General features: G+C 35.9%; 2 protein-coding genes across 2 annotated transcripts in view; both read left to right on the top strand.

Moving 5' to 3' along the window:
• The window catches only part of LOC144432695 (sialate:O-sulfotransferase 2-like), an 8,892-nt gene extending 2,834 nt beyond the window's left edge, over window positions 1–6,058 (top strand). Inside the window, exons 2-4 of the mRNA XM_078120960.1 lie at window positions 3,759–3,923; window positions 4,584–4,778; window positions 5,697–6,058. Of these exons, the coding sequence (XP_077977086.1) occupies window positions 3,759–3,923; window positions 4,584–4,778; window positions 5,697–6,058 (722 nt within the window). The remainder of the gene's footprint in view (window positions 1–3,758; window positions 3,924–4,583; window positions 4,779–5,696) is intronic.
• A 15,939-nt stretch (window positions 6,059–21,997) lies between these two features.
• On the top strand, window positions 21,998–31,025 carry LOC144432693 (sialate:O-sulfotransferase 2-like). Its single transcript, XM_078120957.1, has 4 exons — window positions 21,998–22,034; window positions 28,724–28,888; window positions 29,555–29,749; window positions 30,664–31,025. Exons 1-4 carry the CDS (start codon window positions 21,998–22,000, stop codon window positions 31,023–31,025), a joined length of 759 nt encoding a protein of 252 aa, XP_077977083.1.
• The last annotated feature ends 41,064 nt before the right edge of the window (window positions 31,026–72,089 follow it).

Genomic DNA, 72,089 nt, shown 5'->3' with positions numbered 1-72,089 from the left:
CTGTCGATTTGTATGTTAGATATCAGTGTTGGCCATGATATCAATCTCTATCCAAATGAGTGTGTAGTGCAGCGGAGCACGAGGTTGGTGCAATATCTGCGCTATAGCCCATTATCCGCACTGTAGCTCATTAAGCAGCTTACAACACGTGCACGTTCGCACTAATCACATATTATTGAATTTGTTTGGTTAAAGTTAGCTGAATAACAACATCAAAAAGCTGAATCCCCACACTACTGAAAGTATTGGAAAGATTATGGTTTTTGAATGGCCAGAGCAAGCACACCTGTATGTGGGCACAAATTGGCCAATCGGATTTGATCTGCAAATCATTGTAAAACTATGCAACAGGCCAGTGATTAGTCAATTTATTTCAACCATATGGCACTTATATAACACTTGTTTCGATCAGATTTGTAATTCCGGGATGTGATTTTGATGTGAGAGGACAGTAATGCCGTGGGTATTATATACGATGTGGGGCGATTGTGGATAGTAATCTAGTTTGTCTTCTCCATGATGTTGAGAACAGACTGTTCAGTACAATTTAATTCTCGTGTCCTCTAAATATTTACATCAACTACATTTTTTTTTCTTTTGTCGACAAAACTTGAATCCGGCTCTGTGCTTCTTAAAATCGTACGTGATTGTACTGAACACTAGGTTATCACTATCGCCCCTTTGTAAGTTTGATAACGTCTTTAATAAATGGATATTCAACGTCATTTCACGAACCATCAATTTAGTTCTGGTATATATGTCGAGTGTGGTATGTTTTTCAAAATCTGCACCGCACTCGCATTTTATCAGATGAAATGTTCTCTTACTTTATCACCTTCTCGAATTATCAAAACCTACGAGAATTGCCAGTAAGATGGAAACATTGTTTACCAATGTTCTGGCACTGTTGTTTGGGTGTAAAACAACACTGTATGATCGTCAAATCGATTCATACTTTACTCTAACTGTGATGTTACAGTTCTATTTTCGACCTGTAAAAAGACCTCCAATTTGATCAGCATAAATTCTTTGTGGCTCACATTTAAGCAAGGCGCAGGTATTGGAATCTATTTTTGAAGTGCAATTTGTGACATTTGAGACTAGTTACAATACTTGTTGCATTGGGTTTTCTTTTGAGCTTTTCATTGTTTGTGGGTTTGCACTAAAGTTATCTTTGATTGAGAACCCCGGAAGAATGAAAAGCATAAAAAAATACAAAGTAAAAACTTGTTGCATGAGAATAATGACTTAGAAAACTAACACAAGTTATTTAGTCTGTGCTTTAATTAAAATTTGATTAAATGTTTAATACAAAAACATGCATAACTTTACTAGAATACAACATTGTCTTAATATTGTATTGTACCAGTGCAGTATCTGGATATACTATCGTACCAGTGCAATATCGTGATATTGCACCGAACCAGTGTAGTATTAGACAATGTGGATACAATCGTGTAAATAATATACTCGTGAAACAAGTATATTAGTATACTTCCATACCACATAATGAAGGTTCAGTTGCAATCGAACACTATCTTAATTTAAGACCTGTACTTGACCCTCCTACCAACGTATTTCTGAGATTGGCTGAACTTGTCCTTACGTGTAATTATTTAAACAATAATGTACGCCCTCCCAGGCCATAATGGACGAAAGCAAACTTTGAACGACATAATGGGCGAGGTGACAACCGAGCCCATTATGGACTGCAAAGTTTGCATGAGTCCATTATTCACTGGGAGGGCATACATTATTGTTATTATTTTATAGTTTTGCCAATTCCAGTGAATTTGTAGACCGAGAAACTCAAAACAACGTATAATATACACAGCGCTGAACATCGTCTGCCATGTTTGGCCCGGAAGCTGAATACTAATCATAGCGACATACGTACATACACGTACACACACATATACACTTCAATGAACTGCTGTGAACAAATTTGTTTCATGAATGCGTTGTATTTTTAAACAGTAGAAATGACAACCATAAGTAACAACATACATTTAAAAAAAATTTGGAAAAAATTGCCTTACGGACATAAGCTTGTATTGTTATGCTCGTTCCGGGGCCGCGATGCCCAATAACGGAGTACATTATCAGTAATAATGTACAGCGATGACGTCACAAAATTCACTGGAATTGCTAATGCTATAATATAATTTACCTTTAATGACAGGTATGTTGTGCAGAAACACGGCGTTGCTATGGGAAGTTGTCTTGGTCCTAGTTATGCTTGTTTATTTATGTCTTATCAGGAACACCTTATTTTCAGTTCGTATCAAGGGATCTTACCTGATCTATATAAACGATTTAATGATGATGGCGCTTGTGCAGCTTCACTCAAACTTGAGGAACCTATGCAAACTACATGTGTAACTTTAATCCTGCTATTCAGTATACTATGATATTTCTGAACTAACTAACTAACTAACTAACTAACTAACTATCAATTTCTTTGACATCTCCCTTAGGATTGATGGTGATGATATAGCTACATCTATACTAAATTAAACCTACTGATTCACATTCATATTTGCAGTATGGTTCATCACATCCTACTAAGTGTAACGATTCCATTCCCTATTCACAATTACTTCGTTTACGTCGTATTTGTAGTAGTGATTTGGATTTCAGAGAAATGTCTGCTGAATTTTGCACGTACTTCCATCAACGTGGTTATCCAGTGTCGGTTACCAATGCGGCTTTACTTAAAGTGTCATCTTTGTCTAGGGAAGCTTGTGTCAAATCACATGATCAGATGAGTAATAACGATCGTCCCATATTGGCTCAAACATACCACCCCTTTTCCACTAGAGTTAAGAACATTATATACAAGCATTTTATTATCTTACGTTCTAATAGGGTTAACAATTCATTATTTCCTGAAGCACCTTTAACAGCTTGACGTCGTGATACTAATCTTAGAGATGTGGTGGTCCATACAGAACAACATGGATTAGAAGTTAATGCTGGTTCATTTCCATGTGATCGTACTCGATGTGGTACATTTCGTTTCATTATTAATACTAACAATGTTTTTGGCCCTAAGAACAGTGTGGCTGTTACGAGTAGATTTGTTTGTATTAGTACTAACGTAGTGTATTACATTACGTGCCAGAAATGTGTTTTTTATTTAGGTTCGACTGTACTTCGTCTTGGTGATCGTTTCTTGGAACATCTCCGTCTGACCAGACAAAAGAATCGTAACTATCCCGTATCTATGCATTTTATTACCAACGATCATAGTGTATCAGATATGTCTATTACAGGAATTTGTAAGGTTACTGGAGATGAGAAACATTTGAGGTTGAAGGAAGAGGAAATCATTTTCCGTCTCGGAATGCTGGAACCTCTTGGAATTAATAGATTATTCACGTCATTTCCTGTCTAATCACGCTTATTTTATATTGCAGGCGTGTTCTATTTGTTCTTTTTGGTGTGTGCGAATTTTATAACTTTTCACACGTATAATCGTTAATCTCGCGAGGTTGTCGTTCTATTCCATAACATTCAGATATAATCAGGTGTTTACCTAAGTCTTGCCTTTGAATTCCTTGAAAAAGAATGTTTATTCGAAACGTCGGATTACATCTATTTATTCGTACTGTCTCACAAGTTCCTTATACATTTCTTTCTACATACACACATACATACATACATACATACATACATACATACATACATACATACATACAGGTATCGTTGCAATGAAGTAGTATTATTTTGAACATGAACGTCATCTTAACTTTCAGTAAACTGCTCTGTAAGGTTTCCCAACTGGAGCAGTAAGACCAGACCCCTCGTAGCCTTAGTGAGTTTTCCTGGATCAGGGAATACCTGGACTAGACATCTATTGGAAATTGCTTCAGGAATTTACACTGGATCTATTGGCAATGATCGTGGTCTCTTTCGTGGAGGTGCGTAGAAACTGTTTGTCGTAAGAAGTTCCTCTACCTTTCGTTACTATAAGAAAATGCAATGTTTGTTCACGTCAATAGGTTTTCCTAAATTACGTAAATGAGTACTAACTTCAAGTCAAAATATCCACCACTGTATTGACAAGTTCAATAAACAGTATACACACTGTCGAATGTGGCGCCCTCGTATCATAAATTATGATATATATACACACGTTTGACTTCTCATGACTGTTATATTTTCTTGTTTACATTCTGCGAAACGTATCATTCATAACTGAAAACTTCTCAGTCCAGTTTGAATGTGCTTTGGACAGTGTAAGAACTTGATACTTGTTATGTTTATAACTACTACGTAACAAACTGAATATTAAAAGGGAACAAGTGTGTTAGGCTAATTTTATCTTTAGCTTCTTTCCTTTACGTACAATAATTAAACCGAAAAATTAATTTTAACCAACCCTTGGCAGAGGTTAAGATATCACAAATAACAAATTGGCGCAGAAGAGGCCTGATGTACACTAGGGTGATGCATTGTCGGAAAATATAGAATGAGCCCTGTCTCCACTTAGTTCCCTTTAAAATAAAAGAGATTCATAGCACTAACTGTTGTCTGTTAACTCTGTCATTAATCCCATACATATTGTCCCATAACAATAGGTTTTCGTGGACAACTTGAAGATTATCGCAAAGGCAACACCCTCATCGTCAAAACGCATAATTGTGATATCAAACATGAGTTTTCATCTGCTATTTTGCTTATTCGAAATCCGTACAATGCTCTAATAGCTGAATACAGAAGACGACATGGTGGTCAGGTATCTCGATTTCCACTACAAAATATTACAGGAAAATGTAAGTATAAATTGTCTTAACAACTTTGATATGCACAGCAATGTGTAGAATTTCAACTGATTAGATGTTGAATGAGAAATATGGTATATATCAAATATAGCTTGAATGGTTTGAAATTCTTGAAATGAGTAAATAGAAAAAAACAATCTGATAAAAACAAATAATAAACCATAATACAGCCTTGGATAGAAGTTCACAAGGAATAGACCAATAAAAGTTTTGTATGTTAACATAATATGATATTATATGTTTAAGAATGACGTTTTGTTAAACTCTACTTTTTGTTGTGTCTTTCAAATATTATTCTACTTCATGATGTCATGAGTTGATTAGCGGAGCTAGGTATAAAGTGCACGAAAGAGCATATAACTACCGAAGGATTGATTGTGTTATATATACCTACTTACATTATAACAACCAAACAGTGTAGAGATAACATTTACCAAACAACTAAATGAAAGCACCATGTAGTAATATGCCATCAAACCGATCAAACGGTGGTAGGTACGTGCACGCTCTCATCTATGTTGTATAATTGGTAACCAGTAGGATTGAGGTTGCAATGTGAATGCTTTAATCCTATGCGCTTATTAAGGCTGCAATGGATTCTATGCTGTTCATGGAGTTGGGCGTTGTTTCATGTCTGTTGATTTGCTGACGTGATTAAAAACATAAATACATCATCATTCACGCCTACCTACTTTAACCAACATATTGCAACATCATATCTCAACTTGTAAGAATATGGTTTATGTTGTCACTATGCATGCAATAATTCTAACACTGTACATAGATTTATAACATGTCTCATACTGAAACATAAGAACTATCTATAGAAGCATTGGTAGATTCAGATTTTAGACAGTGGTGTCAATTTTAATAAGCCTAAGGTATAACAGGATACTATTTTTTTTTCAGATTGGGAAGAGTTTGTCGCAAAACACAGTTCATACTGGCAAGGATTACACAAATGTTGGTTGACTGAAAAAAGACGTCTTTTAGTTGTTTACTATGAGGACCTGAAGAAGGATACCATATCAAATATCGACCGTATGATGTCATTTCTCAACCTTACGTTTACAGCAGAAAGGCGGCGATGTGTTGAAGAGAACAAAGAAGGTAATTTCCATCGAAAACCAACCAAGAATCGTAAAGGGTCAAGGTTTGATCCCTACACAAATAGTTTACATAAATTGATCAATGGGTACATTACGTACATAGATCGTATCCTGAAAGAAGGCGGTCATAGCCCTATACACCCTGCATCCAAACTGTTATAAGATATGTCCATTATGTGGCATGTATACACCATAGAATGTTTGAGATAAAATGTCACCAGTATAGGCCATTACTATGATTTCAGTTTCATATCTCGTATATTGGGTTTGCTTCTACTAAAGGGTCCAAAATGAATAGACTGTTTTCTCGGGAGTGTTGTTCCAAATGCTTTTTCATGTGTGAGATATGCCAATAAGGTAGTAATAAATGTAGACAAGGGAAACAAACAATCTGAGGTAATAGGAATATATCGGGAATATGTTTAAATCAAATATGAGAGATAATGATAAACACTCCAGTCTTCCCAAACCTCGTGTAAACATGATTAACATGTTAACATACGGTATGCAAAATACACAGAGCTTTACATTTCGATAGAAGTGTGATTGATATCTGCTATAACAATAGAGTACCGTAGCCTGCGGGGGGGGGGGGGGCAGCTGCCCCCTGAGATCTTGGAAAAAAGCAAGAAAAAAGCGACTTTCTGAATACATAGCGATGTTACTAAAATCGTTATTTACGTGATGATTCATAGCATGCGCGATTTAAATTGATGGTTTACTAATGTCAAAAGTGACTGTACACTGACTCGCTTTTATGTATTTTATATCTCTATTGTACCCTGGCTTAACTTTGAATAAATAAATGTGTCCAGTTAAAAATTGTAACTTTTAAAAAATTCTTTGTGCGGGAAACTACAACAGAAGTTCACATGCACTGTGCATTTTCCGCGAGTAACAGTAGTCTTGAAAGTCTCCTTCATTTGAAGATATCAAGTCGCAATAATGTCAGAGAGTGAAACTTAAAAAAAAAAGACGGAAAAAGTCGTTCAACGTGAGGTCACCTGTTGCATGCAGTGACTCCGAAGATGCATTCGACCTCATTTACATCTTGTTCCTTACATTAAACATTTACTGATAAAAACGGCAGATCTCTTTTTGGAATATTTGGTGGCCCTGAAAAACTATTAAACTAGGTACGCAATGTAAGATCCGTTCTTTAAAGATCCACTTTCAATAATTGTGTTCGGCGTTGCCTTTGGTTAAAATGTTGTTTGATATAATTATATCATTGCACTGACACTAGCGTTATTACGCAATTCATTTTGAAGCGACAACTTGCTATGGAAAGAATGACCCTGAATTTGTAAACAGAGCTGTACCTTCGACATCAAAATCCAAACTTCAGTTATTTCCATTATAACGATAATGGCAAGTAGAATTCATTGATTTCACCTTGGGTTCCAACAGAAAGGAAGGCCATAAAGGTGTTGGGAGTAGGGTAAAGAAAATGATTATTTTGTAGTGTTACTTATTTGAGAAAGCACCATCCATTTTTTTTATTTAAAAGTTTGGGTTTTTATACTTTGAATGTGATATCTTTACGGCAACTACTTTGAAAGATGTGACATTAGGTTTAGGAAAAATGAAAAAGCTGTTCAACCTACCCATATATTTTTTTGGTGATGGGCAATATATTCTCATGCGGGCGTCGCATTTGTTTCAAAATTAAGGATATTACTTTATATTTTCTGAATAGTACATGTAACAATATACATTTGAGTCTATTCCAAATTATATAATATCTTATACAGTGGTTTGCATGGCTCTGCTGATGCATACAAGCATGAATTGAGATTAAATTAAGCTGTTGCATATCATATGTGCACTAAAAAGAATTGAGCAAAAGTTTACGACCATGGGAGTTGGCTGAACAGTCATAGGGCCGCAAAGTCTGAAAGTCTTGAAATGTTTTGCTCTTTATTCGTGATTTTTTGGAACCAAATTAAACTTCAGAAGAAGTCATTTGCCAAGTACACATCCGTAAAATATCTTTCAGCTTTGCCACAACAAAATACACTTCCAGATAATATGTAATTGTTTCAATTCTGGTATTTTATTACCATATTCAAGTATTGTAAGACTAATTATGTCTATGGTTTGCTATTTTATGCCTCTAAATGGCCTCCTACACTGTCTTATTTTCAATTTTTGTCACCCTTCGAGTTGTCCCTCCAATCAGTAGCAATCAAGGTGATAATTGTCTTTCTCCCAAAACAAGATGGATGGTGTCTGGCTAAGTACCTCCCTGTATAGGTTAGAGCTAATTAGAGACATCTCCGCATGCGTGTGAAATCCACATCCTGTGGAAAGTAATCTCATTCAGAGTATTATTGTTGTTAGCTATCACTGTTATTTAAATGTATCATACATTTGTATTGTACCACATACTTTTATATTTCCACTTTAGTGTAGGTGACAGAAGGGGTGGCTAAAATAATGCTTGAGTTTCATTTGGCGGTGCTTAACATTTTTTCAGAAGAGAGGGTGAGAGGAGCTACAGCATTTGTTTAACCATAAATTGTGTACATTTCCTAACTGTAGCTATGCAGACAAATTGCAAGAGATAGTATTAAGATGACTGAATATAGTTCTATCTAAACTCGACCTGAAATATTTTGCTATCATTATATATGGTTTGTTTTATCCTTGTCAAGCATTGTGAAAAAATGAAATTCTACCTACCTACCCAATATGATGGGTTAGGTTGCCCGTTGACCAGCTTTTTTATTTTTTCTAGCCTTACATATGATATTTAATTGCGTATGCTAAAATATATATTATGTAAGTTGTATGCAAATTTATGTAAATTAGTCACTTTTCTAAATTTTAAATGCATGATTGCACCATCATTGTAAAACTAATTATGCCCCCCCCCCCCCCCGGCAATTTGGTCAGTCTACGGCCCTGCAATAGAAAGAAACACAGACACAGACACAGACACACAGACAAACAAACAAACAAACAAACATACATACATACATATATACATACATACATACATACATACATACATACATGAATACATACCTACATACCTACATACATACATACATACATACATTTACTTAAATTTCTACATAGATACATGCAGAGACAGACAGACGGACACATACATACACAGACACACAGACACGCACACTATATATATAATGCTGTGAATATAATATATAGTAATGTGAATGATATATCAATATGGAACTAGTAGTTTACACACCAGGGAAGAGAATAATTTAACTGTGTTGAAACAGCTGGACTGTGTAAAACGAATAAAGTAAACACACTGAGTACAGGATTGAATACAAATTACCAATCATTCGTTCGGAATTGGCTGTAATTATTAATAAATTCATGAAAATTAACGCAAAAACCCACTTTTAGGATAAGTTATTAGGGATGTCATAAGTCAACCTCTTTCCATTATGTCACGTTTATGTGTTTCCTGTAGCTGTTGGGATCTACTTTTTAAAGTTGAAAATACGTTGCTCAATGTATTTACACATTATGTTATTTGATTCATCATATTAATACATTTTCTCGGTATAACAGTGCATGTGTTATTAAATTTATTTTATCATTATTAGATCTGCATAGCCGTGATCTTTTAGGGGATGACATGGAAAGAAGGGTTTCACTTTTTAATTAACCCAGACCCTAAATATAGATATTTTGATTTGTCACAAATGTAAACATCGGTGGTTAATTTACAATATATAACCTAAATACATATATAACCTAATTACCGAAAATCATTTATTAGGCAAATTATTCATTAAACGTGTGAGGTACATCAACATAATTTATAGAACACATGTGATTTGTTATGTACTAAATTGTATTGAAATTGAAGTATGCATCCATAAGATATGGCGCTTTCCCACTATGATCAAAGCGATTTAAGCATATTTTTTTTCGTACAAGCAATTTTGCTGTACAAGTGTTGTTTTTTATTTAGAGGAGAATTAGAAAAAATAAACCTGTGACATATGTGTGTGTTTGTGCGTTTATGTGAGCTATCTCTTATTTCTCCAGTAAGTGTGGTCCCTCCCCGATCCTGTACTATAGAAAAAACTCGACTGTCCTGACCTACATACACACATACATACATACATACATACATACATACATACATACATACATACATACATACAAACATACATACATACATACATACATGCATACATATAAGAAACCAACATTATTATTATTATACCTGCATCCCTGCATGCATGTGTTACGAGTCACAGATCTAAAATATATCCATTCAGGACATTTTGGTAAATTTTCATTATGAACTCTAAATTGAAGTCAAAAGCATTTAAACTTTGTACATACAGTGACATTCCGTTGCGTAACAACATAGGTCTTTGACATCTCTACATGGGGTGTTTCTGAATTGTTTGTACCAGGTACGATTGAACTGTCAACAAGTTTTATTATGACATGACTATTTTATGGTCTTTGAGATATGAACTTGTATTACTAATCTAGGGAAGGTGATTGGATATTAGATCTCGGATCATGTCTTTCATCATAGACTTAAGAATACGTCATACTCTAAGAATAGAGATTTTGTGTAAACTTGGAAATGCATTTAAGTTGGGGTTTTAGCCCAGCTCAGGGGAGGCGGAGACGGAGATTGGTCATGTAATAAAATCAACCAAGTTGTTAGCTTGGCGTTCGTTGAACCAGATACTTATGTTTCGTTGTGAGTTCTACTCAACACAATCCAAGTCGGTACGGTACCTCGTAGAAGAGATGGTGTGAGAAGAAACTAGTTGGTCGGCTAATTCAACGTTATAGTCTTGGGTGGAACAGACTGATGATTGGAACAGCAGTGCGAGTGAGTGCTTTCCCCGTTTGAACATTACAATATCGATAAACTGCACAGTGAGCCGATCAACAGCGTTTCACATGCATGCATGCATACATATACAGACATACATGCATACATCACCACTACATAGGTACGAGGCTAGAAGTACATCAGGCAAATTATTTTCAAAACATTACAGCTATACGAAAGAATCAACATCACATATTGTATCACACACATGCCATGTCCTATGTTGGGAATCGTCAATAAATGGCCATATGGTATTTAGAATTTTTGCACTGTTCAGCGCAAATGACATACCGGTCAAGAATTTTCGTGATGATGCCTGTACTAGACTATATCAAAATCTAAACATCGGTGTTTGAGGGCGTCATTCAATAGTTTCATTATAGTAAATGGTGGAATTTAGACTGTCAGCAGTCGTCTTGACTTTTTTATGAATTTATTGCTAACAGTATTTTTGCCGCTGAAATTAATAGAATTGCAACATAGTGTGCATGACGTTTGATGAAGTCGGATTATATTTATAAGGGAGGTATATACGTACCTGTATTTATATGTTCGAAAATTCAGTGACTAACGCGTTCTGTATCATGTGTATTGAACAGAGAATGTGCATTGTATGGTGATTATTATATTGAATGTTACAAGGTATGTATGTGCACACAATTAGTATTTAAATAAACAATATTAATGAAACCTAAAGTTTTATATAAGTAAATGTGCTAGATTGCCTAAACATACTTATTGTTGTTGCTGTTGTTGTTGTTGTTGTTGTTGTTGTTGTTGTTGATGATGATGATGATGATGATGATGATGATGTTGTTGTTGTTGTTGTTGTTGTTGTTGTTGTTGTTGTTGTTGATGATGATGATAATATAACAGTACACAGCGAACATTTGTCCAGATCAAAATGACCTGATTGGTGAAATACAACATAAATAGGGGATATTGATAATGCTCATCAATTTGTGATCCACGTATTAACAGTCCTTTGGTATTTACTATTAGGATTTTATATGAGGGAATAAAAGGAAATGTAAAGCTGGTTTGAAATGGCCAGAATTTCAAAACTGAAATCTTCCACAACACAGTGGTGGATTCATAATCTTGTTTCAAATCTCTTCATTAGAAATATTTTGAAGAAATATTATTATTCATAAAGAATTACATGACAAGGAAATACAAAGCAAATGCGACCACTTCTATACCAATGCCATAAATAGTAAAAATCTGTATACTTGACTTAATCATTCAATAAATATCGCTGTACATTTCTGAAAATACTAGTCTGTTTGTCATTAAAGGTAGAACCTTATGCATTTATTTCTTCTAATATTCCTTGATTATTTCATCCCTTTACATGTTAAATCTTCAATCAAAGACATTTCCTTGTTCTGTTTATGATCGCTTACGATCGTATACGTCCTAGGCCTATCTGAGGAAAAATCCTTGAATAATGCAATTCAGTCAATAAAAGGTGATAAAAGGAAATATTGATTAATCTGATTGTCACATTATTCATCCAAAATTATGTCCTCGGTTATTTTAAGATAGTTGTGTATATATACATGTGTGTGTGTGTGTGTGTGTGTGTGTGACAATATTACAAATGTATTCATTATATCTAATGAAATTAAATTGGCATAGTCATATTTAGATAATTACCATGGACTTACTTGACAATGTTAATATATGGTAGTAAAAAACCTAAAATGATATAAAAATGCAGTCCATGTAATATTAGTCATAACTTTAAAACTGGATACAATGCTAATACCGTTTATGATTTTACAATGTTTAGATGATCAGACTACACTTTCGCCTGCTGATCCTATCTACTGAATGCACTAATAGAGAGGTTTAGTGCGCGTAGCGTCATAGTCACGTGATTCGAAGGAACCAAGGTATCAGACGATGCTACGTCAAAATGGCGGTCTACACGTAGCTGTTAATATGTTAAGTTTTAGTAATTGTTCTATTAAATACCGTAATTCATTAATGCAGTGAATATTTTTGGTCATATTAAACTTTAAAAATGGATGCAATGCTAATACTGTTTAAAACACGGATTTGGTCGATGCTATTCCACATTGTCTTTTTACCTCCTGTAAGGGTGCGGGAGGTATTAAAAGGGGAATGTCTGTCTGTGTGTGTGTGTGTGTGTGTGTGTGTGTGTGTGTGTGTCTGTCTGTCTGTCTGTCTGTCTGTCTGTCTGTCTGTCTGTCTGTCTGTCTGTCTGTCTGTCTGTCTGTGTCATCATTTTCTAAACATCGGCTGGCTCAATTGTAATGAAATTTGGAATATATAATCTTTAGGGTAATGGCTAGACCTGATTAGGTTTTGGGCCAGATCTGTTAATGTTTAATTAGAGAAATTTGCATATTGATGAAATCAACTAATTAAGGAATATCTTAAGACTGCATACTTCAATTTCAATATAATTTAGTATATTCGTTAAACATAACAACATACATTTGTCCTATAAAATTTCTTGATGTACCTTACAGCGTTAACGAATATTTTGCATAATTAATTATTTTTTTGTAATTAGGCTATATCTTAAGAATGCATACTTCATATTCAACATAATTTAGTACATATCTTAACCATACGAAAACACATATGTCCTATCAAGTTTGTCCTTGTACCTTACAGTGTTAATGAATAATTTGCATAATTAATGATTATCGGTAATTAGGCTATATCATAAGAATACATACTTCAATTTCAATATAATTCAGTACACATGTTAACCATAACAATCGCATATGTCCTGTAAAGCTAGTTGATGTACCTTTCAGTGTTAATGAATAATTTGCATAATTAATGATTCTTGGTAATTAGGCTATATCTTACGACTGCATATTTCAATTTCAATACAATTCAGAACATACATTAACCATAACAAATTGTGTATGTCCTATAAAGTTAGTTGATGTACCTTACAGTGTTAATGAATAATTTGCATAATTAATGATTTTCGGTAATTAGGCTATATCTTAAGACTGCATACTTGAATTTCAATATAATTTAGTACATACGTTAACCATAACAAAGTGGATATGTCCTATAAAATATTTGATACAGCTTGCAGTCAGTTTTAATAATTTGCATAATTAATGACTTTAGGTAACTAGGTTATATCTTAAAAATGCAAGCTTCAAATTTCGTATAAGATGGTACATATATCAACCATAATAATACGCACCTGTCCTATGAAGTTTGTTCCTACTTTTACCTTTGGTGAGTATTTTGAATAATGAACGATATTCAGTAATTAAGCAGTATCATGCACTCTTCAAATTCCGTATAATTTGGCACATACATTAACTTAAGAAAGCACGCTTGTCCAAAAACAAAGCCTGTTACCATAGTTTTTTTTAGTTTAATGAGTTATTTGCATAATTAGTGATTCCCTTACGGGAGGCATTCAGTTTAAATCTGGTTCATGTAGGAAATCATAAAGTTGTCTTTAGCCTTAACAATAAAAACTAAATGCCCACTTTAAGGTAACCAAGGCAATGCTAAAATAGGGCGAATGTGTATTTGATTGTTAACAGACACAATCAGAGATTATCGAAATGAAATAGTAGTTTTCCTTTCTCGATTATACCTCCATGCTTTAACACAACAAATATTAACACTCATGTGCATACCAATACAGTAGACAGTTGTATAGATCATTATTTTAATCATCTTGATTATAACATATACAGACATGGATAGTTCTATCCTTATCACTGGTGATACGAGTCGTTATCTATATATTCAGACTTCCGGATTTCTCCGTTTTGACTCAGCACTTTTATACAGTCTCTGTATCCTATTACAACAACCAATAAGGTAAACTTCCAATACTCATAATCTGATGTCATAGTTCATAGAAGTAAATTAGTAACTGTTACACAATATGAAAAGGAAGTCATCGTGATTCTAGCAATCGATTATAGCAGCATATTATCAGAACAATTTGAGGGGATGTTTAAGCATACACGTTCACCTCGAAAAGAAACAAACAACGTTGATGACGTGTATAGCATTGACATCAAATTTAAGAATCTCGGTACTTGACACAATCATGTAAAGGTTAAAAGTCTAAAACTATAAAGCAGTGTATATTTGCCGCTAAAGTGACAGAGTTATGCATTATTTATCCTTGTATATAATTATATTGTATGATATCAATTATTTTATGCACTTAATATCAAAGGTATAACCTTGTTCTGCCATCGATGGTATTTTAAGCTGACTAAACGAAAATAAATATCGAGCCTTTATTTCTGTAATGTGATACAAGACTGAAATATAATTTTGTCGGTTTCAGTGGAAAATACAAAGTACTGCACTCAAAGATAATGGTCAGTCATAGTGATTGATACATGCTGCGTATTGAGAGGAAAATTAATTATTTAGTCAGTGCAAAGTGTACACATTATAACTGGAATAATCTATTCGCTAATATTATATCTATAACATTATCAACACCGATAAACGTCAACGTAGGTTTCTGATTACATGACAGAAACTCTTAGGTTAATTACATTTACTCAATTAATAGTTCGTCTGGTATTCAATATCGTGGACTTGGTTACTTTAGCATGTGTATATGGTGATAAAATGGAGACTAGTTTCTGCTACGGATTTGTTTCTAAATCAAGTCATATATAAAAATTGAGAATAATATTCCGAATAATCTTCGAAAGACATGAAATAACTCATTTGTTATCGATATTAGAATAAAGAATGACAGTACATGTTCTATGGAGAATAATCACAGAGTCTTACAATCTTAACTCAGCATACACAGTCTCAGACTCTGTCAATGATGGTTTCTTGGATTCTCGTCTTGGTCGTCGTTGTCCAATGAAGTCTATAATAGATCAAACCTTCGACATTTTTTGATCGTGGATTTTCTCCTTTAGGAACAGTTTGCATAGTTTGATTCTGTATCCCTTCCAAATATGCTATGTTCTTCTAGTACGTGTCTGATTATATCCAGATTTTCGTATTGAGGTATTACATGTGGTGGTGATAAGTTTATTCCGTCATCATCCTCTCCTGTGTGTACGCCACTTTGTCTTTTGAATCCATGATCATTCGAGAACGAAGTTTTGTTCTGAGTATTAACATTTACATACATCCAGTTATCCGGAGAATTGATGTCTGGTGACGTTTCCAACTTTCTTGAACCCAATTCATCTCCATTTTCTGTTGTGATCTTAGTGAAACTCGAGTTAGCTTGTTTTGTTTTTGATTTGCGTTTTACAGATTTTGCATACAGACTCTCGATGTCTTCTTCATGGGATTGAAATTCAGTAACAACTTCACATTTTGACATTGTTTTCACTGCGTTCATCTCTATATCTTTTGTTGCTGAAGGTTGGTTTTTAATTCTATTGCCGCTATCATTGTTCGGCGTTGACATACTTGTATCTGTTAGATTATGCTCAGAAGCTATTTCTTGTTGTGGACTGTTTTGTTTCTGGCGTCGTCGTGTTTTGATAAAGCAAGCAACCATCACCAGTAAAATCAGAAATAGTAGTACCCAACAAACTAACGCTCCTGCAAGGATAGGGGAGTTGTAATTACTGTTATCTTCTGTATTTCGATGCCTTACAGTTATGACTGTTATAATCTGCTCTACATTCGATATTGATTGAACAGCTTTGCTCATCGAGTATGTTCGGTGTATTTGTGAAGTGTAGAGTTGTTCACGATTAGTGACAGTCGCATTTAATGTAGCCAAATGTGTTGTACTAGGTACCGATGTTGACGACGGCGTAGATAATTTTGCCTTATCAGTGATCATCTTGGACACAGTAAGAATCGTTGTTTTCTGCTTTCGGTCAATGATTGTTGATGTTATCATGGCAGTTGTGGTGTCTAATATCCCTATTGTTATATAAATTGATCCAGAACCTTTCCCAACGCTATTCCAGGCATCGCAAGTAAAGTAATAACGTCCGTTGTCAGTTATGTCAAAATTATTAATGTATATGTAAGTTGGATTTTCGTAGAAGTAGAATTTTTCACTGCCTCGAATTTCATGTCCATTAATTTTCCATGCATATCTGTTATAAGCAAGTGGATTCGCTTGAACCTGACAACGAAGTTGTATCCCATCAGACTGTGATGTAATATCAGTTTTGTTATCTCTTGTTGCAATTGTTACCTTTGGTTTATACTGGACTTCAAATGGTCCAATTGTACATTGTTTGGTTGATGTAAACGTTGGATGTGCTGCTTCACATGTAAAAGAGGTATTCCGATCTCCTATCGAGGGAGACCATAAAAATGACTCATCGACCATGTTTAGTCCGAATGGTTTCGAATATGAATAGATGATGGAGTGTGACGTTGTAGTTTCAAGTGGGAAATTATCGCCTTTACGTAATGTGACATCGATTTGTGGATATGCATTGGCATCAACGCGGCAGCCCAATTTTATGGTCTCTTTTTCTGCTAATACTACTTCGGCCTGGTTCCAATACACGGGTGTGAAATCAGAATCACGCATGCGGCAAGTAACAGACTCTAGATATGGAGCAATGTTAATTGTTACAGTTACTTTCCTTGAACTTGAAACAATGTAATTATAGGCTTTGTATATCAATACACACTGGTATTCACCCTGGTCATTGTGAGCTGTGGTCTTACGGACTGGATCTATCTTCAGATCATACTTAGCGTCATTTTGGCTATGTAATATTGCATACCTTTCATCCGTGTATTCTTGAGTATATTTATTTATACCACCATTAGTACTGATCACAACATTGTTCTTCTTCCATGATACCTTGTAGTAAGAATGTTGGTAGTTGATTCTACATCGTAGGTTTACACTTCCAGTACTTCCGTGTTGTAAGTTTAAGGTAACATCTTCAGGACCGTCCCGAATATATGGTCTCCGTGCAACTGCACTCTCATATATGGACAACAGGATTACAAGGACACCATTCGAGAAACGCATAGTTTTTTTCAAATTTGTTACTTCTGCGATCTACTATTACAGTCTGTCATACACAATACAAGTGACCAGTTGACTTGAATCGAAATGTTTAACAGCATCATCACCCTTGCCGCCCATCGGGAAATCTCACTTCAATGATGACCAATCGGATGTGCACTATAGCAGTATCTGTTGTAGCATCGCTCTTTACTCTCAATAAGATCCCAGGGGACTCCGAGACAAAGGGTGTGCTGATCATGAGATCAAACTATTGAATAAATGACGAAATACAACACTTTTACTGAACATTAACAAGAATGACAGGATATACGCTTTCTTTTTATAATTCACGTCAAAAGTGTGTTGAACTTCCGTGCATATATACTTTATTGGTTCAAATTTCATATGGAATAGCATGCCTCGTGTTGTCTTACAGAGCAGGCTAGACTGTATTTCCAGCATATGTAAGGTAGTGTGTTATCATCACAAAAGACGGCATTTTGAAAAGGCACAGGGGGAGGGGAGCAGACAGAATGAGAGAGAAACTCTGAAGAGTCACATACTCTTACAGTCATTACTATTTTATAGATATAAAGAATCCTGCTGTTGGCAACATTCGCCAAAATGTTTTAAAGTATTTCGATTGAAAATAACAAGTGGTAAGAAAAACATGATTCAAAGATCTCACAGATTTTGACATGACTACAGTGCTGAAAGTTTTAGTGTATACGGGATATTACAGGTTCAACACATATTTACGTACTTGATTTCATAGCCTATTATACAATTTATTATCTATAGGACCTTATTACTGTAGTTTACATATATTATTTATTTAATGGCTAGAACTGGTTAGATTTTGGTAAACATTCCATGGATATTAATGTGAGCTATTTACATAATGAATGGTTGTCAGTAATTAGGCTGTCCTAAGACTGCACGCTTCATATTCAATATAATTTGGTGCATACATTGCTGATAACAAAAGTGCTTGTGTCATATACAGTTTGATAATATAGCTTGTATTTGTAATGATTAATTTGCAAAATTTTTGATTTTCAGTAATTAAGTTATAACTTAGAATGCACGCTTCAAATTTAATATAATTTGGCACATACTTCAAACATAAAGAGAGAAGTTGTGAGCATTTTGCTCACGGTTTGCCGCACACACGAGCAAAAAGTCATTCGAGGCAAAAATTATCAAACACGCTAGATATTTGGCTCACAGCCCCGAACGTTCGAAATCTCATGAACATTTACGCGCGCACATGAGCTATCTGCTGAGGAAAATGGCACGAATGACTTTTTGCTCAGCACTTTGCTCGTGTGTGTGCCGGGCTTTAACGTCATTGAAATCATCTGTAATGCTATATGCAAATCTTTCGATTCCACCAGTCAAAAATCGTGGTTTGGCTCAGACACTGCAGGGACCGGTGGTTTTAGAAACAGGTGTTCTCTCAACCTGATAACATCGCAACGTCTTTGGCTAACGTTGTAAGACGCTGGCATGCAAATTATAATGAGATGTCAAGTGTCAATTGAAATAGTGAGTATCATGTTAAATCATCCTGAACATAAAGTTTGCCCTGTATCAAGACAAACCAGACCTGGTCAGTGGCCCCCTGCCCCGGGCATTTACCTCAGTATCCAAGCGAATATGTGTGTCTGCCAACATATCTCTGCATAAGTTAAAGTGTAGGTAATATAGCCATACAGTTGCATAATAATATATTGACTCGAGTAAAATTTTGGTATTGAAGACAATTGTCAAGGACTCTATGGCTTCTGATAACGTGTATGGTTTGAAATTTTAGGCCACTAAATGGCCTCCTACATGTCCTTATTTTCGAAAATGTGCTTACCGTGGGAGGGGGACACCCCTCCCCCACCCCACTAGCTATCATGGGAGATGCTGTTTCTACCAGAATTAAGATTGAAAGAGAAAACTCTGCTTTTTGTTTTTGACCAAAATAATTTCTCTCCAGGTCCCCTGCCATAAATTCTGACCCCAGCCTAAACCAAGGATAAAGAGAAATAATTTATCGCGGATCATGTGACTTTGAATGAGATATGTGATTGGTTAGAATTATAATAATATGGACGTTTTGTATTGGGTTGAAGTGGCGATTGTGTCGTCAATGCAACGCCGCCTTTTGGTAGTTTCTCAATGTCCTTGGTAAAAAACTTTAATTTGAAAGACCTCGTGGCCAGAGTTAGCATTTTGAGGTACAGTAGTTACAATGAGTTAGGTGCCTATGTGATATAAACTGCTACAATCTATATACAGAACACTCAGAGAGATATTTAGCGCTAAAACAGAAGCTACGCGGCCTCATTTGAGTGTGGCGCTCTTGCCACTCAAAGTAATATCGGGTCACGTGACACAGAAAACCCCAAGGACAAAATCTGCAGTTACATAAGTCACATTAGGTTTGTACGAATCGTACTAATAAAATTGTGATTTTAAATGAAATATTGGATGGCTAGTTTGTGTATCTCTAAGGGCTTCGATTTATAAAGTTAGCGATTTTGAGTTTAAATATTTGTTACTAACATTTGAAAAATATGGTGTATCTTTAATTAATGAGTGAATGTCGTCTTCGACAAACAAAATTGATTTTTGAATGCGAGAAATCAAATCGGAATATCACTTGAATTGGCCACTTGATGTCACGGATTGTTTATTATCATTTTCCTTGTCTCCGTATCTATAATTGTATATGTGTCATTGAATTTATCTTATCAGTATTAGTCTTCTTTGATAGCTTTGATTTTCGAGGGGATCAATGGAAAGAAGGGTTTCACATAAAGATATTTTGATTATCACAAGTGTAAATATCTGTGGTTAAATTACAAGGGTTAAAGTATTTACTCCTCTTCACTATGTAACTTAAAAAAAATAGTTAAGCATACTGTATCTTGCTGTTTGTGTACCTACTATAAAGCACGATTCTTTTCAGATATCACGTATACAATATACCAAATGAATTCAATGTATAGAAAAGGCACTGCTAAGCAACTAAAGGTTACAACATGTTGTGCGCCATCAGCGTTTAGAATAATATATCAAATAAAAAATTGATTACCAATGACGTTAAGGATGGACCTAGGCCAAAAAAAATGAAATCAAAAATCAAAAACTAATAAAGATAAAATTAGGTTTCAAAATAAAAAAACCCCAACAGTTTATGTTTCTGTCATTACATGGAACCTATGTACTGAATGTAAAAGATGGTCCAATATAACTAGGTAATCATGATCAGCTTGTGTTCAGTTTTTAATGCCTAGTCAACTGTAAACGATAAGTCTATCTCGCTGTCAGTTGATTTCACAATTTTCCGACCATACTGATACATCTCCATAGTTACAATGACGTCATAATGGCGACACTATCCTCAGACCGATCGCGAATTGGTATGCCGTGTTGTGTTTCGTTATATGTAGAGAGGGAGAGAGCGAGGGAAAATAACTGAAGTAAAACTATATCTGGAAAACGTTATTTCTAGAGACAATCTGTTTAATATTTAATTACATAATTGGTATAAATGTTCGTGATGGCGTCATTATATCAGAAGCTATTGGCTCAATTGAATTCTGGCACAGACTATTGATAAAGCTCTTGTATAATGGTTAACACACTTTTTATACTGATTATCATTTTGTGAAATATGTAATTAAGATTTTTGTATTTTAAAAGTTTTAATTCTAATTGTTTTCGAACAGTGTATTTGCTACATGAATGACGCACCATGTGATAAGTTCTTGAGGTCAATTCTCCATGTATAATTTAGAATAGGGATTAAACAATTTCCTCGCTTCATGAGTCAAACGAGCGTTTGCATATCGGTGTACATATCAATATAAATATTGATGACAGATTATACTTAACACTCAGAAACATTGAGTCAAGTATAAATACATGGTTGACAAGTAGGTGTATAAGCACCAAGGGTAAACTCCAAAAATAGTCAACTAGAGCCACTTAGGCCGTTATATAGTTTGATTTTCATTTTGTAGAGAAGTATTCTCACTGGTACCTTGACGAGCTACTCCTATATGAGAACATAGTATAGTACTAGCAACGAAAAGTAAACAATCGTGTCATTTAATCTGTTGTTTTTTTGAGAGAGCAACACGTAATGTTTACATTATACTTTCGAGTGTACCATTTCTTATAAATCCATCGCAATGCAATGGCTCGCCTTTTAAAAATTGCCAGTGTCTCAACTGTTTGTGCAACCCTTGGCTGTTTAGTCATAGTATTGAACTTGCCTTCTCGTCACAATGTTGTGCTGTACAGTCCGGCCAAAATGTCCTGGAATAATGCTATGAATATTACAGAGACATGTAAGTACCTCTTGAATAGTTACTGTACTTAAAGTCATATTTGTTGGTTGTTTCATTGGTTTCCACCCCCGAAAGAAAGTACAAAGTGATATCAACCAAACAGTTTATTGATTTGACTGCAGTGGAATATTTTTTGTGAACGCCACCGTCATGTTTAATTCTATAAATGTAGTCTAAATATTTATAATGCTTAACTAGTGCAGAAATCGTGAGATCGAATGGTTGTATTTCCATTAAGTTTTACACCATTTGAGGTATGTTATATTTGGACATATCATTCACACATAGTCAGCGTCGATATATCTGCACTCACTTCTTGTACAGAGAATACAATTATATAATAACATTTCTGGTAAGACAGATCTCGATAATACTTACCGACCCACCCACTTACCTAAGTACCTGCCTACCAACCTGCCCAACCTACACACAGACCAGCATAGTCATGTGTACCTACCTACCTCCTTCCCTCCCGCCTTGCAGATAGACAGATAGACAGACAGACAGACAGACAGACAGACAGGCAGCTTTAGGCAGGCAGGCAAGCATACATACATACATACATACATACATACATACATACATACATACATACATACATTTGTACATACATGCATACATACATACATACAATTACCATGAGTAAATAAATTAAGATAGTAAATTGAATATTATCTTAATAATAGTAAGACAATAGTAAGTGTATGACCTCGTATGATTAACCAGATTCTCGTATACATTTATTTTGATGAAATTCATTATTCATGATACTATCTCTTGCGATTTGTCTGCATAGCTACAGTTAGGAAATGTACACAATTTACGGTTAAACAAATGTTGTAGCTCCTCTTACCCTCTCTTCTGGAAAAATGTTAAGCCCCGCCAAATGAAACTCGAGCATTATTTTAGCCACCCATTCTGTCACCTACACTAAAGTGGAGATATAAAATTATGTGGTATAATATGATACATTAAAATAACAGTGATAGCCAACATCAATAATACTCTGAATGAGATTACATCCCACAGGATGTCGATTTCACACGCATACAGAGATGTCTCTAATTAGCTCTAACCTATACTGGGAGGTACTTAGCCAGACACCGTCCATCTTGTTTTAGGAGAAAGACAATTATCATTGATTGCTACTGATTGGAGAGACAACTCCAAAGGTGAAAAAAATGAAAATAAGACAGTGTAGGAGGCATACAATATCAAACCATAGACATACTTTTTTGTCTTACAATAGTTGAATATGGTAATAAAATACCAGAATTGAAACAATTATGCTATACATTACATATTATCGTGAAGTATATTTTGATGTGGCAAAGCTGAAAGATATTTTGCGGATGTGCACTTGGTAATGACTTCTCCTGAAGTTTAATTTGGTTCCAAAAAATCACGAATAAAGAGCAAAACATTTCAAGACTTTCAGACTTTGTTTTTCAGGGCCACCAAATATTCTAAAAAGAGGTCTGCCGTTTTATCAGTAAATGTTTTAATATAAGAAACAAGATGTAAATGAGGTCGAATGCATCTTCGGAGTCACTGCATGCAACAGGCGACCTCACGTTGAACGACTTTTTCTGTTTTTTTTTTTTGAGTTTCACTCTCTGACATTATTGCGACTTGCTATCTTCAAATGAAGGAGACTTTCAAGACTACTGTTACCCACGGAAAATGCACGTTGCATGTGAACTTCGTTTGTTCTTTTCCGCGCAAAGAATTTTTAAAAGTTAAAATTTTCAACTGGACACATTTTTTTATTCAATGTTAAGCCAGCGTACAATAGAGATATAAGATACATATTAGCGAGGAGTTTGTGTAGTCACTTTTGACTTTTAGTGATCCACCAATTTAAATCGCGCATGCTAGGAATCATCACGTAAATAACGATTTTAATAACTGTTACGTCGCTATGTATTCAAAAAGTCACACTTTTCTTGCTTTTTCCACCAAAAATCTCAGGGGGGGGGGGCTGTCCCCCCCCCCCCTCGCAGGCTACGGTACTGAGACATACATGTAATACGTACGCATTTTCATTTTCTGTCCCTTTTTCCAAGCTTATTCAATTATATTCTCGCTAATATTACTCCAACAGTTCTTTATGGAAAGTGTCTCATCACCGTAAATACAGTGCTGTTCCGAAGGTGTTCACCGTTCAAATGGCAGACGGGCCGGACTAAGCGTGTGTGTATCCACATAGTCAACCAATCAAATTACTCGGTTCGACCCACATTCTCGTTTCCTTTCATTTATTAGCTGTTCTAAACTAAATATGCATACCAAATGTGTACATCCGAATTATTATTATTATTTTTATTATTTTATTTATACTTGGTTTAAAAAGTAGCACAGGCGTGCCAATACATCCGAGATGTAAAATATGAATAAAAACTACAGTAAAACCGTCAAGAAGATAAAATATACATCACAAGAATAAATTATATAACAAACAAAACAAACCAACAACAAAGACTCAAAAGACACAGTCAACACTAAAATCTAGAGCTGATAAATAAAATGATGGAAATCACATTGCGAAAGAGTATTAAGTCGTCCAACAACACTAAATTACAAGTAAAACATGGGTTGAGAGACATTGCCTTGCTTTAAATTGATGGTTGAGAGACATTGCCTTGCTTTGATATGAAATTAGAATACACCAAGAGGGCCAAACCATTCAACCTATAAAGTCTGATATGAACCTCTGTCACCAGATTTGTTCGTTGTCTCATTGCGCTTTCAATCCAATAAAGCCAATGAACAATCAATGCAGTTTTTTGTTTCTTTTTGGATCGTGTCTCTGTCGATTTGTATGTTAGATATCAGTGTTGGCCATGATATCAATCTCTATCCAAATAAGTGTGTAGTGCAGCGGAGCACGAGGTTGGTGCAATATCTGCGCTATAGCCCATTATCCGCACTGTAGCTCATTAAGCAGCTTACACCACGTGCACGTTCGCACTAATGACATATTATTGAATTTGTTTGGTTAAATTTAGCTGAATAACATCATCAAAAAGCTGAATCCCCACACTACTGAAAGTATTGGAAAGATTATGGTTTTTGAATGGCCAGAGCAAGCACACCTGTATGTGGGCACAAATTGGCCAATCGGATTTGATCTGCAAATCATTGTAAAACTATGCAACAGGCCAGTGATTAGTCAGTTTATTTCAACCATATGGCACTTATATAACACTTGTTTCGATCAGATTTGTAATTCCGGGATGTGATTTTGATGTGAGAGGACAGTAATGCCGTGGGTATTATATACGTTGTGGGGCGATTGTGGATAGTAATCTAGTTTGTCTTCTCCATGATGTTGAGAACAGACTGTTGAGTACAATTTAATCCTCGTGTCCTCTAAATATTTACATCAACTACATTTTTTTCTTTTGTAGACAAAACTTGAATCCGGCTCTGTGTTTCTTAAAATCGTACGTGATTGTACTGACCACTAGGTTATCACTGTCGCCCCTTTGTAAGTTTGATAACGTCTTTAATAAATGGATATTCAACGTCATTTCACGAACCATCAATTTAGTTCTAGTATATATGTCGAGTGTGGTATGTTTTTCAAAATCTGCACCGCACTCGCATTTTATCAGATGAAATGTTCTCTTCCTTTATCACCTTCTCGAATTATCAAAACCTACGAGAATTGCCAGTAAGATGGAAACATTGTTTACCAATGTTCTGGCACTGTTGTTTGGGTGTAAAACAATACTGTATGATTGTCAAATCGATTCATACTTTACTCTAACTGTGATGTTACAGTTCTATTTTCGACCTGTAAAAAGACCTCCAAAATTTGATCAGCATAAATTCTTTGTGGCTCACATTTAAGCAAGGCGCAGGTATTGGAATCTATTTTTGAAGTGCAATTTGTAACATTTGAGACTAGTTACAATACTTGTTGCATTGGGTTTTCTTTTGAGCTTTTCATTGTTTGTGGGTTTGCACTAAAGTTATCTTTGATTGAGAACCCCGGAAGAATGAAAAGCATAAAAAATACAAAGTAAAAACTTGTTGCATGAGAATAATGACTTAGAAAACTAACACAAGTTATTTAGTCTGTGCTTTAATTAAAATTTGATTAAATGTTTCATACAAAAACATGCATAACTTTACTAGAATACAACATTGTCTTAATATTGTATTGTACCAGTGCAGTATCTGGATATACTATCGTACCAGTGCAATATCGTTATATTGCACCGAACCAGTGTAGTATTAGACAATGTGGATACAATCGTGTAAATAATATACTCCTGAAACAAAGGGTTTACACACGTGAAGTGGTGTAACTTGAACAACACGTCGGTTGTCAATTGCAAGCGATGTGTACAATCCCAATGCTTCGAATTAATATTCTTTTACAAAAAGCTTATTCAAGATATATGTGGGTTAACTTTCCAATAAATAACTGAGTACGACAATAGAACGACACATTACCTGGCAAGTTGAAATAAACGGTAAAGTACGCATAAGAATGATGCACACACACACACACACACACACACACACACACACATACATACATACATACATACATACATACATACATACATACATAATGGACGAAAGCAAACTTTGAACGACATAATGGGCGAGGTGACAGCCGAGCCCATTATGGAGTGCAAAGCTTGCTTGAGTCCATTATGGACTGGGAGGGCATACATTATTGTTATTATTTTATAGTTTTGCCAATTCCAGTTAATTTGTAGACCGAGAAACGCAAAACAACGTATAATATACACAGCGCTGAACATCGTCTGCCATGTTGCCCGGAAGCTGAATACTAATCATAGCGACATACGTACATACACGTACACACACATATGTGAACAAATTTGTTTCATGAATGCGTTGTATTTTTAAACAGTAGAAATGACAATCATAAGTAACAACATACATTAAAAAAAAAAATTGGAAAAAATTGCCTTACGGACATAAGCTTGTATTGTTATGCTCGTTCCGGGGCCGCGATGCCCAATAACGGAGTACATTATCAGTAATAATGTACAGCGATGACGTCACAAAATTCACTGGAATCGCTAATGCTATAATATAATTTACCTTTAATGATAGGTATGGTGTGCAGAAACACGGCGTTGCTATGGGAAGTTGTCTTGGTCCTAGTTATGCTTGTCTATTTATGTCTTATCAAGAACACCTTATTTTCAGTTCGTATCAAGGGATCCTACCTGATCTATATAAACGATTTAATGATGATGGCGCTTGTGCAGCTTCACTCAAACTTGAGGAACCTATGCAAACTACATGTGTAACTTTAATCCTGCTATTCAGTATACTATGATATTTCTGAACTAACTAACTAACTAACTATCAATTTCTTTGACATCTCCCTTAGGATTGATGGTGATGATATAGCTACATCTATTTATACTAAATTAAACCTACACATTCATATTTGCAGTATGGTTCATCACATCCTACTAAGTGTAAAGATTCCATTCCCTATTCACAATTACTTCGTTTACGTCGTATTTGTAGTAGTGATTTGGATTTCAGAGAAAGGTCTGCTGAATTTTGCACGTACTTCCATCAACGTGGTTATCCAGTGTCGGTTACCAATGCGGCTTTACTTAAAGTGTCATCTTTGTCTAGGGAAGCTTGTGTCAAATCACATGATCAGAAGAGTAATAACGATCGTCCCATATTGGCTCAAACATACCATCCCTTTTCCACTAGAGTTAAGAACATTATATACAAGCATTTTATTATCTTACGTTCTAATAGGGTTAACAATTCATTATTTCCTGAAGCACCTTTAACAACTTGACGTCGTGATACTAATCTTAGAGATATGGTGGTGTTTTTGGCCCTAAGAACAGTGTGGCTGTTACGAGTAGATTTGTTTGTATTAGTACTAACGTAGTGTATTACATTACGTGCCAGAAATGTGTTTTTCATTTAGGTTCAACTGTACTTCGTCTTGGTGATCGTTTCTTGGAACATCTCCGTCTGACCAGACAAAAGAATCGTAACTATCCCGTATCTATGCATTTTATTACCAACGATCATAGTGTATCAGATATGTCTATTACAGGAATTTGTAAGGTTACTGGAGATGAGAACCATTTGAGGTTGAAGGAAGAGGAAATCATTCTCGGAATGCTGGAACCTCTTGGAATTAATAGATTATTCACGTCATTTCCTGTCTAATCACGCTTATTTTATATTGCAGGCGTGTTCTATTTGTTCTTTTTGGTGTGTGCGAATTTTATAACTTTTCACACGTATAATCGTTAATCACGCGAGGTTGTCGTTCTATTCCAAAACATTCAGATATAATCAGGTGTTTACCTAAGTCTTGCCTTTGAATTCCTTGAAAAGGAATGTTTATTCGAAACGTCGGATTACATCTATTTATTCGTACTGTCTCACAAGTTTCTTATACATTTCTTTCTACATACACACATACATACATACATACATACATACATACATACATACATACATACATACATACATACACACACACACACACACACACACACACACACATACATACATACATACATACATACATACATACATACATACATACATACATACATACATACATACATACATACATACATACATACATACATACAGGTATCGTTGCAATGAAGTAGTATTATTTTGAACATGAACGTTATCTTAACTTTCAGTAAACTGCTCTGTAAGGTTTCCCAACTGGAGCAGTAAGACCCGACCCCTCGTAGCCTTAGTGAGTTTTCCTGGATCAGGGAATACCTGGACTAGACATCTATTGGAAATTGCTTCAGGAATTTACACTGGATCTATTGGCAATGATCGTGGTCTCTTTCGTGGAGGTGCGTAGAAACTGTTTGTCGTAAGAAGTTCCTCTACCTTTCGTTACTATAAGAAAATGCAATGTTTGTTCACGTCAATAGGTTTTCCTAAATTACGTAAATGAGTACTAACTTAAAGTCAAAATATCCACCACTGTATTGACAAGTTCAATAAACAGTATACACACTGTCTAATGTGGCGCCCTCGTATCATAAATTATGATATATATACACACGTTTGACTTCTCATGACTGTTATATTTTCTTGTTTACATTCTGCGAAACGTATCATTCATAACTGAAAACTTCTCCGTCCAGTTTGAATGTGCTTTGGATAGTGTAAGAACTAGATACTTGTTATGTTTATAACTACTACGTGTCGAACTGAATATTAAAAGGGAACAAGTGTGTTAGGCTAATTTTATCTTTAGCTTCTTTCCTTTACGTACAATAATGACACCGAAAAATTAATTTTAACCAACCCTTGGCAGAGGTTAATTAAGAAATCAAAAATAACAAATTTGGCGCAGAAGAGGCCTGATGTACACTAGGGTGATGTATTGTCGGAAAATATATAATGAGGCCTGTCCCCTCTTAGTTCCCCTGTAAAATAAAAGAGATTCATAGCACTAACTGTTGTATGTTAACTCTGTCATTAATCCCATACATATTGTCCCATAACAATAGGTTTTCGTGGACAACTTGAAGATTATCGCAAAGGCAACACCCTCATCGTCAAAACGCATTATTGTGATAGGAAACATGAGTTTTCATCTGCTATTTTGCTTATTCGAAATCCGTACAATGCTATAATAGCTGAATACAGAAGACGACATGGTGATCACATATCACGATTTCCACTACAAAATATTACAGGGAAATGTAAGTGTGAATTGTCTTAACAACATATGCACAGCAATGTGTAGAATGTCAACTGATTAGATGTTGAATGAGAAATATGGTATATATATCAAATATAGCTTGAATGGTTTGAAATTCTTGAAATGAGTAAATAGAAATAAACAATCTGATAAAAACAAATAATAAACCATAATATAGCCTTGGATAGAAGTTCACAAGGAATAGACCAACAAAAGTTTTGTATGTTAACATAATATGATATTATATGTTTAAGAATGACGTTTTGTTAAACACTACTTTTTGTTGTGTCTTTCAAATATTATTCTACTTCATGACGTCATGAGTTGATTAGCGGAGCTAGGTATAAAGTGCACGAAAGAGCATATAACTACCGAAGGATTCATTGTGTTATATATACCTACTTACATTATAACAACCAAACAGTGTAGCGATAACATTTACCAAACAACTAAATGAAAGCACCATGTAGTAATATGCCATCAAACCGATCAAACGGTGGTAGGTACGTGCACGCTCTCATCTATGTTGTATAATTGGTACCCAGTAGGATAGGGGTTGCAATGTGAATGCTTTAATCCTATGCGCTTATTAAGGCTGCAATGGATTCTATGCTGTTCATGGAGTTGGGCGTTGTTTCATGTCTGTTGATTTGCTGACGTGATTAAAAACATAAATACATCATCATTCACGCCTACCTACTTTAATCAACATATTGCAACATCATATCTCAACTTGTAAGAATATGGTTTATGTTGTCACTATGCATGCAATAATTCTAACACTGTACATAGATTTATAACATGTCTCATACTGAAACATAAGAACTATCTATAGAAGCATTGGTAGATTCAGATTTTAGACAGTGGTGTCACTTTTAATAAGCCTAAGGTATAACAGGATAGTATTTTTTTCAGATTGGGAAGAGTTTGTCGCAGAACACAGTTCATACTGGCAAAGATTACACAAATGTTGGTTGACTGAAAAAAGACGTCTTTTAGTTGTTTACTATGAGGACCTGAAGAAGGATACCATATCAAATATCGACCGTATGATGTCATTTCTCAACCTTACGTTTACAGCAGAAAGGCGGCGATGTGTTGAAGAGAACAAAGAAGGCAATTTCTATCGAAAACCAACCAAGAATCGTAAAGGGTCAAAGTTTGATCCCTACACAAATAGTTTACATAAATTGATCAATGGGTACATCACGTACATAGATCGTATCCTGAAAGAAGACGGTCATAGCCCTATACACCCTGCATCCAAACTGTTATAAGATATGTCCATTATGTGGCATGTCTACAAGTCACCATAGAATGTTTAAGATAAAATGTCAAAAGTATAGGCCATTACTATGATTTCAGTTTCATATCTCGTATATTGGGTTTGCTTCTACTAAAGGGTCCAACATGAATAGACTGTTTTCTCGGGAGTGTTGTTCCAAATGCTTTTTCATGTGTGAGATATGCCAATAAGGTAGTAATAAATGTAGACAAGGGAAACAAATAATCTGAGGTAATAGGAATATATCGGGAATATGTTTAAATCGAATATGAGAGATACTGATAAACACTCCAGTCTTCCCAAACCTCGTGTAAACATGATTAACATGTTAACATACGGTATGCAAAATACACAGAGCTTTACATTTCGATAGAAGTGTGATTGATATCTGCTATAACAATAGAGTACCGTAGCCTGCGGGGGGGGGGGGGGGGCAGCTGCCCCCTGATATCTTGGAAAAAAGCAAGAAAAAAAGCGACTTTCTGAATACATAGCGATGTTACTAAAATCGTTATTTACGTGATGATTCATAGCATGCGCGATTTAAATTGATGGTTTACTAAAGTCAAAAGTGACTTTACACTGACTCGCTATTATGTATTTTATATCTCTATTGTACCCTGGCTTAACTTTAAATAAATAAATGTGTCCAGTTAAAAATTGTAACTTTAAAAAAATTCTTTGTGCGGGAAAGTACAACAGAAGTTCACATGCACTGTGCATTTTCCGCGAGTAACAGTAGTCTTGAAAGTCTCCTTCATTTGAAGATATCAAGTCGCAATAATGTCAGAGAGTGAAACTTAAAAAAAAGACGGAAAAAGTCGTTCAACGTGAGGTCACCTGTTGCATGCAGTGACTCCGAAGATGCACTCGACCTCATTTACATCTTGTTCCTTACATTAAAACATTTACTGATAAAAACGGCAGACCTCTTTTTGGAATATTTGGTAGCCCTGAAAAACTATTAAACTAGGTACGCAATTTAAGATCCGTTCTTTAAAGATCCACTTTCAATAATTGTGTTCGGCGTTGCCTTTGGTTAAAATGTTGTTTGATATAATTATATCGTTGCACTGACACTAGCGTTATTACGCAATTCATTTTGAAGCGACAACTTGCTAGGAAAGAATGACCCTGAATTTGTAAACAGAGCTGTACCTTCGACATCAAAATCCAAACTTCAGTTATTTCCATTATAACGATAATGGCAAGTAGAATTCACTGATTTCACCTTGGGTTCCAACAGAAAGGAAGGCCATAACAGTGTTGGGAGTAGGGTAAAAAAAATGATTATTTTGTAGTGTTACTTATTTGAGAAAGCACCATCCAATTTTTTTTAATTTAAAAGTTTGGGTTTTTATACTTTGAATGTGATATCTTTTCGGCAACTACTTTGAAAGATGTGACATTAGGTTTAGGAAAAATGAAAAAGCTGTCAAACCTACCCATATATTTTTTTGGTGATGGGCAATATATCCTCATGCGGGCGTCGCATTTGTTTCAAAATTAAGGATATTACTTTATATTTTCTGAATAATAGTACATGTAACAATATACATTTGAGTCTATTCCAAATTATATAATATCTTATACAGTGGTTTACATGGCTCTGCTGATGCATACAAGCATGAATTGAGATTAAATTAAGCTGTTGCATATTAAATGTGCACTAAAAAGAATTGAGCAAAAGTTTACGACCATGGGAGTGGGCTGAACAGTCATAGGGCCGCAAAGTCTGAAAGTCTTGAAATGTTTTGCTCTTTATTCGTGATTTTTTGGAACCAAATTAAACTTCAGGAGAAGTCATTTGCCAAGTACACATTCGTAAAATATCTTTCAGCTTTGCCACAACAAAATGCACTTCCAGATAATATGTAATGTATAGCATAATTGTTTCAATTCTGGTATTTTATTACCATATTCAAGTATTGTAAGACTAATTATGTCTATGGTTTGCTATTTTATGCCTCTAAATGGCCTCCTACACTGTCTTATTTTCAATTTGTTTCACCTTTCGAGTTGTCCCTCCAATCAGTAGCAATCAAGGTGATAATTGTCTTTCTCCCAAAACAAGATGGATGGTGTCTGGCTAAGTACCTCCCTGTATAGGTTAGAGCTAATTAGAGACATCTCCGTATGCGTGTGAAATCCACATCCTGTGGAAAGTAATCTCATTCAGAGTATTATTGTTGTTGGCTATCACTGTTATTTAAATGTATCATACATTTGTATTGTACCACATAATTTTATATTTCCACTTTAGTGTAGGTGACAGAAGGGGTGGCTAAAATAATGCTTGAGTTTCATTTGGCGGTGCTTAACATTTTTTCAGAAGAGAGGGTGAGAGGAGCTACAGCATTTGTTTAACCATAAATTGTGTACATTTCCTAACTGTAGCTATGGAGACAAATTGCAAGAGATAGTATCAAGATGACTGAATAAGTTCTATCTAAACTCGACCTGAAATATTTTGCTGTCATTATATATGGTTTGTTTTATCCTTGTCAAGCATTGTGAAAAAATGAAATTCTACATACCTACCCAATATGATGGGTTAGGTTGCCCGTTGACCAGCTTTTTTATTTTTTCTAGCCTTACATATGATATTTAATTGCGTATGCTAAAATAGATATTATGCAAGTTGTATGCAAATTTATGTAAATTAGCCACTTTTCTTAATTTTAAATGCATGATTGCACCATCATTGTAAAACTAATTATGCCCCCCCCCCCCCCGGCAATTTGGTCAGTCTACGGCCCTGCAATAGAAAGAAACACAGACACAGACACAGACACACAGACAAACAAACAAACAAACAAACATACATACATACATACATACATACATACATACATACATACATACATACAATGTACATACATACATACGTACATACATTTACTTAAATTTCTACATAGATACATGCAGAGACAGACAGACGGACACATACATACATACATACATACATACACAGAAACACAGACGCGCATATGCTGTGAATATAATAAATAATAATGTGAATGATATATCAATATGGAACTAGTAGTTTACACACCAGGGAAGAGAATAATTTAACCGTGTTGAATTAGCTGGACTGTGTAAAACGAATAAAGTAAACACACTGAGTACAGGATTGAATACAAATTACCAATCATTCGTTCGGAATTGGCTGTAATTATTAATAAATTCATGAAAATGAACGCAAAAAAAACAAACCACTTTTAGGATAAGTTATTAGAGATGTCATAAGTCAAGCTCTTTCCATTATATCACGTTTATGTGTTTCCTGTAGCTGTTGGGGTCAACATTTAAAGTTGAAAATACGTTGCTCAATGTATTTACACATTATGTTATTTGATTCATCATATTAATACATTTTCTCGGTATAACAGTGCATGTGTTATTGAATTTATTTTATCATTATTAGATCTGCATAGCCGTGATCTTTTAGGTGATGACATGGAAAGAAGGGTTTCACTTTTTAATTAACCCAGACCCTAAATATAGATATTTTGATTTGTCACAAATGTAAACATTGGTGGTTAATTTACAATATATAACCTAAATACACATATAACCTAATTACTGAAAATCATTAATTAGGCAAATTATTCATTAAACGTGTGAGGTACATCAACATAATTTATAGAACACATGTGATTTGTTTTGTTCTAAGGGATCGGTCAGTTTCTTCGGCCTGGGGGGGGGGGGGGGCGGTGGATTGGTAGGGGGGGGGTCTCCCTGTTTTTGAAATTGGCAGTAGGGGGGGTCATGCTGTTTGGAAAATTGTGGATAGGGGGGGGTCATTGTGTTTTAAATTATAATGGAAGAATAAAATCCTTTCTACAATGGCATATAGCCTTGTCTGAAATGTGGTACATGTCAATATTTGTTCTTGTCCCTGTTTCTTACATGATTTCTTTAATATTACTTATTAGTTCAAACATAGCTATACATATACATATACATGTATTACCTAGCTACCACACTAGTTACAGAACATGTCATGTAAATGCTTGGCTGTTTCACAATCAATGCTTCAATTATATTGCAGTTTGGGGCAAAAGTGAACTTGAAGGTTTCGTAATGGCAATTTTCATAGATAGTTTATAAATGAAGTTAATCTAAATTGTTCTACTCGTCATGTTATTGACACTACAAATCACCACATCTATCAGATTCCAGTTTCTATTATACACTAGGTATGACCACCTAAAGTTCTCTAACATACCGGTGACTTCATTATACATATATTAATGCCCCTATACTAATGTTACATGTCTATTTTATGTGATATAGGAAACTCATTTAAAACGTACATTTAGGTTAGCTTTTCGAAGCTTGGAAATATTACCTCAAAGGTTATGAATAACCTAAACATTGCCTTAGTATCTCAAGCAAAAAACTCCATATCTGCCAGGGGGAAAACCCCAAGGACTTCCTCACCCCCAGAGGTCACTCATGCATTCAACCAACAATCAGATGCACCAACAACCTTTTTACTGTCATAATGATATTAAACTTTTCTTAAATATTTTCACCCTATTCTAATTTGAGATGATATTGTCTTTTCAAGATGTGAAATGTTTGCCAAGATAGTCTAAAATTGCCTTAATCTCCAAATCTCCCCTACCAATGATACTACCATTAGATGTGCTGACCTTTACTACATGTATATAATGATGCCATTTAACTTTTTAAGAACATATTTCAGCCCTTAGTGTAAGTTACACTAGTAGGGATTTTAGTACAGAATACGTCATTTTCTGTACTATAGTTCAGATTGAGTTCAATTCTGTACTTTTATGCTGATGAGGTGGACGTTTCTGTACTTTCCCATTAGCGCCTGTCTAATCGGATTATACTCGATCTGAAAAATAGTTCAGATTGCGAGTCGGAAGTGATTTAAATACATTTGCATTTAGTTCAGAATATATTCATGAGTTCACCCCGATAACCGGGCAGTAAACAAATGAATATTCAAATCTATCTCGCTTGCATGTGATTCAAGGCGTGTACACTAGTTAGTTAGTTGTCTGTGTTTGACCACATGAAGGCGGAGGGGAGGGTGCAGAAGAAAAGGGTTACACACATGTATGATATGATGAGAGCTACATTTAATGTACATGTCAGTTGACATGTACATATATACGAACTGACATGTATACGTACATGTACAACTACGCTAGCATGTAAACGTTAGCAAAAATTCTTACTACTACCCCAGACCACTAAAATACTAGAGTGGTCTGAGCTACTACTACTTGCAAAAAGTATTTACAAGCATTTCCATGTAGGTCAATGAAATATCACCTATGTGGGTTATACTTCAATAGTCGGTCAAACAGCGTAAAGGTCTACATTCTACAATGATAAATACATTCGATGTTAGTCAAAGAGGACAACAATGACAGACATGATTGTTCAAATCGATGCGACCGAAGATGAATTCACGGTGTATATTTGGTGGCGTCGCCGTTGAATTGATGATGATGACGACTCGTCCGACCCAGACGGTTCTGGTCCAGTTTCAAGTGAAAGTCAGAATTATCACGGTGCCATTGATTATACTAACTGTGATGAAACTCGCCCACTCTAGTCTCTATGACTTCATTAGCCCCAAAATGCAAGAACATAATAATGGTATTGTAAGTCGAAGTTCATGCCTGCTCTGACTGTCGCCTGTTTTTAGTTTTCTTACATTTTATACAATTTTAAATTGTTAGCTTTGTATTTCCTGCATTAATGTTGAAAACTGGTCTTTTTACTGTGCGTCTGCAATGCGCAGGTAAAATAGTGTGTTAATCTAGCATCGTGAGTACGCGCTCGCTTATGGTTTTGCATACCTTGGACTGCCTGTCGTTCAGCATTGTTTTAGCCTACTTCTAAAGGAAAATGGTCTGTAAAGGGACTGCTTTAGTTGTCACAGTGCCGTTGTGGATTTATAAATCGATTTATGACAAGTGAGTCTACCTATTTTTTTCCGACTCACTCAGTCAAGGAGTGCGATACACCAATCACCGTGTATTTAGCTTTGTATACAGTGTATGGATAATAGCAAGTTTCGGGACTGAACAATCATAAATTGTTGGTTAGACTTATTTTTTTATTCAATGTAATCTGGGTTGATTAGGAATTTTCAGATATCAGGATTTAAACCTCGGATTTTAACTCGGAAAGGCTATATTTTTTGCCTGTCAGAATTATATTAGTAGAACTCTCACCAACGTTCCCAATGTGAAGTGATCTGAAAGTTGGTGAGAGGTCCTCACGTTGGATTGCAGAACTGCATGTTCTTGCCGAGAAGATAAAGAGGTGTAGTAATTATGGTTTAAAACTGACTTTTACAAACTGTGTATCGGATTTAACTGGGTACGCCAGTCGTCTAGGGTCTATGATTTTATGCTGTGGATGAATGTGGCACTTTGATCTGAACCTCAGACCACTATAATAGGAACAGACTAGAATCGCTTTTTGTTTTAGGTGTGAATGCGGCTGGGGCTCTAAACATCTCTTCACTGTCATGCATGGTTACCCTTCAAGCCTGCTTCAAGCCGAACGTTGTGCAAAACGATACTTCGTGTCTTTACGTTTTTTTTGCAATTGTGTTTTAGTGGCCTGAGTCTGAACAAGTGTTCATACAGTACAGCAAAGTCCCACCAACAAAATACATAGCAATAGATGCAGGGAAACCTCAGTATGGGCGACGGTGAAATCATGGTGTTAATTCTAAAACTTTTGAAAGCAAGAACATATTTTTGTGCAACTTTTGTATTAAAAGCATACCATTCCAATTCAAGGACAACGATTTTGTTCAGAAATGGTGGTAGGACTATAATCCTTCCTACCTCCTTCCTTCCTACCTCCATAGTTCAAAACCGCTGATCGTAACTGCATGGTACAGCGCATCTACATTTATTTCTGAGTTACGCCGAGGGCATTATTTGATAATATTCGTCCCTGTATTAGATCTTGTATAGTCATAATATTACAAAGATATGTGATTGTTGTGATCATTTCATTTGCTCATTATGTATTCAAGTGTAGTCAAATTTTCTTAGGTGTATGAGCAACTTTACTTCACCAATAAATTCTACTTTCTCACGAGTATTGTAAAATAACATGGCTATAATATGATACTACACAGCACGTTTTAGACGTATTTGCATATCAATGTCATCTTCAAATTTTCTTGAAGAATTCTTCATCCAGATACTCTAACATACCTGCACACCAAATGTCAGCCCATTCAATCGATTAGTTTTGAGGCTGTCATTCATTTTTACTTTGAATTCTTTTATTTACAAAACAAATGACAGTTTTTGACCCCAAAAATGACCAAAACAGAAAATTGAAAATATCTTGCTGTCATAAACAAATATGAATAGACTTCTCGATAAAATTTCATTTACTCATTGGGAACGTCGAACGTACAATGTCAAAAAGTCGCACTGGCGCAAAGTATCATGGGAAAACTTTCTTTGGCACACCTCACTTAGGAAATATAGCCGCAACAAAAAAGTTAATACTGGGATCATGTATTTTTAAATTTAGCCTTTACCTTATAGAATAGAAGTATCAAAAGTGTATGCACTAACAAGTATCTGTGGTTTGTGCAAACATGCCAAATCGCTGATGATTGTTAAACAACAAAACTTTGCATACCATTGTCATTAATAATTCTACGTTTTACTTATGAATCAGTTCTAAACACTTACGATTGAAATGATCGTCAATGATACGCTGATTTGTAGTTGAGGGTAATTAAAAATATTTTACAATGACGATTTCGACCATTAGCCGATGGAGGTGACCCCAACCAAACCTGTCAAAAGATGTAAACTTGCACACTTTTTTTGTGTCAATATGTCTGTTCTGGTCAGTCTGCTTTGGGAATTTATGGTACATTCACTGTCGCAGTTTTCAGCCAGGGTCACGTTATTCGACGATTACTATTTGGATAAACACTGCAAAAAAGTAACACCCGTCATTGTTGCTTAGACATTTTCCTAGGGTCTTTTTCAACAGGATTTATAGTAAGAAGTAACTTTGTTGATGGTGTAGTCACTGAATTTATAACCCTACATCGATGACTTAGTAATTGAACACGCAAATTAATTATCATGAACACTGATCTACTACCGATCCGTCCCTGGGATTCGATCACAATTCATGGCGCCGCTTGCCAGTCCATGTCTTGGTCACGCAAACGTGAACACTCTGATATCTGAAACACTTCTTTGCTCCAGATACGCACCTTTTTTTCATGGAAAATGTCATATAGTTTGAAGTATGCTGGGAGAAAATATTAATGAGATATTTGTAGATTTAAATAAGAGTGAAATGATAGTCAAGTGATTTTGAACCATCTCCGTGTATTTTGCTTTAGCGAAAACACTGACAACTACTAGTATGTGATCGCCGATATTAGTTCTCGCAAAACCGATATACCACAACATTAGTGTTGAATCTTTTGTACGAATGCCCGAGCATGACAATATATCCGAAGAAAACAGCGAGGGTTGTTGGCTGAGCCGGTATCCGAAAATCCAATAAAGTCTGTTTGAAAACTGCGACTGTGAGTGTATAGTTGATGATTCAAGGACGATTGCCCATTAAAGACACATCGGTTTGTTCATGGAGGTAGAAAAGACGTGTTCCTACCTACATGGTTTGTTCAAAAATGGAGGTAGGCTACCTCGAATATTCAATGTTATCAGTTTTGAATCTGTGTTGCTATTGTTGACCATTACTCACATACCAGTCCCTCACCCTCTTAGAAGTACAACTGCGAAACTTCAAAGATTATCTACAAGGTTGTGAACTTCGTAGCAAGCAAGGTGGGGGTTATAGGAAGGTGTCATCTCTTTGACACTTACAATGTGGTGATTGTTAACTGCCCTCACTTCGTTTTATATTGTCATTTTTTTAGCTTTAAGTTGCCGACATACCACCTTCCATGCAAAGATGACATTCTGTTTTTAACAAAACCAATAGGTAGAGGTATTATTTGTATTTTTTGTATCGCGTTTCAGCGATACCAATTTTACTGAAGTGCAAATTGGTCATTAGCTGAAATTTTCACACAGCAATCTATTTAAATCCTACCGGCATAAGTATTACAGTGTTGTTGTGTTAGTTGTCTGTGGTTTTTGCGTAGTAGAAAGTAACAGCACTACGTCCTCTTTGTCCTACATTATCGGCCTGCAAAAGGCATTTCAAGTTCAATTATTTCAACTTCTTCTTTGTATAGTGGGTAATGTCAATCAAGGTATGGGTTTATTGATTTCTGTTCATTTCTTGCCACCTGCGAAGGGGTCACGTGAGAATCACTTTTGACAATGCACATTGCTTGTCCTTACGCCAGGGCACAGTCTTAGTGGTAGAAAAGCAGTAGAGTATGACAGTTAATACAATTAATACCATATACAATTAATTTGTAGGTGAGGTTGCGACCATGGAAGTATAACCCATGGGTTATACTTCCATGTTGCGACCAAGTAGGGAAAAATGTCAGTCATTACCAGTGAATGGCTCACACCTAAACGACTACAAACGTTTGTCGAGACTTAAGCTTACTGATAAACAGCTAGCTACTCAATGACAACCTAATATACTGCCAAAAACATTCGGCCTTATCAATGGCGACGTACTGACTGCTCGAACTTCTGGACTTACTCAAGGCCTCGCCCGGTCGTCAAATTGCAAAGAACAATGAAGAACAGCTGAACACCTTCCTGTGGTCATCTGTTCCTTTCCGTACCGACTCTCAATTGTTTTGCTGTGTTTACTTGTTTATATTTAATAACAATAGTTTTTTAACTAACACCAATGTTCTTCTACTTTTTTTTGCTTTCAAAGTCAGTCACTTACTGTTGTAGCTTAACTTGCCAGTCAAAGACAGCCATCCTCAACTGGACACACAACATGACAACAAAGATATACCAGAAAATCATGACGTTTTGAATCATATCATTCGGCCCCCAACCCTGTTTTTGACAATTAAAAAATGCTCTACTACCCATCACAGCCAGTATCAATCAGACTTTTTCCATATATTATATTCCACCCTAACTTAACCCATATGACCGCCCCATTTATAACTCGTATGTCCGGACATGAACATGATTGGCTGTTCGCTGACCAAGGGGTATGAGACCATATGTGGAAGTGGGGGATAAGCTTATCAAATATGACCGTAGTTCCATGTAAATTAAAACTTATAGTTATGCTTATAGTCGTTACGTTTTCAGTTTATTGTGGTACCCGCGTGATGCTTTCTCTGAAGATGCCGACGGGATCCGTCTAAAATTCAGTTCTGGTGTATAAACTACAATGTATCACACATATCATGACTCTCACTATCCAATCCATCGGCTATACACTGGAGAACACAAGGACTATACTGACTGTTTTCTATCCAGCACGAAATAAATTGAGAATACGTGGAACTTATATGTACATGCACAGTAGCTCCGACAACTCTGACAAGTCTCTATATACCCCACCATGCCTCTTTGCTGGAGTTCGCGGAGCGTGTGTTGTCAGTGCTAATCTCGTCTAGTTCCTATCACCGTGTTCCTAAACAGTATCGTTACCATTTACACCTCCACTCACTAAACTTGGTTTAGTCATAGAAAATAGAGAGGACCCTCTCTATTGTCTATGGTTTAGTTAGATACCAATTGGCATCTAAAGCTAATCACGAGTCCATCACAACGTGCATGCATCATTTTCTGATGTCCGCATTTTGGACATTGAAGTAAATGATTTTACATTTCTGAGTCTCATTCTGTATTTTTCCACTGTTCTATATGTGGTAGCTACTACTTTTGGCACAATTAAAAAAAAGATGTTACGAAGACGAAAACAAATATAATCGAGAAAAAAAAAGGGAAAAAAAGTCACATAAATGACTGCAGTATCGATATTTTTAATTGGCACGATTGAAGACTTTAAAAAAATGAATGAAGATAAAAGTGAGATTTTGCCTCAGTGATGGTTTTTCTATACAAGCGATAACATCACGATACCGGGTACTTCACAAACATTATCTCACTGACTTCAAAACCATAGTGACTAAATCGTTTCATACAATTAGACGGCATGATGTTTTTTTACGTCTCGCACAAGCATATACAATGGTACACTTTATCAAATTGTAATAGACCATGTAAATATTACATTGACCGATGCAGATCTTGCTCGCGCAGGTTGGGTAGATTTATATGCTACGTTATGCCTTAGGCCTAAAAAATAACTGTTTGGTTTCTGTTACCCGACCCACCTAGTTTTTCACTGCCGACCCTTAACTTTTTTTACGTGTTCTTGAAAAAATAACAAAATCGCAACAATTGTGAAGTCTCACGAGACATAGTGGATGCAGAAACTGACATCAACTTAAAAAGACAATATAAAACTGTTCCTCCAATCTGTAATGGTTGTACATCTAATGGAAAGAAGCCAATAACACAGAGACCATTTGGAAAAAATGGAAAACCAGAATTAGACACTCGCACATGAAAACAAATATATGATAAAATGAAATAAAATAAATCTACCTACCCCACCTATTCTATTATTTGGCCTAATCGGAACAACACAATTTTTTTAACAGGCCTATTTCCTAACTCAAGCTTAAATTATTGGACCCTTGTGAACCAAAAATGTGCGAAAATACAACGCCAAAATAGTAACGCTTTGCACAGTTTTCACACTGAGCAATACGATTAGATCATAGACAGTGAAGTTGTCCAGTGTCTCTGGTTAGACCGACAACAATGAAACCGTTAGCGGGATCTCAGAGTCATACTCATTCACATACAATTTTTTATGGCTGTTCACGTTGGTTAGCAACATCTCTGTCTTTGAGTTTGAATGAAATCGCTGCCATTCCCTACAGGAAACTGTTCTATGGAATTACATGCCAGAAGCGCTTTCAATATCATAGAATGTTTTGTTGATCTTTTTTTCTTTTTTTTTTTTTGGGGGGGGGGGGGTGGGGTCGACAACTTTTACCAAGACAACCATTATATTAATCATTATAGTAACTACCTAGCATGGCTAATAGCCATACTGAGGTAGAACTGTAGATTGCTAAAATGTTATGGGTTGCTGGTTGTACACAACCTCAGCATATGCCACTCTCCTTTCTTTCCCTTGACTTTCAGGCATTAATAGGTGGCAGAAATAGTCCGCACCAGGGCCGCTCTGTAGTCCGCATAAAAGGGTGACTAAGCCCAGACAATATTGTCCAGACCAGATTTGGAGGTGTGAACGCATTTAAAGCTGACTCGGTTCTAAATCTTGGTGCATATTCATGAGGTCGACACCTAGAAAATGAACCATGTGTACATTTCTTTTGTCTTTTGTTAGTTAATTTATGCGGGTAAACTGTGTCTTCACTAACATTTTCCACTACAAGTTTCAAAATTGTCTTGTTTTTTGAAGGACTACTATAATAATATTTCGCCGCCCTTGCTTTATTGTCATATCAGGAAAGTCAAGAACTTGACAAAAGCTATTCAAAACAAAGTAATCAAAGTTGCAAAACCAAAATGGTGCCGTGGAGAGTTGTGTCTGGTCATGTTCTGATCATGGAAGTATAACCCACGGTCTGATCTAGCAGCAGTATATCAATGACGAATCTACATTACAAACAAACAAACAACACACACACACACACACACACACACACACACACGGTGATATTAAAAAGCACGCAACACAAAGGTTGGTTCACATCCCTCGCATCAGTACCGGTACCCATTCTACAGGAGTTATAAATATGAATCACATTCTCAGCTACAACATTGAACTTGTATGATACAAAAATCTTCAGAATGTGCGGGCCATATTTTCACTATCGGCATTGGCAGTCACCATCACTGCATTTAAAAAAAATTAATACAGATAAATGGAAGCAAAAACAATCCTCTTGACGGTAGTTTAGTAGTCAGTTATGAATTATGTAACGTTAAATAACGCTATTCAAATATTTCCCTCTATGCCTCCCATATACCGATAGTAAATCTTCAAACATCCATACAGACATGCGGACTTTGCTCCCTACTAGATACATCCATGTTTTACGTTACTTTCGTACTGCAAATTTAGCTGATGATGTCATGTCAAAGCCACGTGGTCTAAAAACCTGAATTTCCGTACATACATTTCGATATGAAATTATTTATCCGTGATGTTTAGAATTTTGGTCGGTCAATATAGTTTCAATGACCAAGTGTGACCCCCACTGGTGTCTAAAGTACTAATATCAGTACCTGACCGGCCATGGCCATGGCCTTGTTTTTGTTTTTGATTTTCTTGATTCAATATTCAAGTCTACGTAATGTCTGGTTTGTTAGGCCATCAATTCCAAGCATATTTACCATGATATCACAAATATAGACCAGTTACAGAAAGTAGTAAGTGTCAGCAAAATACTGTAATATCGACACTGTTTCACGGATTTTAGGGACGCTGGTGCTTGGATTATTTTACGATTGACATTACCTAGCCAGTAATTACATTGTAAGGAGTAGTACATGGGTATTTTATCCCTGGACTCTGTTTATATCGAAATGGAATAAGCTGAAACAGTTCTTCTTTGAGCAGGAAATATGTTGTGATTATGGATATTATATATGCCTTTGGGATTATATTAACTGGGATTATCGACACTGAATAATCCGGTCAATCATGGCACTGCGCTCATTGTATGTCACGGCGTAGAAGTATAAACGACGTTCATACTTCCATGACCATAGTTTCTGCGACCTGTCATTTGTTTGACCATAGACACTCCACCTTTGTGGAGGGTCCATGGTTTGATGGGATGCGTTAATTGTGGCAAACTTGTTTGGTAAATCGATCTGACGGAATGTAGCTTGTGACCGTGGCATGCATAGCTTGGGTCAAAATCTATAACACCGTGGGAGTGTTGGGTATAAAAGGCCCCCTAACTTCGCGGGGGTTATTGTCAAATTTGAATGCAGACTGTTAACAACGTCTTGATTCCTCTCTGAAAAGCCGTGATAACAATTAGCAGCTGGTGATTTTCGTAATAAATTTGGTATGTGTAGACTTGTGAATGTCTGTTGAATGCAGGTATGGTCACAGAAAGGTGATATTTAAACATGGTAGAGACAATTTCGTACAAAACACGGTCAAACTGGGTCTGTTCGTTACTACTGAAAAGCCGTTACTTTTCAAACCTGGGATTAAAACGCCTGCCAATCACACTTGTTCAAATACGGGTACGTAAATCCACGAAAGTTTGTGTAGCAATCAACGTTATCTTGAAGTAAACATGATTAGTAATTAGTACCTCTCCATGCCCAAGCATAACGGTACATGCAAGTTTGCTTTCATGAAACATTGAGTTCACATTTACGATGTCTATGCATAAAGTAGCGGTGCTGAAACGAAATATTTCAAAAACATGAATAGCGAACACTACTACAAGTCACTACGATTGTAGGCCTATAGAGTTGATTGTAATGTTCAAGGAAACACTATTTTTTCAACAGGAATTTTGTTGATAGTGTTCACACTGAGCCGCGTACTTCCCTGATAGTGTGATACATAACGTGCAGGGATAGTCCTGGAGTTGTACTACTAGTAATTGTCAAATTAGAATAGTAAATAAAGGAAACTTGTTTCGGTATACGGCATTTCTCTTTTGGGGATATGCAATAATTTCGCACACGTTGCATGGCAAATTATAACGTTGTACTATATATAACCAACGTACGGTCGTATCGTAAGACGTATGGAGAACCCATCGATTCGATGACGCGCTCTGATTCACATCTCTTTCGACAATACCAACCATTCGCATTAGACGCCCATTTACTTTCAAGTAGCGGTCGTTTCTTTATGCCCCACGTCTATCCATGAGGGGCCAATACTTTTTATACCGGATCTTACGGAGAAAGATATTGTGATCGCGTGCTGGTTGACATGTGCCGAACCAACTACATGCCTGTGAACTTGTCAGAGATATGATAAGCACAGGCAGTATCTGCAGACATCTGCCGCGATACGTTGAGATACATGTATAGTTCTGGTTCAGAGCTGGTTATTTTGACTTGGATCTTCAGGGCGGTCGGTTGACCTGTCAGCTATATGTAAGCTCCCAATCAAAAAGGCTAAAAAATGCCGCCGTGCATTGTCCTTTACTGACTCAGGAAATTATGGTTTGCGATTTTTTTTGTGGAGACAGCAGGACGCCAATGTGTGAAATATTTTACAGTTTACAACGAAAGTGAATAAACGCTAATTTTCACTCGAAATACAACACTAGGTAGCTTTTGCTTTCATAAAATGACGCTATCTCGAATATTTGTTGCTTTCGACCGGAAAATGAGATATAACTTGTTGAATCTCTCGATAACCAGAAGGTTTCTCGACGTGTCTACGTCTGTATCTTGAGATTAGATCAGATTACATATTTGTTACCGTTTCTGTTGAGATGTGAAGTAAGGACCGTTTAAAACAGCCGACCTAACCACATATTTCGTCGTTTATGAATCTTTGGGGCGTATGTATCATGGGTAGGATTCTATATTTTTATGAATTACAATATTATGGACAATTGTATGTTTATATTTGTTTCCCCATGTATCTACCCGTAGTGTCATGTTCGATTGAATGTCGACCGCCAACACATATGGAACATGTACTAAAATGTTTGTATAGAACACGCAGGCCGGTGGTGATAATTGGTCGATCAATTATACATGTCGTAGGTGTAATGAGATGATAAACAAGTGGTCCCCACATATTGTAGATTTCCTGTGCATTGAAATATAAACACACTTTCCCACAATGGACAAAATTATCTATTGAGTAATATAAAAGTCAAGTGTAAACTTATATAGTCTTCCTGGTCCTAAAATAAACTTACAGTGTATGGATTATATGTCGAGTTTTGGGCTGAAAATCGCCACCGAACATGACCTTACAGCAGGACATAGAAACGACATTCAAGTCTTCACTGAATAATCCCAACAGATGTGCTCGTGGAGTTTGAATTTTAGCAACTACACCTATGCACGGTGCTGACTGGTTGGGAGAAATTTTTTAAATCTCTTGAACGGAAAAAACTTCATTGTGGACTCGGTTTTGAAAGCTAAACGAAAGAAGTCATCTGAGTATTTCAGAAGAACCGGATCAATACCACTTAGAAAGGTGTCAATCGACGGTCTTTCGACGTGGCGTATTGTAGTGTCTATGGTACCTGTTGGTTCTGACAGGATGCTCTTTCATCACCAGAAATAGGCACTAAAACTTTTCGTTTGACCACACCATTTTATGTCAGGGGTGATATGTCATGATCCAATCGACTGCAAATTTATTAATTACGTGTAATACTTAGCTTTGTACCATTATTAATATAATCTTAATGATAATTGACAATAGAGTGGCTTTAATATTGAACCAAGGCTAGATGGACACCAAATGATTTTCCGATCGAATTCGATTTTATGTTACAACATGACTAACTTTCGCAGACATAATCAAACTGACAAGAGAGTCGCTTGAACCATATACATTGTCTATGCTTGAACCTACGTCAGAGGCCCTTGGGACACGGTGTTGTTTTTGTATCAACGTTTGTCAGTTTGATAACAGTGACAAGAAGTACACAGTCATTGGCCCTGGGATCTTCTTAGGAGGTGGAACAGATAACCAATGGCCGCATACTAACCCAACATGTTTTTAGTTAATAGCTAGGGATGGCACTAATCAAGCCTGGGGACCAAAACATTCAGTCAAAATCCCTAGTTAAGGTATTATGTTCAGTATCAATACCTTGATAAAGAAATCAAGGTAGCTAGTCACTATACTATAACTTGATGGCTAGTTAGTTAGAATTATTTGTACCCCATAAAAGTTGAGGTAAATAATTTCAGTTGAATACCCTGATAAGGACATCAAGGTAGCTAGTCATTATGCCATAAATTGATGACTAGTTAGTTATAATTATTTGTACCCCATGAAAGGTGAGGTAAATAATTGGATAGCTGTTTTAACATAGCTAGCTCAGTATAACCGCTGGTACCTTGTACAAGGTTATGGGACATTGTTTCAGGCACTATGTTTATAGACTAGTAGCTCTTCCATCTCCCCTAGTGACAGTCCCTGGTGGATATTCTTAGGCTATTTCGCTCCCACAAGATCCCCTCAGGGTCCAGCCCTATTTAAATGAAGTTGGGGGAAGTGTTGTATGAACGGTTTCCAGTGCCCCTCTGGAAACCGTACTATAGCAATAATGGAACAACCCACCAACGATAGAGGGCTGACTGGTATATAAACGTATCACCCTGGAAAATCCCGTAGGACGGATTACAGCAAGTGTGGATACAAGTCATACCAAATCGTATACTAAAGCCTGCATCTACACAGCCACATCGCAGAGACAGAGTTGTCAAGCCTGACGATAGTCAGTTCAGGTAAGACAACATAACCTCGGCACTGATTACAACACTTTTTCGGCACCCTCAAAGCCAGTTTTTATTGTCCACCACTGATACAACAACGTTCGGATCAGACAGAGGCGTTTCTATATATAACTCCAGAAATGGTTGTATTTGTGACAGCCTGGAGTGTACGAACATGCAACAGTTTAATCGATCAGACTGTGTAATTATAACTCGGTATGCACACTCGCGTACTCATATACACCAATCGTAATAATAATTTATTTTTTTCTAGTATTCATGGGGTCGGCATGCTCAACACTATTCAAACTTGGACAAAAATATTTTTATTTGTATGTCATAGTTTTGGTCGGTAGACTTTTGGGAGACTCACAAAATTACCAAATGTCCATCTTGTTATGTGTTGATGATCTTGTAGCCACATTGACGTTGTTACACCGTGTGCGGGGTCTATGGTCACACAGACGTTCTCTGTACGTTTGATTCAAACTACTCAATGCAAATTCTCGAAGTTTCTTGTAATAATGATACGCTCAGACATCGAAAAGGCTCATCAAGAATAAAATCAAACAGTGAAAAAAGATAAACGGCACTCAAGTACACTTATTTTAGGTGACAATCGAGCATGTTAGCGATAAGATGATCATGATCAGAACCTAACACTGGATATTTGCGCCGCGATACTACGACATGTGATCGGACTATAGAAACGCATATTATAGGACCGCGAGAGCTAGATCAGAACAGGCCACAGTAAACAGTCGTCAACACGTAGCTCAGTAGCATGCGTTTGCGATATAATTATTGGCTCGGAATGTTTTGGTTTTTTTGACAAATACGTACATGGCACAATGTCTTGGAATATTTTTAGTCAAACTTTGAAAGGTAAGGTGGAGAAAAAAAAACCATTTAGTGTTGCGTACAACACAGCTGTGTGAATACTCGAGTCACGGGACATGCAAGTACATTTACAGTTTGTAAATTATATAAACGCACAGTATACAAACCTGTACTCAACTCATTCAGTATTTTTCAACCGGGTATGGTAAAACATTAGTTACTCTCGGTAATCAAATTCAAACTCCTTTGTTTTATTTCTTTTGTCTTACGTCTTACCACTATTTACCGAGATAGTGATTCCCAGCTTGGTCGTTAATTATTCAAGATTACGTCGTTTGGGTGGAGAAATGCATAATTACATGCAAATGAACCCGTGTGATTAACTTACTCCCCTTTAAAGTCACAACCAAACAAAGTAGTTTGACATGAATGGATCACACAAGGCTTCTATAGTAGGCCTTTGTCATTCGAAAAGAACTATACATTTCTTTTGTACCATACACTCTCAAACAGAGTGAGTAGAGTAAATAAAGTTGTTCTTCTAAAGGCTTGTTTATTACTGTGAAGATCACACCCTAACACTTAATTGTTCTATAAACGACTCATGGACAAGAATACTATTCCCATAGAGGTTAGTCTAGTTAATTCCTGATGGACCGTATTTCGTTCAGCGTTACGTTGTACATAACACAGTCCGTCAGAAACTATAGACGACATGGATGACATGGGTAGATACTGCCATAATATTCCCAATAGTCACTCAATTTTACTTAGCTAGAAATAATGTCCTCAGACTCAAATCTGTCAGCACGTCTCTACTGTGAGTTTGTTGACGCTATTGGCCGGTCAGGTTTGTTAAGAAGCTCCATACACTAGCAATATTTGTGGCCCAATTTTAAACTATTTAAACGATTGTCATGTCATCTAAATCTGTATTACTATGCATCAAACGCGTAGAAATGTGAAACACGTTTAGTGGTGGTGGTATGTAGTGCATAATGAAAAGGCGTACTACGAACATTTATTTCAAAATGAGCCCTGTGATATTACAATCTACGTACGCCCTAACCATGTAGTTCATATCATAAGCCTGCTTATATACATACATATATGTATCGAATACACTAGCTACACGTATAGCGTTTATGTACGTATTGATTGCAAGCACGGTAGATTTGAATATTCATTTGTTTACTGCCCGGTTATCGGGGTGAACTCATGAATATATTCTGAACTAAATGCAAATGTATTCAAATCACTTCCGACTCGCAATCTGAACTATTTTTCAGATCGAGTATAATCCGATTAGACAGGCGCTAATGGGAAAGTACAGAAACGTCCACCTCATCAGCATAAAAGTACAGAATTGAACTCAATCTGAACTATAGTACGGAAAATGACGTATTCTGTACTAAAATCCCTACTAGTGTTATAAAGAATAGTTTCTGATACTTGCTGTCTTGTAAAGCATGGATTAAGTTATTGCTAAAGGGTCTAAATAGCGTAAATATTGGCTATAAGAATAAAAATCCTCCAGGGCTTCTAGAGGGAGACCCCCTCAGACTCCCCGCATGAGGTGGACATATCCCAGTCTCAAGCTCTTCCCCTCTTACTGTCAAGATGCTATCAAAGTATATTTCAAAAGTATTTCAACCCTATGTAGTTGTTTTTTACATGTTGGTGTTGTCTTGTAAGGCTTGGAAAGTATTGTCTGAAAGGGTCTGAATAGTCTCAAAATTGACTTTTTTAGGGAAAAAACCTCCAGGGCTTCTAGGGGGAGACCCCCTAGGACCCCCCCCCCATGAGGTGTACACATCCCAGTCTCAAGATCTCCCCCCTACATCTTACTGTCAAGACCCTATCAAACTATATTTCAAAAATATTTCAACCTTATGTAGTTCCTTTTTACATGTTGGTGCTGTCTTGTAAAGCTTGGAAATGATATTCTAAAAATGTCTGAATAGTCTCAAAATTGACTTTTCAGAGTTAAAAACCTCCTGGGCATATTCCCTTCTCAAGCTTTCCCCCTACCTTTCATTGTCAAGATGCTATTAAACTCCTTTTCAAATATATTTACCCTGTGTAGTCAATAATTTTGATTATGATAGTGCTAACCCGGGATCTTATAAAGTAGATGCAAGACAGTCAAGCAGTCCACACTGAGTCACGATCAAAAAATACCTGTCACTCATGCGAATATCATATATGGGGGGGGGGGGTCATCATGTTTTAGAATTAAGTAATAGGGGGGTCAGCCTGTTTTGGGTTTTACAGATAGGGGGGGGGGGTCAGTGACTTTTTGTCGGCCCGATTTAAGAATCCACCGCCACCCCCCCCCCCCGGCTGGAGAAACTGACCGGTCCCTAAATTATATTGAAATTGAAGTATGCATTCATAAGATATGGCGCTTTCCCACTGCGATCAAAGCGATTTAAGCATATTTTTTTCGTACAAGCAATTTTGCTGTACAAGGTAGTGTTGTTTTTTTATTTAGAGGAGAATTAGAAAAAATAAACCTGTGACATATGTGTGTTTGTGCGTTTATGTGAGCTATCTCTTATTTCTCCAGTAAGTGTGGTCCCTCCCCGATCCTGTACTATAGAAAAAACTCGACTGTCCTGACCTACATACACACATACATACATACATACATACATGCATACCTGCATCCCTGCATGCATGTGTTACGAGTCACAGATCTAAAATATATCCATTCAGGACATTTTGGTAAATTTTCATTATGAACTCTAAATTGAAGTCAAAAGCATTTAAACTTTGTACATACAGTGACATTCCGTTGCGTAACAACATAGGTCTTTGACATCTCTACATGGGGTGTTTCTGAATTGTTTGTACCAGGTACGATTGAACTGTCAACAAGTTTTATTATGACATGACTATTTTATGGTCTTTGAGATATGAACTTGTATTACTAATCTAGGGAAGGTGATTGGATATTAGATCTCGGATCATGTCTTTCATCATAGACTTAAGAATACGTCATACTCTAAGAATAGAGATTTTGTGTAAACTTGGAAATGTATTTAAGTTGGGGTTTTAGCCCAGCTCAGGGGAGGCGGAGACGGAGATTGGTCATGTAATAAAATCAACCAAGTTGTTAGCTTGGCGTTCGTTGAACCAGATACGTATGTTTCGTTGTGAGTTCTACTCAACACAATCCAAGTCGGTACGGTACCTCGTAGAAGAGATGGTGTGAGAAGAAACTAGTTGGTCGGCTAATTCAACGTTACAGTCTTGGATGGAACAGACTGATGATTGGAACAGCAGTGCCAGTGAGTGCTTCCCCGTTTGAACATTACAATATTGATAAACTGCAAAGTAAGCCGATCAACAGCGTTTCAAATGCATGCATGCATACATACATATACAGACATACATGTATACATCACCACTACATAGGTACGAGGCTAGAAGTACATCAGGCAAATTATTTTCAAAACATTACAGCTATACGAAAGAATCAACATCACATATTGTATCACACACATGCCATGTCCTATGTTGGGAATCGTCAATAAATGGCCATATGGTATTTAGAATTTTTGCACTGTTCAGCGCAAATGACATACCGGTCAAGAATGTTCGTGATGATGCCTGTACTAGACTATATCAAAATCTAAACATCGGTGTTTGAGGGCGTCATTCAATAGTTTCATTATAGTAAATGGTGGAATTCGAATTTAGACTGTCAGCAGTCGTCTTGACTATTTTATGAATTTATTGCTAACAGTATTTTTGCCGCTGAAATTAATAGAATTGCAACATAGTGTGCATGACGTCAGTGACCAGCACGTTCTGTATCATGTGTAGTGAACAGAGAATGTGCATTGTATGGTGAATATTATATTGAATGTTATAGGTTATGTATGTGCACACAATTAGTATTTAAATGAACAATATTAATGAAACCTAAAGTTTTATATAAGTAAATGTGCTAGATTACCTAAACATACTTATTGTTGTTGTTGTTGTTGTTGTTGTTGTTGTTGTTGTTGATGATGATGATGATGATGATGATGATGATGATGATGATGATGTTGTTGTTGTTGTTGTTGTTGTTGTTGTTGTTGTTGTTGTTGTTGATGATGATATAACAGTACACAGCGAACATTTGTCCAGATCAAAATGACCTGATTGGTGAAATACAACATAAATAGGGGATATTGATAATGCTCATCAATTTGTGATCCACGTATTAACAGTCCTTTACTATTAGGATTTTATATGAAGGGAATAAAAGGAAATGTAAAGCTGGTTTGAAATGGCCAGAATTTCAAAACTGAAATCTTCCACAACACAGTGGTGGATTCATAATCTTGTTTCAAATCTCTTCATTAGAAATATTTTGAAGAAATATTATTATTCATAAAGAATTCCATGACAAGGAAATACAAAGCAAATGCGACCACTTCTATACCAATGCCATAAATAGTAAAAATCTGTATACTTGACTTAATCATTCAATAAATATCGCTGTACATTTCTGAAAATACTAGTCTGTTTGTCATTAAAGGTAGAACCTTGTGCATTTATTTCTTCTAATATTCCTTGATTATTTCATCCCTTTACATGTTAAATCTTCAATCAAAGACATTTCCTTGTTCTGCTTATGATCGCTTAAATACTTTGCTTAAACAAAATTCAAGTTTTAATTCCTGTAATGTGATACAATATCCACGTATACATTTTTCGTTGAACGGAATACACAGAGATGTGCTCTCAAAGATAGCCAACAGTTACACAACGTCAAGAAGCGTATACGTCCTAGGCCTGTAATGTAGTCATTATATCTAATGAAATTAAATTGGCATAGTCATATTTAGATAATTACCATGGACTTACTTGACAATGTTAATATATGGTAGTAAAAAACCTAAAAGGATATAAAAATGCAGTCCATGTAATATTAGTCATAACTTTAAAATTGGATACAATGCTAATACCGTTTATGATTTTACAATGTTTAGATGATCAGACTACACTTTCGCCTGCTGATCCTATCTACTGAATACACTAATAGAGAGGTTTAGTGCGCGTAGCGTCATAGTCACGTGATTCGAAGGAACCAAGGTATCAGACGATGCTACGTCAAAATGGCGGTCTACACGTAGCTGTTAATATGTTAAGTTTTAGTAATTGTTCTATTAAATACCGTAATTCATTAATGCAGTGAATGTTTTTGGTCATATTAAACTTTAAAAATGGATGCAATGCTAATACTGTTTATGATTTTACAATGTTTAGATGATCAGACTACACTTTAATTGCTGATCTGATCTACTGAATACATACTCTTGCTGACAAATTGACTGCAATAAAACGCTTGAGGCCTTTCTAAAATTTTACCGGATGGCATGCAGACGTAAGGTGTTAGAATGATATTCTGAATAAAGTTATAAACTACTTCAGTCTTTGATCTCGATTTAACATAATGAACAGCACATACTCATAATCATTATAGGACAATCCAAGTGTCACAATCTTAACTCAGCATACACAGTCTCAGACTCTGTAGATGGAGGTCTTCTGGAATCTCGTCTTGGTGGTCGGTGTTCCGAGAAGTCTAAGTCAACGTATGTCAAACCTTCGTCATCCTTTGATTGTGCATTTTCTGTCTTGGTGACTATACTTCTATGTCTTCTACATGCATCGTATCCCTCGGGTATGTGTCTGATTATATCCATATTTTGATGCAACGATATCACATGTATACGTGGTACCAAATTTATTCCATCTTCATCATTTCCTGACTGTGCGTCATTTTCGTTCCAAGGCGACATCTGATTTTGAACCCTAACATCTGTACGCTTCCCGTTATCAGGAAGATTGATGTCTGCTAACGTTTCGATCTTTCTAGCATCCAATTCATCTCCATTCTTTTTTGTAATCTTAGCTGAACTAAATTTATCTTCAGACAGCTTGGTTTTTGATTTGCTTTTTAGTGGTTTCGCATACAGACTTTCGATGTCTTCTTGTGATTAACATTCAGTTAGAGGTGGTCCACCTCTCTTGTTTGTTGTTACTGCATTCACCACTGTTTCTGTCGTTGAAGCGCGGTTTTCACATCTCTGACGGTCATCACTGTTCAACGTTAACGTTGACATTCGTAAATCTGTAAGGTTGTTGTCAGGGGTTACTTCTAGTTGCTGAATAGCTTGTATTTTTCGTCTTGTTCTTATGAAACAAACAACCATCACTAGTAAAATCAGAAGTAGTAGTACGCAACAACTTAACGCTCCTGCAAGGATAGTAGTTTTATCATTACTGTTCTGTTCTGTTCTTTATTTCTATACCTTGCAGTTACGATGGTCGTCCTCTGTTTGCCGTGCGTTCTTGTAGGGCGTTGGTCATGTTCACGGTCAGAGGAAATCATAGTTGTACTTGGGAGCGATGGCGTAGATAATTCTACTTTATTGGTGATGTAGTCACCTCATGGATTGGTGTCATTTTATCGTCTGTATTTGTCCACGGTATTACAGTGGTTGTGGGACCGGCTATTACAACTGTGATGTCTAAAGACCCCGAGCCTATGCCTACCGCGTTTGATGCCTCACATGTAAAACGGTAAAGTCCATTATCATTCATGACAAGATTTCCAATATACAAGTAAATTGGGATCTCTGTAGAAACGAAATTGATGTCTGCTAACGTTTCGATCTTTCTAGCATCCAATTCATCTCCATTCTCTTTTGTAATCTCAGCTGAACTAAATTTATCCTCAGACAGCTTGGTTTTTGATTTGCTTTTTAGTGGTTTCGTATACAGACTTCTTCTTGTGATTGACATTCAGTTAGAGGTGGTCCACCTCTCTTGTTTGTTGTTACTGCATTCACTACTGTTTCTGTCATTGAAGCCTGGTTTTCAAATCTATGGTCACCACTGTTCAATGTAACTTGACATACATACATCTGTAGGGTTGTTTTTGTCGTCGTATTCTCATAAAACAAGGAACCATCACGAGTAAAATCAGACGTAGAAGTGCACAACAAACTAACACTCCCACAAGGATAGTAGATTTATCATTACTGTTCTGTCCTTTATTTCTGTACTTCGCAGTTACGATGGTCGTCGTCTGTCTGTGGTGTGTTCTTGAATGGCTTTGGTCATGTTCACGATCAGAGGAAATTACAGTTGTACTTATATTTTAATTCATAAAACTACTCTAATATGTTTTTACACTTGAAAATACAATGTCAAACGACATTTACTGAATTCTTGTCAGTAAGTCAAAATAAATGCAAAACATTAAACTATGTTTAAAATATTAGTTACTGCACTTACAATAACAAACGTTTTACATACTCTTTAGCCTGTTTGCATAAAGTTACAAACACGGATTTGGTCGATGCTATTCCACATTGTCTTTTTCATGTAGGAAATCATAAAGTTGTCTTAAGCATTAACAATAAAAACTAAATACCCACTTTAAGGTAACCAAGGCAATGCTAAAATAGGGCGAATGTGTATTTGATGTTAACAGACACAATCAGAGATTATCAAAATGAAATAGTAACTTTCCTTTCTCGATTATACCTCCATGCTTTAACACACAACAAATATTAACACTCATGTCCATACCAATACAGTAGACAGTTGTATAGATCATAGTTTTAATCATCTTGATTATAACATACAAAAATACATAGGTGTATCCTGGTCACTGGTGATACGAGCCTTTATCTGTATACTGAGATTTCCGGATTTCTCCGTTTTGACTCGGCACTTTTATACAGTCTCTGTATCCTATTACAACAACCAATAAGGTAAACTTCCAATACTCATAATCTGATGTCATAGTTTATAGAAGTGAATTAGTAACTGTTACTTTATGAAAATGAAGTCATCGTAATTATAGCAATCGATTATAGCAGCATATTATCAGAACAATTTGAGGCGATGTTTAAGCATACACGTTCACCTCGAAAAGAAACAATCAACGTTGATGACGTGTATAGCAGTGACATCAAATTTAAAAATCTCGGTACTTGACACAATCATGTAAAGGTTAAAAGTCTACTAAGCAGTGTATATATGCCGCTAAAGTGACAAGGTTATGCATTATTTTTCCTTGTATATAATTATATTGTATGATATCAATTATTTTATGCACTTAATATCAAAGGTATAACCTTGTTCTGTCATCGATGGTATTTTAAGCTTACTTAACGGAAATAAATATCGAGCCTCTATTTCTGTAATGTGATACGAGACTGACATATAATTTTGTCGGTTTCAGTGGAAAATACAAAGTACTGCACTCAAAGATAACGGTCAGTCATAGTGATGTCATTATTGAGAGGAAAAGTAATTTAGTCAGTGCAAAGTGTACACATTATAACTGGAGTAATCTATTCACTAATATTATATCTACAACATTATCAACACCGATATATGTCAACGTATGTTTCTTATTCCATGATAGAAACTCTTAGGTTAATTATATTTACTCAATTAATAGTTTATCTGGTATTCAATATCATGGACTTGGTTACTTTAGCATGTATATATGGTGATAAAGTGGAGACTAATTTCTGCTACGGATTTGTTTCTAAATCAAGTCATATATACAAATTGAGAATAATATTCCGAATAATCTTCGAAACTCATGAAATAACTCATTTGGTATTGAGGTTAGAATAAAGAATACAGCACATGTTATTTTTTTATATAATCTCCCTGTATTACGAATGAGTGCTACGTCATTGAGGAGGAATGATTCCCCTCATGTCGGCCGTATCCCTTCGGGCCGACAGGAGAGGAGGGATACAGATATAGGGGAATCATGATATTTATTTATTGTATACATAGACCCACTATTCCTTTCTATTATGATGACAATTTTGAACTAAAATATTCTCAAAATTACGCTGAAGCGCATTAACTCTAAGAAGTGATGGGGCTACAGTGTTCAGCTGTTATGTTCATTTGGTGTTCAATGGCGACAGCTGCCGTCGCTACTACTACTAACGTATATGTCGAGATCAGTAAAATTACACCACAGACTTTCAGGTAGGGAACGCTTTGCCAACGATGGGATGATTGTCAAGAGCAGTGATTAATTCTTTGACAAAATATAGACACTTTCATCGGTAAAAATGAGACATATCGAGAGACTGACTAACGAACGATTGCCTACACCGGTTATCATTAAGCTTATACATAGAACTCGGCTCAGAGTCATACAAACACATCAACACTGGCAAATTAAAATGTCGAAAACATTGTGAAATTTTCAAAAACACTGTCAAGAGTCGTTCAAAAATTCTATCAATAGTTGAATTTAACGGACAAAGATTTCACTGCGTTGCGAAACCTGCATAACTGGAAGTTTTTACGATGTTGATCATGTTAGCATGTCTACGTACGTCAATGGCTGTACGAAAGGCGATAGATGTGTCCAAAAGAGGTGTATTTGTTCACTGTTTACACTAATGATGGTGGTCGATGTTCGGCAATCCATGAATATAAAGGAAACCATATTTTCAAACATCGTAACTGTACCGGTTCATGATGTTTACAAATAATTCAAAGTAGTTCCGACCATATTACTATAGTGTGACGTCAAAGTATAGTAATATGAAATGTATAGATTTGATATTACTATACTTTGATGTCACACCCTGAGAATATAAAGGTCTATGTATATAATAAGGAGAATAATCAGAGTCTTACAATCTTAACTCAGTATCCACAGTCTCAGACTCTGTCAATGATGGTTTCTTGGATTCTCGTCTCTGTGGTCGTTGCCCAGTGAAGTCTAATTCGGCGTAGGTCAAACCTTCAACATTCTTTGATTGTGGATTTTATCTTTTAGGGACAGTTTTTTATTCTCTCATAGTTTCATTCTGTATATCTTCCAAATATACTCTCTTCTTCTGGCAGGTGCCTGATTATATCCAGATTTTCGTATATAGGTTTTACATGTGGTGGTGACAAGATTATTGCGTCGTCATCCTCTCCTCCTTGTATGTCATTTTTTATTCTGAATCCTTGATCATTCGAGGACGACGTTTGTTCTGAGTATTAACATTTGCATGCATCCAGTTATCCTAAGGATTGTCTCCTGACGTTTCCAATTTTCTTGAACCCAATTCATCTCCATTTTTTGTTGTGATCTTAGTGGAACTCGAGCTAGCTTTACGCAGGTTTTTTTTCGATTTGCGTTTTACTGATTTTGCATACACACTCTCGATGTCTTCTACATGTGATTGAAATTCATTAACAACTTTACCTTTTGACTTTGTTTTCACTGCGTTCATCTCTATATCTGTTGTTGCTGAAGGTTGGTTTTCAATTCTATTGTTACCACTATCATTATTCAACGTTGACATACTTAAATCTGTTATATTATCCTCAGACTCGATTTCCCGTTGTGGACTGTTTTGATTCTGTCGTCGTCCTGCTTTTATAAAGCAAGCAACCATCACCAGTAAAATCAGAAATAGTAGTACACAAGTTTAAACTAACGCTACTGCAAGGATAGGGGTGTTATAATTACTGTTATCTTCTGTATTTCGATGCCTTACGGTTAAAACTGTCACAATCTGTTCTACATTCGATGTTAATTGAATAACTTTGCTCATCGAGTATGTTCGGTGTATTTGTGAAGTGTAGAGTTGTTCACGATTAGTGGCAGTTGCATTTAATGTAGCCAAATGTGTTGTACTAGGTACCGATGTTGACGATGGCGTAGATAATTTTGCCTTATCAGTGATCGTCTTGGACACAGTAAGAATCGTTGTTTTCTGCTTTTGGTCAATGGTTGTTGATGTTATCATGACAGTTGTGGTGTCTAATATCCCTATTGTTATATAAATTGATCCAGAACCTTTCCCAACGCTATTCCAGGCATCGCAAGTAAAGTAATAACGTCCATTGTCAGTTATGTCAAAATTATTAATGTATATGTCAGTTGGATTTTCGTAGAAATAGAATTTTTCACTGCCTCGAATTTCATGTCCATTAATTTTCCATACATATCTGTTGTAAGCAAGTGGATTCGCTTGAACCTGACAACGAAGTTGTATCCCATCAGACTGTGATGTAATATCAGTTTTATTATCTCTTGTTGCAATTGTTACCTTTGGTTTATACTGGACTTCAAATGGTCCAATTGTACATTGTTTGGTTGATGTAAACGTTGGATGTGCAGCTTCACATGTAAAAGAGGTATCCCGGTCTTCTATCGAGGGAGACCATAAAAGTGACTCATCGACCATGTTTAGTCTGAATGGTTTCGAATATGAATAGATGATGGAGTGTGAAGTTGTAGTTTCAAGTGGGAAATTATCGCCTTTACGTAATTTGACATCGATTTGTGGATATGCATTGGCATCAACGCGGCAGCCCAATTTTATGGTCTCTTCTTCTTCTGCTAATACTACTACGGCTTGGTTCCAATACAGGGGTGTGAAATCAGAATCACGCATGCGGCAAGTAACAGACTCTAGGTATGGAGCAATGTTAATTGTTACAGTTACTTTCCTTGAACTTGAAACAATGTAATTATTGGCTTTGTATATCAATACACACTGGTATTCACCCTGGTCATTGTGAGCTGTGGTCTTACTGACTGGATCTATCTTCAGATCATACTTAGCGTCATTTTGGCTATGTAATATTGCATACCTTTCATCCGTGTATTCTTGAGTATATTTATTTATACCACCATTAGTACTGATCACAACATTGTTCTTCTTCCATGATACCTTGTAGTAAGAATGTTGGTAGTTGATTCTACATCGTAGGTTTACACTTCCAATACTTCCCTGTTGTAAGTTTAAGGTAACATCTTCAGGACCGTCCCGAATATACGGTCTCCGTGCAACTGCACTCTCAAATATGGACAGCAGGATTACAAGGACACCATTCGAGAAAAGCATTGTTTTTTCAAATTTGTTACTTCTGCGATCTACTATTACAGTCTGTCATACACAATACAAGTGACCAGTTGACTTGAATCGAAATGTTTAACAGCATCGTCACCTTTGCCGCCCATCGGGAAATCTCACTTCAATGATGACCAATCGGATGTGCACTATAGCAGTATCTGTTGTAGCATCGCTCTTTACGCTCAATAAGATCCCAAGGGACTCCGAGACAAAGGGTGTGCTGATCATGAAATCAAACTATTGAATAAATGACGAAATACAACACTTTTACTGAACATTAACAAGAATGACAGGATATACGCTTTCTTTTTATAATACACGTCAAAAGTGTGTTGAACTTCCGTGCATATATACTTATTTGGTTCAAATTTCATATGGAATAGTATGCCTCGTGTTGTTTTACAGAGCAGGCTAGACTGTATTTACAGCATATGTAAGGTAGTGTGTTATCATCACAAAATACGGCATTTTGAAAAGGCACAGGGGGAGGGGAGCAGACAGAATGAGAGAGAAACTCTGGAGTCACATACTCTTACAGTCATTACTATTTTATAGATATAAAGAATCCCGTTGGCAACATTCGCCAAAATGTTTTAAAATATCCCGATTGAAAATAACAAGTGGTAAGAAAAACATGATTCAAAGATCTGACAGAGTATGACATGAAGTCACATTAAGTTTGCACGAATCGTACTAATAAAATTGGGATTTTAAATGAAATATTGGATGGCTAGTTTGTGTATCTCTAAGGGCTTCGATTTTTAAAGTTAGCGATTTTAAGTTTAAATATTTGTTACTAATATTTGAAAAATATGGTGTATCTTTAATTAATGAGTGAATGTCGTCTTCGATAAATTGATTTTTGAATGCGAGAAATCAAATCGGAATATCACTTGAATTGGCCACTTGATGTCACGGATTGTTTATTATCATTTTCCTTGTCTTCGTATCTATAATTGTATATGTGTCATTGAATTTATCTTATCAGTATTAGTCTTCTTTGATAGCTTTGATTTTCGAGGGGATCAATGGAAAGAAGGGTTTCACATAAAGATATTTTGATTATCACAAGTGTAAATATCTGTGGTTAAATTACAAGGGTAAAAGTATTTACTCCTCTTCACTATGTAACTTAAAAAAATAGTTAAGCATACTGTATCTTGCTGTTTGTGTACCTACTATAAAAACACGATTCTTTTCAGATATCACGTATACAATATACCAAATGAATTCAATGTATAGAAAAGGCACTGCTAAGCAACTAAAGGTTACAACATGTTGTGTGCCATCAGCGTTTAGAATAATATATCAAATAAAAAATTGATTACCAATGACGTTAAGGATGGACCTAGGGCAAAAAAATGAAATCAAAAATCAAAAACTAATAAAGATAAAATTAGGTTTCAAAATAAAAACAACAACAGTTTATGTTTCTGTCATTACATGGAACCTATGCACTGAATGTAAAAGATGGTCCAATGTAACTAGGTAATCATGATCAGCTTGTGTTCAGTTTTTAATGCCTAGTCAACTGTAAACGATAAGTCTATCTCGTTGTCAGTTGATTTCACAATTTTACGACTATACTGATACATCTCCATATATAGTTACAATAACGTCATAATGGCGACACTATCCTCAGACCGATCGCGAATTGGTATGCCGTGTTGTGTTTCGTTATATGTAGAGAGGGAGAGAGCGAGGAAAAATAACTGAAGTAAAACTATATCTGGAAAACGTTATTTCTAGAGACAATCTGTTTAATATTTAATTACATAATTGGTATAAATGTTCGTGATGGCGTCATTATATCAGAAGCTATTGGCTCAATTGAATTCTGGCACAGACTATTGATAAAGCTCTTGTATAATGGTTAACACACTTTTTATACTGATTATCATTTTGTGAAATATGTAATTAAGATTTTCGTATTTTAAAAGTTTTAATTCTAATTGTTTTCGAACAGTGTATTTGCTACATGAATGACGCACCATGTGATAAGTTCTTGAGGTAAATTCTCCATGTATAATTTAGAATAGGGATTAAACAATTTCCTCGCTTCATGAGTCAAACGAGCGTTTGCATATCGGTGTACATATCAATATAAATATTGATGACAGATTATACTTAACACTCAGAAACATTGAGTCAATGTATAAATACATGGTTGACAAGTAGGTGTATAAGCACCAAGGGTAAACTCCAAAAATAGTCAACTAGAGCCACTTAGGCCGTTATATAGTTTGATTTTCATTTTGTAGAGAAGTATTCTCACTGGTACCTTGACGAGCTACTCCTATATGAGAACATAGTATAGTACTAGCAACGAAAAGTAAACAATCGTGTCATTTAATCTGTTGTTTTTTTGAGAGAGCAACACGTAATGTTTACATTATACTTTCGAGTGTACCATTTCTTATAAATCCATCGCAATGCAATGGCTCGCCTTTTAAAAATTGCCAGTGTCTCAACTGTTTGTGCAACCCTTGGCTGTTTAGTCATAGTATTGAACTTGCCTTCTCGTCACAATGTTGTGCTGTACAGTCCGGCCAAAATGTCCTGGAATAATGCTATGAATATTACAGAGACATGTAAGTACCTCTTGAATAGTTACTGTACTTAAAGTCATATTTGTTGGTTGTTTCATTGGTTTCCACCCCCGAAAGAAAGTACAAAGTGATATCAACCAAACAGTTTATTGATTTGACTGCAGTGGAATATTTTTTGTGAACGCCACCGTCATGTTTAATTCTATAAATGTAGTCTAAATATTTATAATGCTTAACTAGTGCAGAAATCGTGAGATCGAATGGTTGTATTTCCATTAAGTTTTACACCATTTGAGGTATGTTATATTTGGACATATCATTCACACATAGTCAGCGTCGATATATCTGCACTCACTTCTTGTACAGAGAATACAATTATATAATAACATTTCTGGTAAGACAGATCTCGATAATACTTACCGACCCACCCACTTACCTAAGTACCTGCCTACCAACCTGCCCAACCTACACACAGACCGGCATAGTCATGTGTACCTACCTACCAACCTGCCCAACCTACACACAGACCGGCATAGTCATGTGTACCTACCTACCTCCTTCCCTCCCGCCTTGCAGATAGACAGATAGACAGACAGACAGACAGACAGACAGGCAGCTTTAGGCAGGCAGGCAAGCATACATACATACATACATACATACATACATACATACATACATACATACATACATACATACATACATACATTTGTACATACATGCATACATACATACATACATACATACATACATACATACATACATACATACATACATACATACATACATACATACATACATACAATTACCATGAGTAAATAAATTAAGATAGTAAATTGAATATTATCTTAATAACAGTAAGACAATAGTAAGTGTATGACCTCGTATGATTAACCAGATTCTCGTATACATTTATTTTGATGAAATTCATTATTCATGATACTATCTCTTGCGATTTGTCTGCATAGCTACAGTTAGGAAATGTACACAATTTACGGTTAAACAAATGTTGTAGCTCCTCTTACCCTCTCTTCTGGAAAAATGTTAAGCCCCGCCAAATGAAACTCGAGCATTATTTTAGCCACCCCTTCTGTCACCTACACTAAAGTGGAGATATAAAATTATGTGGTATAATATGATACATTAAAATAACAGTGATAGCCAACATCAATAATACTCTGAATGAGATTACATCCCACAGGATGTCGATTTCACACGCATACAGAGATGTCTCTAATTAGCTCTAACCTATACTGGGAGGTACTTAGCCAGACACCGTCCATCTTGTTTTAGGAGAAAGACAATTATCATTGATTGCTACTGATTGGAGAGACAACTCCAAAGGTGAAAAAAATGAAAATAAGACAGTGTAGGAGGCATACAATATCAAACCATAGACATACTTTTTTGTCTTACAATAGTTGAATATGGTAATAAAATACCAGAATTGAAACAATTATGCTATACATTACATATTATCGTGAAGTATATTTTGATGTGGCAAAGCTGAAAGATATTTTGCGGATGTGCACTTGGTAATGACTTCTCCTGAAGTTTAATTTGGTTCCAAAAAATCACAAATAAAGAGCAAAACATTTCAAGACTTTCAGACTTTGTTTTTCAGGGCCACCAAATATTCTAAAAAGAGGTCTGCCGTTTTATCAGTAAATGTTTTAATATAAGAAACAAGATGTAAATGAGGTCGAATGCATCTTCGGAGTCACTGCATGCAACAGGCGACCTCACGTTGAACGACTTTTTCTGTTTGTTTTTTTTGAGTTTCACTCTCTGACATTATTGCGACTTGCTATCTTCAAATGAAGGAGACTTTCAAGACTACTGTTACCCACGGAAAATGCACGTTGCATGTGAACTTCGTTTGTTCTTTCCCGCGCAAAGAATTTTTAAAAGTTAAAATTTTCAACTGGACACATTTTTTTATTCAATGTTAAGCCAGCGTACAATAGAGATATAAGATATATATTAGCGAGGAGTTTGTGTAGTCACTTTTGACTTTTAGTGATCCACCAATTTAAATCGCGCATGCTAGGAATCATCACGTAAATAACGATTTTAATAACTGTTACGTCGCTATGTATTCAAAAAGTCACACTTTTCTTGCTTTTTCCACCAAAAATCTCAGGGGGGGGGGGGGGCTGTCCCCCCCCCTCGCAGGCTACGGTACTGAGACATACATGTAATACGTACGCATTTTCATTTTCTGTCCCTTATTCCAAGCTTATTCAATTATATTCTCGCTAATATTACTCCAACAGTTCTTTATGGAAAGTGTCTCATCACCGTAAATACAGTGCTGTTCCGAAGGTGTTCACCGTTCAAATGGCAGACGGGCCGGACTAAGCGTGTGTGTATCCACATAGTCAACCAATCAAATTACTCGGTTCGACCCACATTCTCGTTTCCTTTCATTTATTAGCTGTTCTAAACTAAATATGCATACCAAATGTGTACATCCGAATTATTATTATTATTTTTATTATTTTATTTATACTTGGTTTAAAAAGTAGCACAGGCGTGCCAATACATCCGAGATGTAAAATATGAATAAAAACTACAGTAAAACCGTCAGGAAGATAAAATATACATCACAAGAATAAATTATATACCAAACAAAACAAACCAACAACAAAGACTCAAAAGACACAGTCAACACTAAAATCTAGAGCTGATAAATAAAATGATGGAAATCACATTGCGAAAGAGTATTAAGTCGTCCAACAACACTAAATTACAAGTAAAACATGGGTTGAGAGACATTGCCTTGCTTTAAATTGATGGTTGAGAGACATTGCCTTGCTTTGATATGAAAGTAGAATACACCAAGAGGGCCAAACTATTCAACCTATAAAGTCTGATATGAACCTCTGTCACCAGATTTGTTCGTTGTCTCATTGCGCTTTCAATCCAATAAAGCCAATGAACAATCAATGCAGTTTTTTGTTTCTTTTTGGATCGTGTCTCTGTCGATTTGTATGTTAGATATCAGTGTTGGCCATGATATCAATCTCTATCCAAATAAGTGTGTAGTGCAGCGGAGCACGAGGTTGGTGCAATATCTGCGCTATAGCCCATTATCCGCACTGTAGCTCATTAAGCAGCTTACACCACGTGCACGTTCGCACTAATGACATATTATTGAATTTGTTTGGTTAAATTTAGCTGAATAACATCATCAAAAAGCTGAATCCCCACACTACTGAAAGTATTGGAAAGATTATGGTTTTTGAATGGCCAGAGCAAGCACACCTGTATGTGGGCACAAATTGGCCAATCGGATTTGATCTGCAAATCATTGTAAAACTATGCAACAGGCCAGTGATTAGTCAGTTTATTTCAACCATATGGCACTTATATAACACTTGTTTCGATCAGATTTGTAATTCCGGGATGTGATTTTGATGTGAGAGGACAGTAATGCCGTGGGTATTATATACGTTGTGGGGCGATTGTGGATAGTAATCTAGTTTGTCTTCTCCATGATGTTGAGAACAGACTGTTGAGTACAATTTAATCCTCGTGTCCTCTAAATATTTACATCAACTACATTTTTTTCTTTTGTCGACAAAACTTGAATCCGGCTCTGTGTTTCTTAAAATCGTACGTGATTGTACTGACCACTAGGTTATCACTGTCGCCCCTTTGTAAGTTTGATAACGTCTTTAATAAATGGATATTCAACGTCATTTCACGAACCATCAATTTTTAGTTCTAGTATATATGTCGAGTGTGGTATGTTTTTCAAAATCTGCACCGCACTCGCATTTTATCAGATGAAATGTTCTCTTCCTTTATCACCTTCTCGAATTATCAAAACCTACGAGAATTGCCAGTAAGATGGAAACATTGTTTACCAATGTTCTGGCACTGTTGTTTGGGTGTAAAACAATACTGTATGATTGTCAAATCGATTCATACTTTACTCTAAATGTGATGTTACAGTTCTATTTTCGACCTGTAAAAAGACCTCCAAAATTTGATCAGCATAAATTCTTTGTGGCTCACATTTAAGCAAGGCGCAGGTATTGGAATCTATTTTTGAAGTGCAATTTGTGACATTTGAGACTAGTTACAATACTTGTTGCATTGGGTTTTCTTTTGAGCTTTTCATTGTTTGTGGGTTTGCACTAAAGTTATCTTTGATTGAGAACCCCGGAAGAATGAAAAGCATAAAAATATAAAAAGTAAAAACTTGTTGCATGAGAATAATGACTTAGAAAACTAACACAAGTTATTTAGTCTGTGCTTTAATTAAAATTTGATTAAATGTTTAATACAAAAAATGCATAACTTTACTAGAATACAGAATTGTCTTAATATTGTATTGTACCAGTGAGGTATCTGGATATACTATCGTACCAGTGCAATATCGTGATATTGCACCGAACCAGTGTAGTATTAGACAATGTGGATAAAATCGTGTAAATAATATACTCGTGAAACAAAGGGTTTACACACGTGAAGTGGTGTAACTTGAACAACACCTCGGTTGTCAATTGCAAGCGATGTGTACAATCCCAATGCTTCGAATTAATATTCTTTTACAAAAAGCTTATTCAAGATATATGTGGGTTAACTTTCCAATAAATAACTGAGTACGACAATAGAACGACACATTACCTAGGAAGTTGAAATAAACGGTAAAGTATGCATAAGAATGACACACACACACACACACACACACACACACATACATACATACATACATACATACATACATACATACATACATACATACATACATACATACATACATACATACATACATACATATATATTATTTAGAAATATTCGGGTTTTGACCTGGCATTTTTGTGTCTCGCCAATTTTTCCTTTGAAAAAGTATATTTATTCGAACGTCGGATTTAACAGCTATATATACGGACTGGTTTATTAGTTCCTTATGAATTTCTTTCTACATACATACATACATACATACATACATACATACATACATACATACATACATACATACATACATACATACTTACATACATGCATGCATACATACATACATACATACATACATACATACATACATGCATACATATTATGCCATCTCAGCCTGCTTACATTAAATATACGAACCATGCTCTTAAAGCACTTAATGGCTTCCAATTCCAACAAGGTAAGCCACGTTACTTTTTTTTCCTATGGACGTTAGGTCCTTGTATACCTCCATACCACATAATGAAGGTTCAGTTGCAATCGAACACTACCTTAATTTAAGATCTGTACTTGACCCTCCTACCAACGTATTTCTGAGATTGGCTGAACTTGTTCTTACGTGTAATTATTTTACCTTTAATGACAGGTATTTTGTGCAGAAACACGGCGTTGCTATGGGAAGTTGTCTTGGTCCTAGTTATGCTTGTTTATTTATGTCTTATCAGGAACACCTTATTTTCAGTTCGTATCAAGGGATCCTACCTGATCTATATAAACGATTTAATGATGATGATGATGGCACTTGTGCAGCTTCGATCACTCTAACTTGAGGAACCTATGCAATTTATTAACTACATGTGTAACTTTAATCCTGCTATTCAGTATACTATGATATTTCTGAACTAACTAACTAACTAGCTAACTAACTATAAATTTCTTTGACATCTCCCTTAGGATTGATGGTGATGATATAGCTACATCTATTTATACTAAACCTACTGATTCACATTCATATTTGCAGTATGGTTCATCACATCCTACTAAGAGTAAAGATTCCATTCCCTATTCACAATTACTTCGTTTACGTCGTATTTGTAGTAGTGATTTGGATTTCAGAGAAAGGTCTGCTGAATTTTGCACGTACTTCCATCAACGTGGTTATCCCGTGTCGGTTACCAATGCGGCTTTACTTAAAGTGTCATTTTGTCTAGGGAAGCTTGTGTCAAATCACATGGTCAGGAGAGTAATAAAGATCGTCTCATGTGGGCTCTAACATACCATCCCTTTTCCACTAGAGTTAAGAACATTATATACAAGCATTTTATTATCTTACGTTCTAATAGGGTTAACAATTCATTATTTCCTGAAGCACCTTTAACAGCTTCACGTCGTGATACTAATCTTAGAGATATGGTGGTACGTACTGAACAACATGGATTGGAAGTTAATGCTGGTTCTTTTCCGTGCGATCGTGCTCGATGTGGTACTTGTCGTTTCATTTTTAATACTAATCATGTTTTTGGCCCTCAGAACAGTGTGCCTGTTACAAGTAAATTTACTTGTATTAGTACTAACGTGGTGTATTACATTACATGCCAGAAATGTGTTTTTTTATATATAGGTTCGACTGTACTTCGTCTTGGTGATCGTTTCGTGGAACATCTCCGTCTGACCAGACAAAAGAATCGTAACTATCCCGTATCTATGCATTTTATTACCAACGATCATAGTGTATCAGATATGTCTATTACAGGAATTTGTAAGGTTTCTGGAGATGAGAACCATTTGAGTTTGAAGGAAGAGGAAATCATTTTCCGTCTCGGAATGCTGGAACCTCTTGGAATTAATAGATTATTTAAGTCATTTCCTGTCTAATCACGCTTATTTTATATTGCAGGCGTGTTCTATTTGTTCTTTTTGGTGTGTGCTAATTTTATAACTTTTCACACGTATAATCGTTAATCTCGCGAGGTTGTCGTTCTATTCCATAACATTCAGATATAATCAGGTGTTTACCAAAGGCTTGCCTTTGAATTCCTTGAAAAAGAATGTTTATTCGAAACGTCGGATTACATCTATTTATTCGTACTGTCTCACAAGTTCCTTATACATTTCTTTCTACATACATACATACATACATACATACATACATACATACATACATACATACATACATACATACATACATACATACATACATACAGGTATCGTTGCAATGAACTAGTATTATTTTGAACATGGACGTCATCTTAACTTTCAGTAAACTGCTCTGTAAGGTTTCCCAACTGGAGCAGTAAGACCCGACCCCTCGTAGCCTTAGTGAGTTTTCCTGGATCAGGGAATACCTGGACTAGACATCTATTGGAGATTGCTTCAGGAATTTACACTGGATCTATTGGCAATGATCGTGGTCTCTTTCGTGGAGGTGCGTAGAAACTGTTTGTCGTAAGAAGTTCCTCTCCCTTTGGTTACTATAAGAAAATGCAATGTGTGTTCACGTCAATAGGTTTTTCTAAATTACGTAAATGAGTACTAAGTTACTTAAAGTCAAAATATCCACCACTGTATCGACAAGTTCAAGAAACAGTATACACACTGTCGAATGTGGCGCCCTCGTATCATAAATTATGATATATATACACACCTTTGACTTCTCATGACTGCTATATTTTCTTGTTTACATTCTGCGATGTATGTATGTATGTATGTATGTATGTATGTATGTATGTATGTATGTATGTATGTATGTATGTATGTATGTATGTATGTATGTATGTATGTATGTATGTATGTTTGTCTGTGTGTCTGTGCCTGTGTTTCTTTCTATTGTTATAGAAGATGTCAATCACACTTCTACCGAAATGTAAAGCTCTGTGTATTTTGCATACCTATGCTAACATGTTAATCATGTTTACACGAGGTCTGGGAAGACTGGAGTGTTTATCATTATCTCTCAAATTTGAATTAAACATATTCCCGATATTTTCCCACTACCTCTGATTGTTTTTGTTTCTTCTCTACATTTATTACTACCTTATTGGCATATATCATACATAAAAAAGCATTTGGAACAATAATCCCTAGAAAACAATCTATTCATATTAGACCCTTTAGTAGAAGCAAACCCAATATACGAGATATCAAACTGAAATCATTTATCTCAAACATTATATGGTGTATACATGCCACATAATGGACATATATTATGATAGTTTGGATGCAGGGTGTATAGGGCTATGACCATCTTCTTTCAGAATACGGTTTATGTATGTGATGTACCCATTGATCAATTTATGTAAACTATTTGTGTAGGGATCAAACCATGACCCTTTACGATTCTTGGTTGGTTTTCGGTGGAAATTACCTTCTTTGTTCTCTTCAACACATCGGCGCCTTTCTGCTGTAAACGTAAGGTTGAGAAATGACATCATACGGTCGATATTTGATATGGTATCCTTCTTCAGGTCCTCATAGTAAACAACTAAAAGACGTCTTTTTTCAGTCAACCAACATTTTTGTAACCCTTGCCAGTATGAACTGTGTTCTGCGACAAATTCTTCCCAATCTGAAAAAAAATAGTATCCTGTTATACCTTAGGCTTATTAAAAGTGACACCACTGTCTAAAAT

The sequence above is a fragment of the Glandiceps talaboti genome, chromosome 3, assembly GCF_964340395.1.
Source record: "Glandiceps talaboti chromosome 3, keGlaTala1.1, whole genome shotgun sequence".
In the NCBI taxonomy this organism is placed as follows: domain Eukaryota; kingdom Metazoa; phylum Hemichordata; class Enteropneusta; family Spengelidae; genus Glandiceps; species Glandiceps talaboti.
The sequence above is the reverse complement of the archived record's forward strand: the minus strand, read 5'-3'. Positions and strand labels throughout refer to the sequence as shown.

Coding starts and splice junctions, on each gene's coding strand:
- LOC144432693 (XM_078120957.1), top strand. CDS start 21,998: ATGTCCTGGAATAATGCTATGAATATTACAGAGACAT. Junction 22,035..28,723: donor TATGAATATTACAGAGACAT/GTAAGTACCTCT, acceptor CTTAACTTTCAG/TAAACTGCTCTGTAAGGTTT. Junction 28,889..29,554: donor TCGTGGTCTCTTTCGTGGAG/GTGCGTAGAAAC, acceptor CCATAACAATAG/GTTTTCGTGGACAACTTGAA.